Source organism: Leptidea sinapis, chromosome 36 (assembly GCF_905404315.1).
Source record: "Leptidea sinapis chromosome 36, ilLepSina1.1, whole genome shotgun sequence".
Taxonomy (NCBI): Eukaryota; Metazoa; Arthropoda; class Insecta; order Lepidoptera; family Pieridae; genus Leptidea; species Leptidea sinapis.
In genome coordinates this window covers 4,820,954-4,881,103 of record NC_066300.1, presented here as the reverse complement: position 1 = coordinate 4,881,103, position 60,150 = coordinate 4,820,954, and the positions used below count along the sequence as shown (strand labels likewise).

Below are 60,150 nucleotides of genomic sequence, written 5' to 3'. Positions count from 1 at the left end.
AATTGACGTCACACTGTACAATGGTCGCAGTGCATATCGGAACATACCCTTAGACTAACTTCAAATGACAGTCAAAAATATAATATTATATTATTTTTATCCATTAGCTGTTTATATATTTTATTTGTTGATAGTTTTAATACGGTCGATAGTAAGTAATAATAACATAATATCCTGTTGATATATTAATTAATATCTACCGTAATAAAGCTAGTTTAGTTAGTTATTGCTTATATTAAAATAGCTTGTAATAAGACGGATAGAGTTTAATAAGACAAAATTTTAAAGTCTACACTAATTCGAAAATAAATCTTGTAACTAATATTATAGTATTTTGAAAGTCACACTGATATGGCAGCCCCGATATTCGAGAGATGATATTTATTCTTCTGTCCTCTTCTAATATGCCCGTGAAGTGACATTGTTTGCATGCCATCTCACTCTTGAGTCACGCGAATCAAGGTCATTTTATTCAATAATATGATTTCACAGTCACACTTATTTCACGCTTCACACGTCTCCCGTCTTGCTAAAGTACATATTTTGATTTGCTGTTTGTTAATTTTATAAATAAATAATTCAACACAATTTTATATTAACTATGTGAACCATATTTCGTTCAACAATAATTTTATTTATATACTCGTTATAGAATCGTTAGTCGTAGACAATGTTTTCCTCATGATATTCAATGTCAAGAAAAATATTATTTCTCATGTGTTAATGTTAAAAAAGTATTTCCGGATGAATGCCATTTTTGGTAGACTTACGATATAATAGCGTCGTATAGAAAAACAAAGCGAGTGAGAGAGAGAAGAACATCTCTAACGAAGATGTACCAGCAATATAGAAAATAATAAGTAAACGGTGATTGAGTGTATTTTATGTTTTATGCATAGTTGTGAAGACACGTTTCGCGGATTGTTTCACGCTTCAACGTAATTCACACTTCACTCTCCGAACCTTTCATTGACCTGTTGGAATTTATATACAATATCTATACACCCTAAAGACAATACAATCGTTCTCATCTCTCATGTGTTTAGTCTCAACAAAACGCTGTAGAGTGATTGTACAATTGTATCGTCTCTTGCAGCATTTTACAGTCATTGAATTATGTTGTCCGATTATGTTTTTGCTACATAGGCAACGTAAGAAAATAAAAATGTATTTTCTAAAGAACTCTATATTTAAGTTTGCCGTGTACTTTCCTAACTTTCAAAGCCCCTTTACGCTCTATTGTAGCTAGTAGCTACGTGACGTCCATCAAGTGTTGTTTCAATATGTTATGTTATTGTCACTACCTTTTCTAAACAAACAAATTTTTACTCTAGTTAGTGAATGATGTAATAATACAAGAAGTTTTCTTTACAAATTAACGGTTTCTCTTGAACGGTTTTTTTTTATTCGTCTCTTTTTTGTTCTATGTATTTGTCTTTATAAAAATATACTAATAGGTATTTTTCATCTGGTTTTAATTAATTACCTAACAGATAAAATAATGCTGGGTAGGTACATCTGGAATGTTTCTAGAAAAATGTGACAGACTTGGTATTAGGACATAATATTTTTAAATAACGCTACTTCATCTGAGTTTCACACTATAAAATAAACTCATTACAAAAATAAAACATTATAAAAAATCGAAAATGTTTATTTTAAACCCTTTATATTTATAATAATGAAAAAAATATTTCAAGATGTTTATTTTTAGAAAAGGTTTCAGGTAGTCAACGTCAACAGCAAATAGTCTTGGGAATAGGTATCCCGCATGGTTTTATCCTCGGTCCTTTCTTGTTTCTTATATACCATATTATCGACATACCTTTTGTGGCGAGGATAGCAATGCGATACTGTCGTTTGTTGATGATACTTTTTTCTATTTTCAAAGTTAAGCGACATGAAATATTGATGATCAGGTAAACATGCACCCCAAAAATGTAGAATGTAGACGTATAACTTATATCCCTAATAGAAAAAAAACTGCGTACCGGTGTATTACACAAAACACAGTAGATTTATAAAACGGTCGGCTTAGTTAACGGATTCTCTCAGGGCAAAATTTATTACACAATTATATCATTATAATGTGAACTTTACGAATATTAAATTTAAAAAAAAATGTATTTCGCGTTATACCTCGCCTTTATAGTTTCCATTTCGACCACACCGGTCTCAACACACAGTTTTATTCTTTCCCTGACGTAAAGTTCAAGCTTCATTTTAAAAATGCGTATTGCTAAGAGGTTACACAACGCGATCTTAGAGTCTCTTGATACAATTTGGCAGAACTCTTCAGTCCTTTTCACATAAATGAAGCTTGAAGTCACAAGTCCCCCTATTATTAATGATTTGGTGGGGGATGCCTTATTTAATTTGGTGACGACGACGTTACACTTACCAACCACTTATGACCTCTCGTGGCGTCATTCAACATACGTTTTTTGGCACTTCTTATACAACTGTTCCATAAAATAGGTAGGTACAATTAGAAACTCGTTTCAAAATAAAAATTGTGTAATTTCCAAGATTTTTGTTTTTATAACTATTTATAACAAGTTGCCTAACTGACTTATGGTTGAAAAAGGTATAATACAATAAAATACAAAACATTTCATAAATTTATTTTATTCCTCAACCATTTTCAACAACTTCTCCATACTGATTGGCGAAAAATTCCTTCCGTTATCAGTAGAGGACATCACAATGTTTCTTACAACATAGCACTGCACATCTGCTTCTCCGATCCTATACACGGGCCGTCCTTCCTTCATCTTGCCCACGATCGGCACGAACGTAATACCCTTCTCTAGGCATCTACTTTCTAGAAGTTCAGAGAAGCTCTTCTGCGTGCTCGCGGACAGAATGTCTGCGATTCTAGAAGGTTCCTTCTCTGTGAGGATCTGTGTGAACTTCGGCGCGGGAGGCGGCTGAACTGTGTCGATGTCTGAGCTGCGGTTCAACATGTCGAGGGCTTTCCGGAACGCGTCGCGAACAACTGCTTCTCGAAGAATCTCTTCAGGAAACATTTTCTGGAAATTGAACAGTTAATTGCATGATTCTACCAGCGGCAGGCTGTAATGGACAGGATACCGGCTAGATGATGAGTACCACAACGGGGCCTTTTTCTGCCGCGAAGCAGTAATGTGCCGTAGCTAGTGAAATTACTGGGCAAATGGGACTTAGCATCTTATGTCTCAAGTTGACGATCGCAATTGTAATGTGCAGCGCTTATCAATTACCATCAGTTGAAAGTCCTGCTCGTCTCGTCCCTTATTGTTATAAAAAAATAGTCAATGCTCAATGGGTACAACATATGGGTCGTTGTCGATGATTGCCACTGAGACCCTCAGATTTCTTCTGCAATCTGCAAATTATTGATATGTTGGAGGATGCCAAGGAGGATTGCTACAGCAGCCAAGCTGGGGTGTTTTGGAAATAATCCAATAGTGCCAAATAAAACTGTGCCTCCCCGGAGCATAAAAAGAATAGGGAAGTCCTAGGCCCAAGGGTGTCACAAGAGGCGACTAAGGGCGTTTACCAGTGGGAGGCTGCTTTGCGCAGGATGCCGGTAGGTAGATTATGGGCACAAAAACGGCCCCTATTACTGCCGTGAAGCTGCAATACGTAAGCATGATCGTTAAGGTCTGATGGGTGCCGTTATTTCACAGAATTACTTCTAGAAATAAGGCGCTGCATTGTAAACGACCCGGAGCACCAGGTCCAATGTGTACTGTGTGCAGTGTGGTGCAGCGTACCTTGAAGTTGGTATAGGATGCGAGCGCCGTGGCGTGAGGCGGTGACGTGTTGAGCCAGGCCGCCAGAGCACTGAGCCAGCGCGGCAACAGCGCGCGACCTGCGAGTGCCGCTAGGGTGGGCGCACCTACCAGCTCCAGCCATTCCACGCACCACAGCCACGCCGCTGAGCGAAAATATTACATTATTAACAGAGGTTCGAAAGAATCAATTCGAAACATCAGCGAGAGCGGCTATAGTCCGAGTAGGATAGTGACTTTTCATTTTTCATACACGGAAAGTAATGTTCTTTTGATCTGATTATTGGATGGAAAATGATGCTTCCCTCTAAAGAGAGGGAAAACCTCATACAAATAACTTCCCACCTAAGGGCCGGAATAAACTTTAAAAATAGAACTGTTGTCAGCTGTGAAGAGTTTTATTTAAAAACAAACTATGGCCATGTGACTTTCTACACAGCCAGTGTAATATTAGTAGTACCTATTTAAAATTAATTGTCAAATTAGGACAATTTATGTCGACTTTTTGAATTTTAAAAATGGAACTCACCGCGTAATTGTTGCGGCTTATTCCGCTCAAAGAAGTTTGCGCTATGTTCACACTGGCTGTTTAGAAAGTCACATGGCTGCAGCATTTTTTTTAGTAGTTTTATTTTTACATAAAACTCTTCACAGCTGACAGCAGTTCTATTTTTAAAGTTCTTTCCGGCCCTTAGGTGGGAAGTAATTTGTATAAATTTTTCCCTCTCTGTGGAGGGAAGCAGCATTTTTTACCCAATAATCAGATCAACACAACATTACTTTCCGAGTATGAGAAATGAAAACAATATTATTGATTATAATTACACAGACGGTTTTGGGCAAAAAAAAAAGAAGAGGACACTGCCAATAAATTTTGCCAAAAACCATCTGTCTACAGCAAATACCACCTCCGAGGCAAAATATGGCCACATATTACAACCGCAGTCCCCTTTTTTTTTAATATGTTCACAAAACGGGATACACTCTTAATATTGTATAAAACAGAAAAATACGTTAACATGTTGGGGCGAGTGCCTCCTTCTGGAAGTGAACACAGCGTGCTTTTAAATGTGTTCTAGATTTTATATAAAACTAAAAACATTCACTTAAGCTAGATGAACAAAATTCAACCCCACAGTCCCCAAGCCAATAATCCGCTTTTTCTAGCAGAAGTTTTCTGAACCTTCCGACAGACTTCATTATACAGAGAACAAATGCGATATAAACTAGAATGTTGACCATAATTTGTGCGTGTTGAGGGTAGACTGAACGTTTTCCTATTAATAATACGGCTGCAATGCCGTGGGACAGCCAAGGTATTTTTTACTTAGTAATAGAGGACTGTCTATGTGGCCATGAATCAGTTTGTGTAAAAAGACAAGGTCTGACACTTTCCTACGCTGTACAAGAGACGTCATGCCAAAATGCACAATTCTAGATTCGTAGCAGTCTAATCGACGACAAAGATTACTTGAATATGAGAGATGATATAAGAATTTCGACTGCACCTGTTCTAACCTCTTAATATCAACTTTGTAAGAAGGGTTCCACACCGGACTGCAATACTCTAAAAGACTACGCACGTAGCTGTTAAAAAGTATCTTCGACACATCAGGGTCGTTGAAAAATTAAGTTTGTCTAATCACAAAACCTGAAAGACGAGATGCCTTTTTGGAAATGTAGTCATTGTGCTCTCTAAAATCTAATTTTGTGTCAACCATGACGCCTAAATCTCGCATTGTACTAACTTCTGTTAGTGGACACGCATTTATGAAGTAAGTAAGTAGTGAAGAATTTCGTTTTCGAGAAAAGTTTAAGTAAAAACATTTTGAGGAATTTAAAACCATCCTATTACTAACACACCAATCGCAGATCGTATCAAGATCACTTTGTAATATGATCGTATCTTCTGTAGATTTAATTTCACGATATATTTTTAAGTCGTCTGCAAACATTTGAAAGAACAATGGCGAAGTTTCATACTACAAAATATTTGAAATTGAATGGAAGCGTCTCAAGAACTGACGTGTACTAATTAATTCTCTATAATGTTCTGCATCTACTGACATTATTCATTTTTAATTTGGAACCGCGATAATGGAGAAATAAATGATTGTTTTGTTTGAGTTTTTAGGTTAGGTTTTTATTTTTATTACTTTACCGTTCTAACTATATTATACTTATCTATTATATTCCAACTAACATGTTCCAACAACAATAACACTGAATAACACCAATTCCAAAAATCTTTAAGGATAGGAACTAGTAACCATAGGCAAATAGTTAATAAATACCTACCTAATTACTAACGTCTACGGTACTACTGTCTACGGTCAACAACTCTGAGTAGGTATTATATTATGATAAAATGGAAACTTGTTACTTGATGCAATGGTAATAACAGTTTATTTGCAACAAACCAGAGTTGGTTGTCCATAGCTTTATAAGTAATTTTATAAGAGGGAAGTCAAATGCGCAATAAAATAAAGAAAGCGCAAAACAACACAACAGAGGTAACTACATATAATTGATAGGTATTATTAGCATTAGGTAGATCATAGGTGACAGGTATAGAAACTAGAAACTCATTGATCACTCGCTCATCGCTGTCAGTCATATTGACAGATAGCTTTCCTTGATCTAACCTAAAATGGATGTGATTTCATAGTCGTGACAGCATATAATGTGAAAATGAAATAAATATTTCATTTATTTCCCCGGTTCCTTTTGCAATACAATTTTATCTAACAAGTCAATTTATCTACGAAGTTTTTTTTTGTAACTATCCTAACCTTAGACGGTTATTTCTATAGTCAGGTAAAATTTCGCCATTGTTCTTTGGATTATAATTGAATCCCTTGAAAACGTGATCTAGTAAAGTCTCGAAACTTCAGGTTAACTAAAATAATACTAAAAATGTAACTTATACACAAAATGCTATTGTAAGAATGAAACTGTCGAGTGAGCCCAGTTTTTAGTAAGCCCTGTTATGACGTATGATCTGTGTTGCATTATAACAATGAATATATAGAGCCTAAAATAGAGAGGATGTTTTACGTTACCAATATAATAAAAACGTGTAAGTGTGCAATAAAGTTCCAATAGTTTTTGATCACGCTATTCTCTACCTAGTTAGTAATGTTTATGAAAAAAATTCTTAAATGCCGGCAACAATCCTGTATTTCCTCTGGTGTTGCAAGAGAAGATGGGCGGCGGTGCTCATTTAACATCAGGTTCTATAAAAAATTTAACTATATAATATTATATATTATGTTACACTTCTGGACACATCTATAGGCCCACCTTGGATATTCAGTTTCGTTTGGTCCTAGCTAAAAATTAATATTAGTTCGAGCAAAAAGTTATTATGCAGTTTTGAACCTGGCACATTCATAATTTCATTCAACAGTCTTTTTTTGAATTTCTACCACAGAATTTAAAGAAACAAAAGACAATATACAACCTTTTCGTTGATATCAAACAATCGAAAACTAAGAAAACTTTATTTTATTGGTTTATTTGTATTTAATTCTTGAAAGTGTGATTTTTCTCTTTGGTTTTGCAACAAACATTACTTATTCTTAACATTAAGGTGAGGTTACATAAATAATCTATGGATACTTCGCCTGAAGTCAAGCTGTGGCACCTATCCAGGTCGGACACAGCCAAAAAAATGTGATAGCTCAACTTAATTTAAGTCGATCTGCGGTCCGAAATGTTTACTAGAGACTGGCGGCTTTGTCCGTCGCCAAGGAAGGCCGCGATCTCGGGTCACAACTGAAAGGTAGGATCGATTCATCGTGACGACCAGCTAGAGAAATCGTCACCTTACCTCCAATGAGATACAAAACCAACTTCGCGACTTCCACGGAGTATCTGTGAGCGCTCGAACTGTTCGGAGAAGGTTAAAAGAACGCGACATGGAACCACACAAGCCAGCTAATGACCTCAAACTAACGCGAGACCACCGAACAGCGCGCCTTCAAACTCAACTTGACGTTGTTACGGCTTTCGTTACCACGGCTGCCAACATTACATTAAATTCGTGAATGCTTCGAACCTCACGTGATGCCATACGCGGACTATGTGTGCCCAAATTTCCTTTTTTATGCATGATAATGCAAGAGCCCATACGGCCGGCATCCTCAGGATGTGAACATCACAGTTATGGACTGGCCAGCCAGAAGCCCAGACGTGAACCCGATTGAGCACATGTGGGACGAGCTAAAAGACGTGTTAGGGCTCGTCAGCTAGTTGCCCATACGATGCAGGAGTTGAAAATTGCCGTAGAAGAGGAATGGGAGATGATCCCTCAAAATTTCATAGAGCGGCTGATAAACTCTATGCCTAATCGTATGAGAGCTGTTGTAGATGCCCATGGAGGCAACACGCGTTATTAAATTAAACCTTTACTAATAGGTATTTTCAAAATACACTACACACCTTGACCTTAACCTTAAAATTTTTTTAATGTTCTTTTTTAAATGCATTAAAATAAGCTAAATAAAATTGTATCTATAAACAAATTTGCATGCACATTATTTTTTAATTTTACTTGATATAAGAAAGTAATAAAGGGATTTTTATATTATTTTATCTTATATATATAAAAATGAATTGCTGTTCGTTAGTCTCGCTAAAACTCGAGAACGGCTGGACCGATTTGGCTAATTTTAATCTTGAATTATTTGAGGAAATCCAGGAAAGGTTTAAAAGGTGAATAAATAGAAAAATGCTGCTAAATTAAATAAAAACAACAAATTTGTTTTTTCTTTGATGTGTCCATATATAATTTCTATGAGAGAATTTATTGACGCACGGTTTGACAATTCTGCTGTGAAACAATTTCATTACGACAGCAGGGTGCATATTTTAACGAAGTTATTTTTGATATTATGATATATTATTGACAAATTCATATAAAAACATTATTTTATTTATTATATACAGAACAACGTCTGTCGGGTCAGCTAGTTTATTATAAATAAAAAAATTATACTCACTATTCTCTCTCCCGACGAGTTCAAGCGGCGCATGTTGCAAGCAGTGCTCTAACTTTGGCACGATGTGATGATGAAGGAGCGCGGTGAGGGCGGAGCCCCAGGCCTCCCGCCACACGGCCAGCAGGGGCTTCGCGGACGAGTCCGCCGGGTGCCACGCGGACAGCGCCGCGGTGAGGCGAGACCGGATCAGAGGGTAAACACTCGCGTTCAGAGATTCACCTGGATGCACAATTGGATGTAATTCCAGAAAAACGTTCCAAACCACAATCATGTCGAAATTAACATATTAACGCACTGACAAAAAATGGCAGCCCTACTGTAGCTCTTTTAAAGTGAACATTTTATTACACCGTCTCAAACCTTTTCGTCTGTGTGTTGCATGTCACGTGACGGTCAGGCGGCGCCTATAGTTCGCAGCACCTGACCGTGTAGTATATAGACTATTATTACTCATTTGTGCCAGTGCTCCACGCTATTTTTAGTTAAATGTCTATAATGTGAAAAAAAGTTTCACTTTTACCGTGGTTTCATAAAACCACACAATCCTTTTTAATGACATCATGACTTAGTAACCCAACCCACGTGTATGGAATACACTAACATTTATTAAACATTAAACACGAATTCCCTAAAATGTTATGTTTTTGTCCTTACTAAGTAAGTGCTGTATATATCAGAATCAGGCCAACTCACCTAACAGCGCATGCCAGGGCAGCACCCACTCGTGAAGTGGCTGTGTGTCCCTGGTAGGGTCCCAGGCGCGAACAGCGGCCAAAAGCCGTGGCGCCACACAGCGGGCGGCACACGTGCCCAGCACCCAGCCGGGGGCAGCCTCCATCCATACTTGGAACACACGTACCATCGGATCGGGCTTTCGAGGGTTCCATGCCCTGTCAAAAACTCGACTTTATACAAAGAATATTGGGGCTATCAACTGTAAAGCAAATCCTGTAGAGGAAGCCACAACCGTAAGAGTTGAACAAAACATACCAAAATTTCGTTCGATGCGTCACTCGGACGAAATTTTTTGGCACAGCTGGTCCCGTCCCACATCGTCCATGAATTTGAGTACAAATAAAATTAGTATGTTTAATTCCATAAGTGAAGGATATCACTTATACAATTAGTCAAAGCAAGGTTGTCATTATTGGACATCGTAGTAGTAATCCTAAAAAGCATAATTAACTGCGCCATAATATTGGTATACGTAGCAGGATACAGGTCGTTGTCAAAAGGGTATTGCTCGAACCCGACGCCCGTGTTGTGCAGTTACCCAAGGCTGTATACTATCTCTGCACTGTTTCTTCTCCTACACCGTTCATTAATGATATTTTGAACGCTCTAACGTGCTATGCTATGCCAAAAAAGGCCCGCAGAGTTTCTTGCGCCCCTTCTTCTCAGGTCTGAGGCACATTATTTCGAATGTGATTGAGAGTGATTTAAAATCTTATTTTGAATAAAAATATTTGAATTTGAATGACAGTCTGTTGGAGATGCCGATCTCTAGGGAAATCGTCGACTAGTGCCGCAAGAAACTTTTCACTCCTATCGAGATCTCTATTAAAGATGTTTCCGGATTGGGGTAAAATAAACCCTGAATAATTTAACTCACACAAGACTCAAGTTTACCGCTTAACCATTAAAAAAACATTTGAATTATCACCGCTCTTCGAAAACACCCTGTTAAATAGGCATTAAGTAGTATCGGCATACCGGGTTCCGAGATGTTGAGTTATTGCCAATTCCGAGGTCATCTTATAGGAGTTGGCAAATTGGCTTCGAAGAAATTGAGGGTTATAAATAGAGCGATACAACACTTCAAGCCAGCCCATATTCTAGTGCTTTACAAAGCGCAGTTCTGGCCACATTAACGGCCGAACCCAATATACTATCTGCATATAGAAATAAATTACTACTACCTTCTACTGTCAGTAATTAGCTGGCAATAATCTGAAGCTGTCCCAATAGACCCGATAAGTCATTCTAATCGCCTTATATTGGGACGCGTGAATTGCAATTGCCATACAAACTTCTATCGCTGGTAAGCTATACCTCCTCCAATTGACAGACAGCGTGTACGGATAAGGTGAGTGACAATCGATAAGTCTATTGGGACAGAAAAGTCAACGATAGTTACAATTTTTTACTCAAGTAGGCCACAACTGGAGATAGACTGAATATTGGAAACGGCCGTTAGAGTATTGCTCATATCTCTGGCCGGCTTTCGAAGTAAGTGTATGCAAACGTCTATAAGGTACGTATTTTATCATTTTCTTGCACAGTTATGGAGACAGTGACAAAACACTCCTGAAATGGAATACGTATTGAATCGCTTTCTGTAATTCGGACTAAGTCAGTAATTAATTTGGGGTTGTAAGTTATAACTGTGCCTATTGGGCACTTTTGGAAAATGAAAGACATTTGAGGTTCCTAAGGAACGTTCTTTGACGTATAACCGGAGTGAACTTCCTTGCCCAGGTGAATATGAAATGGCCATTCGTATGGTGATGTAGAAAAGTGCAGGCGGTGATGAAGTCATCTATAGGGTCATTTTTCCTCCAGTCCCATAAATATTACAAAAAACATTGTTGCCTCCTGAACAAAGATGGACCGACGATCTGGTCAATATTGCCGGTATACGTTGGATGAGGGCAGCGCAGGACCGATCGTCGAGGAAAACTTTTGGGGAAGCCTTTGTCCAGCAGTGGACGTCTTCCGGCTGATAATGATGATGAACAAAAATTTAGAACAGCTTGCCATGTAAATTTCAAAGTAAAAACCCCTTAATTCTGTAATTTGTGAAGAAGATTACTCACTCGGCCGCCGTGGTGATATTGGGCAAGAAATGTTGCCACAACAGATTATTATACGCCTCCTCTGTCAACAGCGGCCTCCACTTGACAAACACGTCGACTGGTTGGTGCGGAAACTCTAACGGCTCCCACTTGGCCAGGAGTGCGCTGAACAGCGGGCTGGCTATGTTGGTACCGATCGTGCCCAAACCGAACATCTCATATTCCAACGGGAAGGACCCCTGTACACCATTGTTTTTCATTAAGCGGTATCATCAGAAATTGTGTTTTTGAAATTATACTTCTTTAGGCGAGTTATCAAAAAATGATGAGAGTGAAATTTAAAGATGCGCGCGCATCATTGTAACACAAAAGTAACAGGTTGAAGTTGGTTCCTAAAATTTTCTGACGCTTGCGACATTCGTTATATTAAGATGCGCGTGCATCACTGTAACACAAAAGTAACAGGTTGAAGTTGGTTCCGGTAAAATTTTTTGACAGGCAAAGGGTTCAAGCCCATACCAACAGCCGAATTAATTAATAGTCAAAGCCATCCTTGCAATATTTTAACAAAATTGTTTTTTTCTAAAATCATAGAATAGCACGAGGAATAAATAATTTTAACGATTTTTGCTTTGTTACGCCAAAGAAGTATAACTTCTTGCGTGCATACATAAGTACAGGCACACTTTTTTTTATAGGAAGTGACTACATGCGCAAGATATTCAATTAATAATATTAATAGAACATGTACAAGCTAATTAATTCAACGTACGAAAGCTCAGATTGCAAGCTATAACATTCTGTCCGAGACTTTCTCTGCTTCCTCTTGAAAACCATGTTGGAATTCTGTAGTGGATGCTGTTAGTGGTGAGGAGCAATAAAGGTAGGTGAAATAAGTACTGTTCTTTTCACATTTGTTATAATTACTCCTGCAAAAAAAAATAAAAAAATTTTTTGCATGGCGGCCATTTTGATTCCAATTCGCCATCTTGGTTTTGACTATTGACTGCAAATCTCACAAACTGTTGTGAGAACATTCCGCTGACAGACAGACAGACGGACGTATGAGCGAACAGCAATCTTAGTAACAGTGATCTCGATCCTTAACTTTTCGGTGATGAATCATGATAAAATAAAATGAACTTATCTTTCTAGAACAAAGAGTTATCTTCTTTCAAAATACCTTCAGATCTTCCAGCACTTCATAGGCTGTCTCCAGTGAGATATCTGGCTGGTTAAGTGTGTCCACCTTCATGAGAATGTTCTGCATCTTGTCGATGACGAGGTCTTCATCGCGCAGTTTCACGTTGTGCTCCTCGAGATCTCGCTCCAGGACTACGATCTCGTCTTCCGCTTGCTGCAGCTCCCGGGCGTTTTGGATAATGTCCTGAGAGAAAGAAATTTATATTACGAGTTCGGCGGATAAATGTCATTTATGACCACTTCATCAAACTTGAATTACAATTTCCTTCTCACCAAATTTTATTTTTCTAGGACAGAGTACAGGACCCAGCGTTAAAGGTTGTTTTTTCTTAAATCTTTTGATTGGTGTCAATTACTGACAATACAATATAAGTGTCAATTAATGACAGACATAAGTAACGAGTGTTTTTTTCACCTTGATAGCCTCTTGTGTTCATTTATTTTAAAAAAAATGGAAAAAAAGACACTTACTAAAGAAACGTTACTATGAAGCAGGGGCTTGACAGACAGATATTGATGTACTCATATATATTTTAATGATATAAAACCACACCTCCACCTCGGAGGTGAGTAAAATAAGTAAGTAGTCCTTCTGCAAAAATCGACACCGATGAACAACTTTAATATTTATAGATCCGGCTTTAAGTGGTTAAGTGTATGCTCTAAGCAGAAGGGTCTATAAGTAGTATCGTTTCGGGACTTATAGACCAGTCTTCTTTCAGCAGATGACTTCCATACCGTCATGGGGCATACATAAGGTATACCAGCGTAAATGTCCGGCAATGCTCCAGTGTTACCTCTGCAATAGAGCATGGCCATAGGTGATCACTTACGCGTATGATGGTCTTTTATAAATAACATTATTGACACACAAACCATCTTGCCCCAAACTAAGCATAGCCTGTACTATGGGTGCAAGACAATGATATATAAAATACAATATACTTATTAAGACATAAATACTCATAAACATCCATGACTCGGAAACAAACATTCATATTCATCACATAAATGATTGCACCTACCGGGACCTCTAGCTCAGTAGGCAGGTTCACTAACCACTAGGCTATTGGGGTCGTCAACATAAGGTTTTCCTGCCTACCTCTACAATAAAGCATGGCCACCGGTGATCACTTACGTGTATGCTCGATGGTCATTTAATGAAATAAGGGACTTATTTTTATGGGATTAACAGGAGGTTTCTCATTTCCTTAGAAATATTTAAACAATACTCACTTGTTCACAACAGTCCAGGATTAACTGGAGGTTGTGCGTGAGCGCCGGAATGGCAAAGTTGGTGCACTCCCGTCTGGGCTCGTGCTCATACCTCGGAGCAGCAGCTCGGAGCGCGTGGTATCCGCTCAGCACACGCTTCTCGCGACCAGTCATGTCTATCACCGGGACGCGAGACAGTTCATTGCTGTAACAATAAAGTCTGACTGTGAACCAAATACTTTCTAGAGTGTATAGCCCTAACGCTTACCACGCATAACCATATTTTTTTTATTTATGAAAATAAGGAACGAGACGAGCAGGACGTTCAGCGGATGGTAAATTTATACACCCTACCCAAAAAATTTGCGGCACTCCAATTGCGATCATCACCTTGAGACATGAGATGTTAAATCTCATTCGCCCAGTAATTTCACTAGCTACGGCGCCCTTCAGACCGAAACTCACCAATGTTTACACATTACTACTTCACGGCAGAAATGGGCGCCGTTGTGGTACCCATAATCTTGCTGGCTTCCTATGCAAAGGAACCTCCGACTGGTACCATTGTCCTAGCAGGATTTTTTCCGTAGAATTCTGCGTGGTTTGAAACTACTGCACACTTAAAGAAATGTGCACGAAAGTTACACCACGATGAAGTCTTATTAGTTATGTCACAGAAGTCGCTATGAATTCACGGGACCAAAAAGCGATTTATAAAGCGAAAGGAAATAAATCAGGCTGTTAAAATGAATAATGGTCGGACTTAAGTTTGCTGTCAATTCTGATCACTGGGAATAATATGATAGCTTGACTACTACTAGCGTTACATGAGGATAGGGTGAATATTTATTAGAAGCCCGACGCGATCCACAGCACACTCACACACACATCACAAATTAGACACCTGCAATAACACTATACACAAATACTCACACACCTATCCACAGATACATACATTCAGACAATCACAAACACACATAAAAAAACATCGACACACTTCCATTTCAACCATTGATGAGTTAGGGTGTTACTCTGCCCAATTTGCGGTCAATATTAATTAGTCATTGTGTCATTATTAAAACCTAATTATTGTACGTAATTTATTCTTAGAACCTCTAATCTTGGACATTTTGCATAATTTTTCTATTTAATTTTACAGTTAATTATTTAGTTGTTAGATTGTTTGTGAATATTGTATTAACAAAACCCTTTGATCTTATTTTCTGGAATACATAAAGATTCAAGTATATAATATATAAATAGTAGATGGTGTGTGTTTTATTTTTATGTTTAACTTTATACCTGCTAATAGTATGCATCGTGGGTTTACCCTCTTGTATAACATCGGCAGCATCCTTGTAAAAGTATCGCCCCTTGTGAGACTTCTTCCAGTTGTATGTCTTAGGCTCCGCCCCTTTTTCTTGTTCTGCCTTCTCTTTCAAGCGGCGCTCTTCCTCCTTTTTGGCTTTTTGCTGCAAATAGTTCCTTAACATGGTTATGTGCAATATATATATCAAATTCTATGGTATTAATACCTATTACAGATAATATAGTATACTCCAATCTGGGTGTGTGCCATTCCTCCACAGTGCCGTTTTCATATACAACTTTCATACAACTCTTTTAAAAGCAATGCTCCTGTAACTCCTCTTGTGTTGCAAAAAAATGTGGGGGGTGGCGATCACTGACGATCAGGTGACTGGTACTGTTGTTTGTCCTTATCTTCCATAAACAAAAAGTAATCACAACCACTCACTCTCATGCAACAGCCAAGGTATCACAGGACCGTTGCCACTCTTTAAATTAAATGCTTATGATATTTGTAATTAGAACTTAGACCCGTCAAATTCTACACCATGGACCACCCTTGAGTATCTCTTGAACTGTAGACCTCTATATCTGGTCATACAAAAATGACCAATGATGCAGCAGTATGAAAAGGCTTCTAACTTTCTGGTATGGCCAGGGGTAGGTTGGAGTGGAAAGATAAACTGACATACACAATGCTCCATTCATAAGGCTAAGTATGTAAGGCTAAAAGCCAGTCAAACTATGTCCAATTCTAAATACTTTTAGTATGTCAAGAATAAATTCTGTCAAGAATATGGTGAATAAAGAAATAGCAACTGAATGACATTCTTACTGCAGACTTTTCTGGACCATAAGCGCCTATAGCACCTCTCCCTTTTCTAACAGTGGCTTCAACTGGCGCCGAGATACCTTGAAGATCTTTCCCCAAACCCTTTCCTGGTTGATAACCCATCTGTAACAAAATGAACAAATCTTTAGCTTGACAGCATCAATAGGATTTAAGTTGAAATAAAATTGTTATAATAAATAAACAATAATAAGAAGTGAAGAAATTGTCTGATGACAAAAGATATGTCACCAATGCAGTGCAATTCTGGAAAAACCTTGTGTGATACATAATTTTATAAATTATGACTAATGTATAATTTATATATTTTTTTTTACTTTGCCGCGTACCACCACTTCGTGGAATCATTAACTAGCTGTATTCTGGAACCAATATGCTGCCCCCTTCAAGTCATGAGCCTATTTCCATCTCAAAGACCAGCAACAAATATTGATCCATCTAACATAAAAAATAGGTATATTAATCAAAAAATCAAGTCAATAATTTCTTTATTTGTACACAGTCATTTACAATCACATATGAAACTCTCCTGGTAGATTTAGATAATCTGTGTTAGGACAGAATCGCTCAATGCAAGTTATACAAAACAATATTAAAAACAAAAAGGAAGCTATTGTCTCTAGTGAATTGGATTATAAACAAACAAAACCAGTTATGTAGCCGGCCTGGCAGCCCGGGCGATCGTACATCATTCATTAATTTCAACGTGGATCAGGTTATATTAGCATCATGCTAGCGGTAGGTACTCAGCAGGACGACCACATTAACATGGGGGTTAGGATCATGTACAAACAATTTATTTGTTTTTTTATGATATAAATAAAGATTATAGTAAAAATGTACAATATATCAAACATTGTATTTACTTATTATTTCTTATGTTGAAACATATTATGATACACACATATATATGAACGAAAATATAGGAACTTACATAAATATAACAATATGGTATTGCTTACTTTTTAACCTACTTCTAAAAAGGAGGAGGTTCTCCATTCGTCGGTATGTTTTTATTTATGTTTGTTTCCTCAAAACTTTCGACTTGGTGAACCAATTTTGATAATTCTTTTTTTATTTGAAAGCTGGTGCTTCCCGTGTGGTCCCATTGTAATTTGGTCCAGATCGGACAATGGCATCGAAGAGAAAACTATAAAAGTCTTAAATTTGCTATACATATGTATAGCAAAGTGGATGATAAATTTACGAATAACTCAATATCACGCCAACCCATTTCAATGATTCTCTTTTTATTGGAAAGGATATACTTCAAAGATAGTTTGGTGAGATTTTGTTTAGGTTCTGATTACGGAATCCATGACAAAATAATGGCACTCTTGAATTCTTAGGAGCAAATTAATGATACTCGGCCGAATCTTTTTAATGCTATCCGGATATTTAAGTCACCTACCATATCATAGTTATGGTAAAGTAATTGTCATAGTCGAATATGATGATCAATGGGACTCCTTAACGACTTACAGTATGGGTGCAATCTGTTGCAGAATTAACTGTCTGTAATCAAATTGCAAAGCACTTACGTTCACTGCTGCATTGAAAAATTTAGTATATCTTCACATATTTACACAACTTGTTAGTTAGTGTACTTCAAATTCACTAACAATCATTAAAAAAAGATAACAAAAAAACAACCGACTTCAAAAACACTATTCCAAAACAATAGATATAATGTGCACTAAAAAGTATAAAAATAATGGTGTATTTTTATACAATCTAATTAATTAATCTAACTCTAGTTACGAAATAAAAATTTTTTTTGACACATATTAAGGACAGCTATTTTAATAAAACGGTCCCAAAGTTATGGGACATGAAGGGAAAGTACCTTAAATATCGAAGATAGGCTATTTTACTGAAAGAAGACTTTATGTTATTTTTAAAAGTTAGTAATTGTGCATTCAAAGATTTTACTAAAAATTACTTGCCTCATCTGGGAATCGAACCGACTTAAATGTAAAAAAACCCCTACTCTTATGATGCCAATCGAAAGAATGGCCAAAAACTAATAACTCTTCGTAACATAGTATTTTAAAAGAAAGTAGTCAATTAAGTGGGTATTATTTGTAAATTAATTAATTAAATGCTCAAAATGTGATATCTCTTGTCTTACGCAAATCGCCAACCTTTTGATTAGTCCACTGCCTGTTGATTTTCTTATCATTTTATGGTGAATACTCAATATGATATGGCACAATTCTGTTTGTAACTCGCCCACGTTCTCGTATTTATTTCTTCTGTTTCTTATGTATAGCATTTCTTTCACATATCCCCAAAAGAAGAAATCAAATGGTGTAAGGTCCGGGGATCTGGCCGGCCATCTAATCGGTCCATTCATACCAATCCAAGTAGGAAAACATTCATTTTACGTTGTTCCTTCTTTTAAAATACTATGTTACTTACGAAAAGTTATTAGTTTTTGGCAAATCCTTTGATTAGCATCATAAAAGTAGGGGTGTTTTTTTTTACATTTCAGTCTGTTCGATTTCCAGACGAGGCAAGTAATTTTTAGAAAATGTAGAGATATTTAGAGAGAGATTTTTAGAGAATGCAGAAGTAGTACCTTTTAAAAATAACATAAAGTCTTCTTTCAGTTAAATAGCCTATCTTCGATATTTAAGGTTTCCCTTCATGTCCCATAACTTTGGGACACCCTGTATATATATTGGTAACCATTATTTAAAATTATGTCAGCACACATAAGTAAAGTAGTTTGGGGAGCACTTTTTTTTTTTCAACCATCAATATTTAAAATAGCTTAGAAGTCTAGTGAAATAAGAATTCATGTTATTGCATGCATGGAACTGAATTTATCACAATACATAGTAAAGCAATTACTTTTACTATACTGGTAGTTCCAATTAGTTATATTGTACCTGCAGCAGCAACTTGGCTCCAATACCCTTGGTATGTCTCTCCCAGTTGCCAACATTCCCACCCAGGTTGGGTGGCCTCATTCCCTGCCCCACTCGCCTGATACCAGCAGTCTCCGACTCATGGGGCTCATTTATATCATCTTCATCTGAACTGTTTGCAAATTTTGGTCGAGATGTGGATGCTTCTGTTGATTCTAATTCTGGAATTAATTGTTATTCAAATAAGAATATTAAGTTTGCACCAAAATGAAATCATCAACATAAAGTCATATCATAACACTACTAATATTATAACCCTACAAATATTTCAAAATATGTGAAAGTAACTCTGAGTGTCTGTTATGATTTTACACCTACACCAATAACTAGCCTTTCCACAACGGACGGTGCCCGCAGGCACTTTAAATTACAAACACAGAGTTCGGCAGTGACGCAAGGCACTCTTTTACCTCACCCAATTGTCACCCTTATTATGTGTACAAGATGGTTTATTTTCCTACACAATTATGTAGTCCGATATACACAACGAGTGTAGTTCCGATACACATTTCGGTCCGTTACAATTCAATGCCACCAATATTTGACGTCATAGCTTTACGAACATAGTATCTTTGTGTTCACTTTTTCCCGGGTGGCGCAGCCAGTGGTCGTTATCAAGACAGTGCATGAAGATTGTTCTTTGTGGAGATTTTGGTTTTATTTTATAAAGAATATATAATGTTTATTACAAAAACAAAAAAGTTTATATATGGTCTTATAGCTTGTTTCAATAGCTTTCAGTGACAGTCACTCAAATCACCCTAGTTATAAGCATTTTATTACTACACGTAAAATAATACGCACGGAGAGAACGCTGCGAGAGCGCCGTACGCATGCCGAACTAAGGCGAACATTTTGCGGCGGAGAGTGCCTATGTGGAAAGGCTAGAGCTTGGGAAACGACATTTATAGGCTACTTTTTATTGCTTAAAGGCGTTGAAAGTTTAGTCAATGTCACAGATAAAACCTTGAAACTTTAGATTTTGACACTTGATAACAAATTAATAAATATGTACTAGCATTTTTAAAACTTTGATCTGTGTGATATGAAAATCCCTGATAGGCTTTTGATGAAATTTGGTACACATATATACAAGACCTTGAGAAACAATTTTAAGCTTCCTTTTGTTGTAAAAAAAAGGGTATATTTGGGTAGTAGTATGGGGTAAAGTTTGCATGGGAGACTTTGTGATATTTATGCATTATAGTTATATCATTGCTTTAATGTTTTCTAAGAATTTTAAATGTAAAACAAGAAAAGGACACACACTCGAAGAAATGGAGGGCACACTCTAAGTGTAGATGCAAACTTTCCAATGAAAATTTTCTTTCAAGGATTGTTAAATATTCATATCATTGTGTATTTCATTTTCATTCTTTAACTGCAGCACAGATCATGTAATTACCAAGTGGCTTGTGCTAAAATTGCAGCAAAAAGTGTTGCAGTGGTTAAAGAAAATACTCATATTATTATTCAAACCTTTTTTCTCCTTTTTCTTCCCAGCTTGCTGTACCCCACCAGCAATAAATCCAATTGGTGCACTGTAGTCTTTTTGCTTTCGTGTTCTCTTTCTAATGTTATCTTCATTGTCATCCTCATCACTATCTTTTGCCCAAACACCTGCAAATTTTTATTAAAATTAAATTGAATGTTGATTCCCCTTTGCTTTTAACTTTAATTGTAGAACTTGTTTAATCAAGCTACAATTTCTAAACTATATCCACAGTAAAGAAATACTACGAACTGATCCCCTAGAAAATTTATTACGAATAGTTATGAAACTGATCTAAGATGTTTGATTTAATATTTAACTTTATACCTAACACGAAAACTGTGTAATTTTGAAATAATAAACAAGAACATAATTGAAGGTGATATTTTAATTCAATTGTTTTGTATATTCATTATGTGTAAGAAATAAAACATACCATAAATTTGTTGCTCTTTCTTTGCTTTACGATTTCTGTTTGGATTGAATTCATTATCCAAATCATAATCTGTTATCTCAAATCGCATTACCTCGTCGTCCGACATTTATTCTATTTTTATTTACAAAATGCAAAGTAAAATAAATAATGATTTTACCCCAAGTCCCAAATCAGTAAAACCTAAACAACTTATCAGTTATCAGCAATCAGTCACGATTCAGTATTCACGTCTTATTTCTTAGCCCTTAAATGCATATGGTATCAAAAATTATACTTAAACTTTAAGTAAAGCTATGGCCTCAATTTAATATATGTTAAGTTTTCTTTTAAAATATTTATTTACTGTTATTAATTAATGAACGAAAAAATATAGTAATTAGTAATGTTTGGGTTTATAAAGTTTCGTTTATGGTTTTCTGTCATTGTCAAAAGTTACTTGACGTTCGTAGTTGAAGTACTTCCGCGCACTTTTGTTATTGTTGTGAACTGCTGTTTTAGAAACTTTTCGTTCAACAAAAATTCTTCTGACTATCGTAAGTATGTAATCCTTATTATTGACTACACGTAGTTACTATTTTTGTGAGCTTTCATACTTCTACTTGCTATTTTTGTGAGGTATCAAAATTGATACTTCATGCATTGAGCGCTAAAATAATTCAAGTTTTCCTTACTTATTTCAATGTCATATTTTATTTGTAATTGACTTTTAATTGCATAAACTATCGCAAATTATGGCTATGGGTGACTGAGATTCATCTACTTAATGCTTTTAAGAACGTGACATTGAGTCATTTTGGTGTCAACTGGAAAGTGGAGAACTGTCTGATGACAATTTTCAGGAAGATGAAAATGAAATTGAATTTTATGCTGATGATTATGAAAATTTAGCTGATTTAGAAGACATTTCAGAAAATCCTGAAGATGTGGGTGGTGATCCACAAATAATATATGACGGTGAAATTGACAGTTTTTCCCCTTTAGTTTCAAATGAGGAGGTTGAACTGCTACCACTCCCATCGACCTCTTCAGCTAGTGTAAGTAGAAATATAACCACTTGTAATCTAGTATGGAAACGGAAGAATTTTAATCTTGTTGAAGAAGCTTTAGCATTCAAAGGAAATATACACTACCCGCAGAATATTATGGAACTTACCACCCCATTCCATTGTTTTTTCTTATTTCTTTGAAGATGAATTGATCAAACAAATAGTGAATGAATCCAACAAATATGCAATACAGAAAAATGCTAATTTCACCGATACTATTACGGTCTTGGAGCTACGTAAATTTTTAGGCAAATTAATTTATTCTTCTGTGTATCATTTCCCAAATGTACGATCATATTGGTCCACAAAAGTTAGATTGGCATCGCTGATACTATGACAGTAAATCGATTTAAAAAAATTCGTCAAATTTTTCATATGATTGATAGCGAATATCACGTTCCCGTTGGTCATCCTAATCACGACAGATTGCACAAGATCAGACCTATTATTGATTACCTAAACAAACAATTTATGAGTGTTCCTTTTGATCACAGACTGTCGGTAGACGAACAAATGTGTGCAACCAAGATTTCACACTTTATGAAGCAGTACCTGCCGAACGAACCCCATAAGTGGGGATTCAAATTGTTGTCTTGTGTTGCTTGATGGGATACGCGTACAGCTTTGAGATCTATTCAGGAGCACAAAATATTGAAAGATTACAAAATGAACCTGATTTAGGTGCCGTGTCCAATACAGTTATCCGTTCGTTGCGACCTGTTCCTCGAAAAGTTAATCATATAGTGTATTTCGATAACTTTTACACAAATGTTGCTTTATTCTATTATCTTTGGGGAGAAGGAATCTACAGCTTGGGAACAGTACAAAGAAATAGACTAGGAAAGACCTGCAAATTGCCAGAAAAAAAAGACGTAATGAAAGCTGATGTTCCCAGAGGGTCATACTGTGAAAATGTTACACATTACAATGGATTAGACCTGATAGCTACTAGTTGGAAAGACAATAAATAGGTTTTATTGCTTTCGACTTATGTAGCAGCAGAACCAGTCAAATCTATCAATCGGTTTGACAAAAAGCAAAAAACTACAGTTGAAATCCCTTGTCCAAGAGTCGTGAAAGAGTACAATGCTCATATGGGCGGCGTCGACCTAATGGACAGCTATTTAGGTCGTTACCGCATCAGATTGAAGTCTCGCAAATGGACAACAAGATTATTTTATCATCTGCTAGACATGACGGTCATCAACGCTTGGGTGCTCTACAAAAAAGTACTGACCAAAAAAGAAGAGAATCCGAAGCAAATAATGAATTTAGCTGACTTTAGAACAGATCTAGCAGAATCTCTATGTAAGTACCAAAGTTACAATCACGATAATAAACGTGGCCGTCCAAGCTCTATTCGCTCAGAAGAAGCAACAATCAAGAAAGCAAGGACAACTCGAGCACATGAACAAGTAATGCCAACCAGAGACGTCCGTTTCGACAATTTAGGGCATGAAAGAGAATATTCAAATGTGAGAAATAAATGTAAATATAATAACTGTAGGAAGTTGACATCTGTCATTTATTTAAAATGTAAAGTTTCTTTGTGTGAGAACAGAAACAATAATTGTTTCTATTCATTTCATAAAAATTAAAAACATATTTTTTTTGACTAAATGCATGGAGTAACAAAAATGATACCTAGAGTTTTTATTTATTTAATTAATTCAGAGAGATCTTCATATATATTATTAAATGTATTAGCAACAATATTTCTTATGTACTACGTTAGTATTATAAGTGGAATATATTTATAAACCTAGAGCTAACTGTATCCAGTGTTTCTGAAAGGAACATTCAGCTCTGGCAGCAATCATCTTTAGGATGCTGTTTTATTAGAAATAAATATACTAAAATATGATCAATATTATTTTTATTATTTTTACCGAGTATTGTGTCCCTAAATCTATGCTACATATTTTTTTCAAAATATTTAATAATATCATGCATTTAAGGGTTAATAATCGGTCTTGCGAGTTTCGAACTTCTTCTAAAATCTAACTTGTGTCTAACGTTAAATTCAAGATTATTAATTAATAATATATTCTTTGATTGCGATCACAGAACACATACCTAGCTCTAACTTGTTAGAGTAAAAGTTATACTCTTTGGTAAAAGTGTTCTGTGAGTTCTGTGACTGTAACTGATATGTGTAATTATTGTGTTCTGTGGTTAGCCACAGAACACTATTTATTTAATTATTTTATTTTTTATTATATTATTTATGCGACAATAATCCTGCCCATTATGATAGATCATTCCCAAGAACCAGCGTACGTATTTATAGTACGAACTATTATTAAAACTGACCGCATTTTTAACCGACTTCAAAAAGGAGGAGGTTTTCAATTCGACGGTATTTCTTTTTATGTTTGTTAGCTCAGATATTTCGTCTGGGTGAACCAATTTTGATGATCCTTTTTTGAACTGGAACTTCTTCATGCGCCATGAGGGTAAATTTTTACGTTTGAAACGTAATAGAGCGTCACGAAAATGTGGGACGTTTCTGTTCAAGAAGAGGAGGAGGTTTATGTTCATGGGAGTGAGCGATTGACACCAATTGAGGAAGAGTATTTCCTACTCTCGGGCTTCCCTACTAGCCCTGTATCGTGCAGGTTTACCGCGTGGCCGATAGTAAGTAGAACATCTTTCCTACTAGCTTTGAATCGTGCAAGTTTTTGGAGTTTACTCCTTATGAATCGATTTTCATATAAGGTGCCTGGCATGAGAAAAATATGGAGAGTAAAACCTACTCATCAAATGGCATAGTAACGGTTTTGGTGCGCATCATTTCTCGCGCACCTTTCACTTTCTTGTATTTTGAAGCTTTATTATATTATTGAAATTGATTTATTATTATACTTTCATAAAGTTAAGTGAAAATTCTATAAATTATTTAAGAAAGTGGTGTAAATAATAGTGCCGGAAAATCTGATAAGCACGTGGGCTAGTAAGTTACAATTCATACATTAATATGACATTTACTGTATATGTATAAAATGTGTGCTTTGTATTTATTTAATGTTGAATTATCCATATAGTTCATAGAAATTTATTTGAGCTATGCACATTATTAAATGTTTAATTTAATATGGAGGGTATACACAGCGCATTTCATGCCAAATAGACGAGTTTTAACCTAACCTATTATTTTTTTTTAATATCTATACTTTTTCATGATTTATTTTCTATTAACTATTTCTGTAGTTTATGATAATTAATGATTCGATAGTAAAATTATAATTATGTAATCATGTATTATCTACTTAAATGTAAAATATTTGATATATAATATGTATAGTCGTAGAAGATGTAAATAAAAAATATATATACATATATATATTCTTTAAGAATTTTCATTAATGCGTTTATTTACCCTTATATATGATGTCGATCTTTTTTAATTAATACGCTTTTATTAACTTCTGCTGTATGTTTGTTTATAGCCGACTCCATTGGACTTGAATTTGTTTAGTACTTGTTCAAAGACAATCGTTCTTGAGTAGTAAACTCCAGTCGTGCGTTGGAGCTGACACACACACTTTTTTAATTTATTTTTTAAACAAAGATGGCCGCCGCGCAATTTTATGATTTCAACATTTTGAATAACGTATTCGAGGGTCTGGAGGGTGCGGAAGACGAAATAGGGATCATTTTTGAAATCCAAGATGGTTGCCGCGTAAATTTATGATTTCAAATATATGGATACCCGATTCGAGGTTCTCGAGGGTGCAGAGAACGAATTTGGGATCATTTTTGAAATCCAAGATGGCTGCTGCGCAAATTTATGATTTCAAGAATATGGATATCTTCGCGAGTTAGTAGAACATCTAATAATTTCTAATATTGACAATGAAATATTAGGCTTAGAGAACAGATAAGGATAATTGATATAATTAAACGCGATTTAAAAATGGGCTTCCCGAGAGCATGTGCAAGTGGACCTCCAGCTTCCTCACTGGGCGCAGCATACAGGTCGTTGTCGACGGACATTGCTCGAACCCGAAGCCCGTGAATGCTGGAGTGCCCCAAGGCTGTGTGCTATCTCCAACGCTGTTTCTTCTGCATATAAATGATACGTTGGACACCTCCAACATTCATTGCTATGCAGACGACAGCACTGGTGATGCCGTGTACACGGGCCATGCAGGTCTCTCTCGGGAAATCGTCGTCGTGCGGTATTCAAGGAGCTTTCTTCCACATACTACAAAGCTGTGGAATGAACTTCCTTGTGCGGTGTTTCCGGGACGATACGACATGGGTACCTTCAAAAAAAGCGTGCCTTCCTTTAAGGCTGGCAACGCTCTTGTGATTCCTCTGGCGTTACAGGAGATTGTGGGCGGTGGTGATCACTTAACAACAGGTGACCCGTACGCTCGTATGTCCTCCTATTCCATAAAAAAAATTAGGTTTCCAAAGAAGTTTCACTTCTGACTTGTGTACTTTGTACGGACGCGATTTTTATTATTTGAAAGCTACTGCTTCCCGTGTGATCCGGTCCCATTCTAATTTGGTCTAGTTCTGACAATGGCATCTACGAGAAACCTATATAAGTCTTATTCATATTACAATGCGCTTATGTTCATTGCAGCATTGCACCATGACGAAACGTTTATCTTTTTTGCGCTCTTCACACGTCTCTTTTGAAATTGTCCTCGTGGTAGATTTCCTCTATTGAGATAGGCGTAAAATCAGCGCTGTCAAATATGAGCAGCACGTTTAATAGGCCTTCACATATTCACTCGCATTAATTGGTGTACTGAAGTACTGTAGTTTTATGTTATGTTTATTTTCATTACGAGAACTTTACTGAAAAATTGTGATTTTCCATCAAAAATCAATACTTTTGGAAAGAATATTTCATATAGAATTTATTTGGTACGAGCTTGTTAACTTGTTAACTAATTAAAAAACTACAATTATATTGAAAACGTTTGGTGAAAAGCAATACTTACGTGTGGAGGCTAACTCCTGGATTTTTACATTCAACGACTTCGGCAACCAGACATACAACACCCAACCCATGGTTGACTTAACTTGCAACCCTTTACTTTTATAAGTTGAAAGGTATATCACACCAAATATGTTTGAAAACAATAAAATTACAAAAATACTATTCGCAAGCTCAATGACATGACAGATCTTTGTTTTTTTGCCCAAAGTTGACACTGGGCCAAACAAATAAATGGGTTACGCGATAAAGACGCAAGATCAATAGCTTTGTTCTGTTCTTTTGTCCTGTGTAATGAAGTTACCCACGCTACTTCTGTAGCATTAATATTCTACGAGTGTACAACTCAGTACCATTATTGACAAAGTCACTTTTGTCATCAAAATATAGGTTATCGCTTTGAATAATTAAGTGTTTAGATAGACTGTTCGAGTGGTATAAAAATATCAGCTCACTGTTGACTAATAAGCTCGTCCCGCCTGACTCGTGGCGACACGGACATCGCACCGAGAGTACACTTTCTGTGACATTTAAAAATGATGATTTGCGCCCTAAAAGTAGATATGCAGGAATTATAAAGGACCACTAATTTATTATATTAATTTCGTGGGCTATTTGAAATAATAACAAGCGTAGTAAGTGTAAACAAAGTTTTTTATTTTTATATTATATAAAAATGAATTAATGTTCGTTTGTCTCGCTAAAATTTGAAAATAGCAGGATATCTTTGGCCAATTTTGATCTTGATATTAATAGAAGTTCAGGTAAGGTTAACTGTAGTTTAGCTGTTTAGCTGAAAGAAAAAGATAATTTAATATTTCAATACAAACTGTTAAGTTGTGAAAAGTTTGATGTTTTTTTGTCTTTTTAAAAATTGACGCTTGGTTGTCAAATATTTATTTATGTACTATTATTTAGGTGCCTTCAGAAACTTCTGTATGGCTGTAGTATGAGGACCGGTCTCTCTGGTCTTTTTTTGGTAACAAGGTATATCAGAAAGCTTTAAATTGATTATATTACAATTTATTTATTTTAAATTGATTGGACTGGACATTCATCGACCAAATTGGAGATGTTTTGAAAGAAGGAAAGGTCCAAAGCACCCGGAACCGACGAGCATGTATCAATAATGAATGTAGAGGAAGCAAATGAGGTTGTTAGGATAGAAGCAAGTAGCGTTCTGTTGTCTTTTAAAAAATATACCCGTTGCGTACTTGAACAGTTATGTGTATAACTGTGTTGCATAATATAATTATTGTACATAAACATTTTGTATTAAGTGATCACCTTTAATATAAATATATGTAGGTAATACGAAGTGCACCCGGACGTCTAGTACTAAATAATAACATTTCATACAACATATGAACATAAAGTCAAATTCATAACCACCCCTCCCCTCTTTTGCTTCGACCACCACCACTAACTTACCTAGTAATCCACAAATTACTAATATGTAAATAAATTCATAATTAAATGAATTAAATTTTAAAATAAATTATAGTACCAAAACAAATTGTTTCCCCTACTTTTGGGTAATGTTCAAATACTGGTAGCACTCAGTACGTATCTCAGCTTTCGAATACTTATGTGCGTAACACAATCACAGCGCTTTATCTGGGCTGTTGTTTTCGTTGCGATGAGCGATCTTAGCGCTACAGTCTATCCAGAGACATAGATAAATAAACAAAGGGTTATCGATAGAATGAGGGTATTTGTCATTTAAAAACATGACCTTACGTGGTGCACAAAACTTAGGTGATAATGAATACCATTGTTATGGAATTCTTTATCACGTATAGATGGCTGGCCGCACTTATAACCGCAGACATTGAAACCCACGGTAGCCACGACCTGACGACTCGTCTAGTCGTGGCTTTGATTATGTTCGGGCCGTGACCGCTCCAGTGCGTGGCTGTTCTAAGTTCTATCGTAGCATACGGGGGCTTTTCTAGATATCGAGTTTTTTGAAAAATGATTTACATATGCTTCGTCTATTGTATATAAGCTGATGAATCTAAATAAATAACACTAAACTAAACTTAGAAGTGTCACCTGTCAATGATTGTCATACTCATAAGTCACCACTCTTACAAAAAATGTTCTCTTCCAAATGTAAATAAGAATTTAGAAGATTTTTCAATGCTCTTATTGCTGATAATAAGGAACTAAATAACTTTCTACGAATAACATCCTGATAACAACTAAAAAGGATAGTTAAACATGCTATGAGATAATTCAACACGATGCTGAGCAGGTTTTCAGATGTTTTACAAAGTGCAGCAGACGTTGTAAGTTTTTCAGCAAAAAACTATTTCCACTTTATATATCCTAATATAATATTTTAGTAAAAATAATAGATGGGCCCTTGCTGTTCAGTCTGCTTCTCTAGGCTTAAGTAAATATGATGATAATCATTCATCCTTGTAAATTGTTAAAATTTAATAACTTGAGAGAGCTGTTTTGCCTGAAACCGATACAAAATTCCCTATTAGTATAATATCGGTCTAGCGTTTATTCATAATATACTAACTGCACATACAACCAAATATTACATCAAACTAGGAAAGCAGTACTTTCTACAGTTGATAAGTAATAGTGTAATTACCATCTTTCCTATTCATTTAAAATAAGCAGTTGCTAAAATATAAGTTTACTTTACTTCCACCAAACAATTCAAAATACATTTCACCAGATAAGGTGAAGAGCTAGCTCAAGTTATGTTAAGTTTGAGTCTGCATACATATTTGCATTACTCGGACTATTACATGTAATTGACAATGTTGCTTACTAAAAACATGCAGTCATTTATTTATTTAAAACATCACAAATAATTTAATAAGTAATTTCATTCTCAAGTTAATAAATCAATTTTATAGCTAGCACCACCTGCATCTCGCTTTGAGGATTTTGAATATCACTGGAAAATGGTGTTGAATTTTTATCAAAACTATGATGAGAACAGCAAGGTACACATTGAGGATACCAGGATACCTCATCATTTGCATCAAATGCTTCAGGTACTATTACATTTTAAAATTATATTTATTAATGATTCCTTAAAATATAAGCTGAGATTTATTATATTTCTTTTCAAAACCTAAATAGCCTGCATGAGATAATGAATATTATATTAAATAAAAGGGCTAGTTAATATTACCCAGTGGGATACTGGCTTGGTTGGTACCATAGAGGCATCAATTTTTTCTGTCTTGAAGCAATAATTAAATGAATTTAAATTTGGTTATTTATATAAATCATGGTTACATAAAATTTATTAAAGTAGTTGTTACTTTGCAGAAATCCATAATTATACAAATGATTTGAGTTTATTATCAGTCTCCTGCCAGATTTCGGCGAGACAATATGTCCTGAGGATGCCTCGTGTAGAGGCGAAGCACATGTCACAACTCAAATCATTTGCATGGTTACATAGTTTTTATAATTGCCAAAAACAGCCCAATTTGTGAATAAATCATTCTGTGGATTGTGGTCTGCAACCACAAATTTTTTTAAAATTGTGACAATTTCAGGAAAATTCATTCATTTTACTATCCGGATGAATATGTGGTTATTATTGAGAATGGGTGTTTACTAAAAAAAACAGTTTACAATTAAAACAGTAAACATGCTTTTGAGTTATACAAATTAACAACTCATTTGTATTATACATACAACAGTCAATTATTATGTCTATTTCCTTAATATATCTCTTTATGATTTGGTCTAAGTTATCAAATATAATAATAATAATAAAAAAATATATAAAAAGTTAAATATTTTGACACTGCCCAATATGTATATATTTGATGCGAGTAAATTTGTTAAACAAAATAATCATTTATTTAAGAGACATTGAATTGAATCCTCGTTTCACCAGATTTCCCGATTCCCTAAATAGTAGCTACGCAATGTGTATTAAATTATTTTATCATTTACCTCTACAAATAAGAAACTTAGCAAGAAACTATTTACTGGACTCCTGTTTAAATAGTTAATTGGCTAAAAATTTTATAGTGTTAAGGATTTTTTTAATTTTAAGTAAACTTTTTGCATGCTAATTTAAATTAGCCGAATAGAAGACACTACTATAAACTTAAGATGTATAATGTATACTGTATTCGATCCAATAAATAAATTTCATTTCATTTCATATCAGCAACACAAAAATAGTTGGCTACTATAGAACATTATATTATAAAAGTAGGTACCTAACTAAAAAAATCCAAAAAAAACCCTGTTTTCTTAATTATTTAATTACGAATTTCTTTGATTAATATGAGTGTTACACATTTAAATAAAACACTTTTTAAAGGATTACGGATTAAGGAGGATAAGTTACATTTTAATTATTTTTTTAGTAAATCCGACATTTGAAGACCTTTCCATATTAGTTTCCAAGGGGGCCACCAATCCCTAATTGTAGTAGAGAGTGTGTAGAATGTGTAGTTTTCAGACTTTTCCCTATACTTGTAATATAGGACAGTATTACTTGCCATATTTCATATGTAGAGCTCAACGGAATACCCTATAAATATGTTAGAAATAATTTAGAGTTTAGAAGTTTGATTTTTTAACAGCTTCAAGAGACAGTAGACTTGAGTATATTGTTTTTATTTCAACTCTATACCTACACGCGTTCCTGAGATAAAGGGTCTTGACAGACAGGTTCCATGTTTTTTCTTTTGAAGTATGGACTCCAAAAAAAAAATGTATTGATAAATGAAGTCCATCAAAAAATGTGCTCATTGATAATAATGTACATAAGAAAATAAAATGTTTTTTCTTAACAGTAACATTAACTGTAAAACTATTAACGATTCTGTTCGGTGAACATAATATTATTCAAGAATAGTTATTAGAGCATCACAACAAGGTCACTTGCAAATTATAACAATTATGATAATTATTTTTTACAGCTATATTATTGATATCCAATATTAATATTTGTATGTACCTATTTATCTTACATTATAATTTCAAACTAGCTTTTTCTCGCGATTTTGTCCACATTGATTAGTTACTTTGGGCATATTTTTTGGATACTTTAAAAACAATACACATACAAACTGCTCTTTCCGCTGCTGGCAGTGCTCTTCTATGACACAGCACATATTATCTCTTGTCATTGTGGACAGTCTGTTTAATAGTATTTCTCTGTGAACTTTAAACTCCTTTTTCATCAGCAGGCCAAAATTCGGCTTAAAGAACTTTAATTTCTCATTAAGACCGTTGTTACTTACATGAGAACATAAATCAGTGAGTGAGAGGCGAATTCGCTCATTGCTGCTTTCCGGTTTTTAAGGCGGTGGTCCAAGTTACAAGATATTTAAAATAAAATAGATTAAAATTTTAAAAATGCTCGGAATTATTTCTTATCAAGTGCCTAAATACAAAGTCTCATGGTTTTATCTTGGATAATGACAAATTTCCATACAAGCTGCATTCCCCTATTTCATCCCCTCCATTTATTTTTTTGCAATAAAAGGTAGCCTATGTCCTTTTTCAATCTTAAGTCTATCTCTGTACTAAATTTTATCATAATCGGTTTGGTGGTTTAGGCATGAAAATGTATAAACAAACATACGTTCACATTTATAATATCAGTAGGGATATAATCTAGATATCTATCATAATATATACCATTCTTGAGCCCTTGATTCGCAATCTGCACTCACACTTGCCTTGTTTTGGCGATATAAGGCAAATTATACAAATTTTAATTTGTACCAAGAGCAATCTTTTTTTGGGTATATATGATATGTTTGGTTGGATGTGGAAGATTATGCATTGATTTAAGAATTCCACTGTGGTTGATCATCAGAAATCTGTATAATTATGTATGTGCTATTGCTGGATTTCAGCAGTATTTTATATTTAGGTTAGTTGGTTGATGAAAGAGAATACCTTTTCCATTTATCAATTCCGTTCACTTTTTCTCTTCAGTTGTTGGCAGTAGAGATTCGAATCTGCCGGGGCGGCGGTGAAATCTCTTGAAAAATGCCCATCCAATTTTACCATCCACACGGCATTACTTTATTGCAAATTAACCCGGGTTTTGCCAGTCTGTGAAGCCTGACTGGCCTTTGACCAACACCCTTTTTGGAGTTCCTTATCGTACATGATTTACAGTACAGCAACAGTTATCAATGTCTTCAAAACGCCTTAGTTTTATTACGTCTTAGTTAAGAAATGCAAATGAGTAGAAGAATAGTTAGGTTTCATTTAGTGAACCTAGCTTTGTTTAAAGGATCAAAACAGTTTTGTGTCAAATTCCCAGTTAGTCCCATCTAGAACTTTGTTGAGGGGTATACTATTATTCTCTCCCATTACCATATTTTTGTAACCATTGTCTTACACCTACCTATCTACCTAACTGCCCATACGAACTGACCAGACATTTCGATATAGTACGATCTTAATATATATAAATTACGTGACACGTTGTTTGTCCGCGATGGACTCCCTAAATATATGGACATATTTTCTATGAGAGAATTCATAGACGCACGGTTTGACAGTTCTGCTGGGAAACAATTGCCTTTCAACAACAGCGAGCATATTTTAGGAAATAATTCTTGATGTTACGAAATATTATTGACGAATTCATAAAAACAGTTTATTATTTATTATTTACAGAACAGCGTCTGTCCGGTCAGCTAGTATACGATATGTTATACAGTTCTTTTTAAATAAACAGCAACTTTAACTTTCTCTTAGTGATAAACAATACCTTATTTTAGTTATTGTTGAATGATATTTATGTGTCATAATAACATTTTAATGCAGCATAAAGCATTTGGTTCCTCCCAACCTCATTCAAATCTCGAGATCAGTCTTGTTATGTGAGAATTTCGTCGTAAGTCTTAATCTTTTGCAGCTAATAGTCGATGAAGAGAAGGATGAACTGGATGGTACTGTGGGACCGTGTCTGGAGGCTGTGGTTCAAAGGACAATCAGTGTGCTTGATGCCCTGACTGTGCTTGCAGTGGCTGACAGACCTCCGGGTGCACGAGGCATGGCTTTATCTCTCACCACGGCGCTGCTGAGGAGGACCAGACGCCCTTGTTTGAATAGCGCGCACGTTTACCGCCCTATTCAGGTATTGAGACATTGCTTAAGCATAATACAAATCTCCAAAAACCATACAAAACAACATTGAACGAGTGGGAGGTTGCTTTGCACAGGATGCCGGCTAGATTATGGATACCACAACGGCGCCTATTTCTGCCGTGAAGCAGTAATGTGATAGCATTACTGTGTTTCGGTCTGAAGGGCGCTGTAGCTAGTGAAATTATTGAGCAAATGAGACCTAACATCTTATGTCTCAAGGTGACTAGCGCAGTTGTAGTGCCGCTCAGAATTATTGGGGTTTTTCAAGAATCCTGAGCGGCATTGCATTGTAATGGGCAGGGCATATCCATTACCATCAGCTGTGCGTCCTGCTCATCTCGTCCCTTATTTTCATGATAAATAAAAAAAAATGCTAGCCAGTAAGTAGTATTGCAACTGGATCCTGAAGATGGGAGGAAAGTATTTGCTGAAGTACCTCCTGGAACACATGCGACTGAAAATATGATTATCAAAAATTTGCCTTAGAGTATTTTTAGACTTTTAATTATTCAACCTAACATTCTTGATTTGTGTTTTCTAAACTCTTATCTTCTTTCTAGAGAATGCTAGTTCAATGCAGTGAGAGCGCAGCATCACCCACAGAAAAAGAAGAAGTGGAACTGCTGTTAACTCTCTGTGGTCTTGTCAGAAAGGAATCAGGCCTAGCCAATATTTTCACAACACCATATATAGAAGACAAATCTAGTCTACTAAGCATACCAGAAGACATCAAAAAACTTATACCGGTGCATAGAAAGATGAGCACACCCAAGAAGAATCCGTTGTTTGTAGATTTTAGTCCACCATTGAAGAGTGTTTCCATTGTCCGAAGTGACTCGGCCTCCAATAGTTCGCTGGCGGATGATGGCTCCGTAAAGAGTCAGAAGACAGTCTACGATGATAATGATAAGTTTCTGTTAATTGATCTGTTGCTGTCGTATTTGAATAGCGCGGTGAGTTGAATTTTTTAACAACCAGTATTTGGCCTGTTCGATTAGTTTTTTAGACTAATTTACCTAAGATTTTTTTTATATAAAATTGGTCAAACAGGGAGCTCACAGCACAGGGACTCAAGTGATATGAAGTTGTGAGGGAACATGATTTTATAACGTTACGTTACTCGAACGGTTGGCTCAGTTGGTTACAGCACCGGCACGGAACGCCGGAGGTCGTGGGTTCGAGTCCCGCATCGTTTATTAAATTTTGTTTTTCAAATTTTATTTGTGATCCGCGTCCTTCTCAAGAGAGGACTCGATAGAAGACACAAGTTTCTCCTGGCACTGCTCGACGATTTCCCGAGAGAGACCTGCATGGCCCGTGTATACGGCATCACCAGTGCTGTCGTCTGCATAGCAATGTATCTTGGATGTGTCCAACATATCATTGATATGCAGAAGAAATAGCGTGGGAGATAGCACACAGCCTTGGGGCGCTCCAGCATTCACGGGCTTTGGGGTCGAGCAATATCCGTCGACAACGACCCGTATGCTGAATAACTGAAGAAGCTGGAGATCCACTTGCACAAGTTCTCGAGAAGCCCAAATGATGGAAGTTTTGAGAGGAGCACCTTGTGCCATATACGATCAAAGGCCTTCGCTATATCCACCTAACAGCCAGGGCTTCCCCCTTGCTTTCAATAGCCGCCGCCCATCTATGTGTTAGGTATACCAGAAGATCACCTGCCGACCGACCATGGCGAAAGCCGTACTGTCGGTCGTTGATCAACTGGTGACCCTCTATATATACCAAAAGCTGGCAGCTGATGATGCTCTCCATGATTTTGAAGAGCAGGGAGGTAATTGGTCTTTTTTTGACGAGACGAGCAGGACGTTCAACTGATAGTAATTGATACGCCCTGCCTTATATTGTGCCTTTTAGGATTCTTGAAAATCCCAAAAATTCTGAGTAGCACTATAAATGCGCTTGTAACCTTGAGACAATATATGATGTAAAGTCTCATTTTCCCAGTAATTTCACTTGCTACCTTTAGACCGAAACACAATAATGTTTACACATTACTGTTTCACGGCAGAAAATGGCGCCGTTGTGGTACCCATAGCCCATCTAGCCGGCATCCTGTGCTAAGAAGCCTACCACTGGTAAATGCCCTTAGTTGTCTCTAGCGACACCCTTGAGTCTAAGACATTTCTATTCTTTTTATGCCCCGGAAATGCACAAATCATGCCTTCTCTTCCACGTGACCACGAAAGTGAACCTCGCTGGATAGATCGCGAGTGTAAGATTTCACAAATTCCAGGACAATCAGGTGGTGCTACGAGCCTGCGAAGGAATAATGATAGTATCGTCACTGCCGGAGGACGACATCGCGAGCCTGGTCACAGGCTGCAGTCCCGCTTGCGAGAGCATCGTGGACAAACTACGCGACAAGTACCGCGCGATCCCGCCCGATGTAGACACGGCTGATGTAGACCAGCTCAACATAACCTGGGCGTGAGTATGGCATGGCAGTCTTTGTTTTTGTTTTTTTTTTATTAATAATATATAATGCAGTGCCGCTCAGGATTCTTGAAAAACACCAAAAGTTCTGTGCGGCACCACAACTGCGCTCATCACCTTGAGGCATAAGATGTTAAGTCTCATTTTCCCAGTAATTTCACTAGCTACGGCGCCCTTCAGACCGAAACACAGTAATGCTTACACATTGCTGCTTCACGACAGAAATAGGCGTCGTTGTGGTACCCATAATCTAGCCGGCATCCTGTGCAAAGCAGGCTCCCACTGGTAATTGTGATATGAACTGAGCACACTAGCGAGATGTTCTTCTGATGGTATGAGACGGCAATCTATTCTTGATAATGTTATGTTTAATGTTATGCACATCAGTGAATATACTAGAAACTACAAAGGACCCCATATTGAAGGATTTTCGAACAGACTTAGTTCTGCAGCATATGCGGTTAAAAAGATTAGACAGTAAACTGACATAGATATTGATTCTAATAAAGCTTTTAAGATGTATGGATTTGTTATGAGATCGAGTAAGCAGTTTAAAAAACCAAGTACTTATCTTTATCTATATAAAACGTTGGTAAGGCCTCAGCTAGAATACGCAGTCTCTATATGGAATCCTTTTTATGAAAAGTATATTCATAGTATAGAACGTATACAGAAAAAGTTTTTAAAATGCATGCAGTATAAATGCCATAAAAGTCACGTCTCTTATGATGAACTGTTAAAAAATTATTGCATTTTGGATCTAAAATCTAGAAGAATTTATCTTGAAGTGATGCTGATGATATGACAATTGTCACAATCGCTACGATTGTATTAATATCTTATTAATAAAATACGCTATTTAGTGCCGGTTCGCATACATGTTTACACACATTGATATTTTCAGTAATCATGCTTCCTATTTTAGAGTAGAAGTTATTGATGTTTTAAAAATTAAAATAATTAGTATGATTAAAAGATAATCACTAAGTAAGATTGAAAAGTTTAAATTAGTTATTCAACTTTATGTTAGAGTATAATTTAATTTAAATAGATATAGTAAATGAAAGCTTCTAGCCGATACCTATGTTATAAACAATAACATTTATTATGATGATCTTTTTTCTTCTCTTTTCTATTTCAATTGTTACTAAGCACATAAATTTTATTTTTTGTTTACATAGTACGTGTTTATCTCTCTCTCATATAATTTATCTGGGGCTAGTGTAGTTTGTTTCACAATTAAGTAAGGTTCATATGTATAAGTTATAGTTAAATATTATTATTGTGTCACTGTTTATTGGTCCTAATAAAGTATATAAATTGATAGGGCGCGACTTTACTTTAGTAATTTCCATAGTATTATGTCCTATGGTGTATTGCTATGGGGTAACGCTACCGATATTAATACAATATATGTGCTGCAGAAGAGGGCTATTCGCGCTATTTATAACCTAGGTCCTAAAGAATCATTGAGAGCAAAATTCAAAGAAATTAACATCTTGACTGTTGCTTCTCAATATATTCTTGATAATGGTATGTGTGTACATATAGCACATAAGTGAATATACTAGAAACTGTGAAACCATAATGTTAACACCAGAAACAAACACAAATTTATAATGCCTACTAAGACGAGATAGTAAGTCTTATGTGAGGCGTTGTATATGCTTTTACAACGGGATCCCAGAAAATGTTCAGAGCAAATGTATTATGAAATTCAAAGGAATTGTTAAAAAACATTTGTGTGGTAAAGGTTTCAATAATATAAATGACTTTGTTCAATAAGTTTTGTTTTCGCACTAGAATAATAGATGGCGCTAGGCTCTACTTGGGTCGCGTTTACACTGGTTAATACTTAATATTACAATATTAATCTTAATAATACACATATTGGGAATGGAGCGACCCCCCTCAGGCTGTTAATTAGTAAATCTTATTATACGATTATATATTGTAACCATATTTCATTGAGGTCTGAGGCATACCTTTTGGAATGATTGGTAGTTTTTGCCTTTCAATAAGTGATATTATATTCTATTTTAAATAAAAATATTTGAATTTGAATTAAAATCGGTAGCAAGTCATCGTTGTTACTGTTAAGTTTAGCGAGCATACACAACTACTATCTCCACTTCTGACAACCTCAGTCCCCCTGAATACGTGAGCCTGCAAAGATCACGAAACATGGCGTTGAATAAATAATAATAAAATCGTAACTTTTACGCAGAAACCTAACGTATAAATGCAGTTGTAGTAATATTATACACGCATTTTAATATTTTAAAAGTATTTTATTTAAATAAATTTGTAAGCCTCGCGTTAATCTTTTTTTATAACAGTAAGGGACGGGCAGCAGGTCGTTCGATTTATCGATCGATCGAATAAACCCAAAAATTCTGAGCGGCACTACCCTTTCGCTGGTCACCTTGAGACATAAGATGTTAAGTCTCATAGCTACGGCGCCTTTCAAAAATACAATAATAGTTCACGGCGGAAATAGTTGTGGTTCCGATAATCTAGCCGGCATCCTATACAAAAGAGGCTCCTACTTTTATTAAATGGTTTCTTTTCCTACAGATATGTAGCTCAAGACTTCGGAGACAAGAGTTACAACAAAATACATGGCTACCGAGAACTGACCAGCTTCTACTCGTGGCTAGACTACTGTGATACTCTCATGAAGGTAACCTAATAGTACATACATTGTTCAACAAGGGGAGAATGATAGTGATCCCTAAGAGGGTGCAGTATGTATGAGGCGAAGTCGAGGGTTTCAATACCCTGGATAAAGAAAATCGGACTTTCCTCGGGGCACTGTTTTATATCTTCTTACCCCCTTATTCATAATGGTCTGCTAACTTTAAACAGCCGCTAAGGAGTGTTTTTTCTCATTCTGACTTAGGTCAATAGAAGAAGACAGAGTTAGAATTAGCAATGCTTTAAGTTAGCAGACTATTATGAATAAGGGGCTAAATATATATATATATATATATATAAATTACGTGACACGTTGTTTGTCCGCGATGAACTCCTAAACTAATGAACGGATTTAAATGGGGATTACTTCATGGAGTGCAGTTAAGTCCAAAATGAAAGATAGGATACTATTTATTTCGATTTGAGACCCATAACTATTTTTATTTCCAATATTTGTTTTGTATGGACATATTTTCTGTGTGAGAATTTATTGACGCACGGTTTGACAGTTCGGCTGTGAAACAATTTCATTATAACAACAGGGAGCATACGTTACGAAATCGTTCTTGATGTTATGAAATATTGTTGACAAATCCATAAAAAAACAGTATTTTATTTATTACTTTACGTAATGTCGACGTCTGTCGGGTAAGCTAGTCTAATATATAAAATTCTCGTGTCACGGTGTACTTAATTGAACTCCTCCGAAACGGCTTGACCGATTTTCGTGAATCTTAGCGTGCATATCGGCTAGGGTGGAGATTCGGACAACATCTATTTTTCATCCCCTTAAATGTTAAGGGTCTACCATTTTTTTTTTTGTGCATTTTTTTTTAGTTTTTATTTTTTTATGATACACCATAAAAAAATACATACAACCCTAAATTTTCAACCCTCTACGATCAACACCTATTTTTCTATCGCGATTTTTATAATATTCTATTCCATCCACAGATCCGCAATAGGGTTGCAAGTCTTAATATATATATATTTTTCTTTTGTGCGTCTGTTGTAACTGAACTCCTAAACAGTTGGATTTTAATGAAACTTTCTGTGTGTCTTCAGGTGGATACGAGAATGGTTTAGATTCACAATTGAACTACCTCCTAAACGGCTAGATCGATTTTGATGATATTTTTTGTGTGCTCCAGTGAATTTGAGATTGGAGTGTGTCTTTAGGTGGATGCGAGAATGGTTTAGACTATAGATTTACAATTGAACTACCTCCTAAACGGCTAGATCGATTTTGATGATTTTTCTGTGTGTTCCAGTGAATCTGAGATTGGTTTAGATTCTCAATTCCGACCATATAATATGATTCTCCGGCTCATGTTAGTTAACTCCTCCTAACGGCCGGACCTATTTTCAAATTTAAGACGTGTGTCCTAGGCGCCAATTCCCAAGTCCCACGGTTATGTAAAATTTTAAATTCTTATAGCGTAGCTGATATTGACATATTTGCTGATTTGATGAAAAATCTATACTAATATATAAAGCTGCAGTGTTTGCTTCTTTGTTTGTTTGAACGCGCTAATCTCTGGCACTACTGGTCCGATTTGAATGATTCTTTCAGTGTTGGGCAGTCCATTTATTGAGGAAGGCTATAGGCTATGTTTTTTTTTTTAAATTAGGGATCCGTAATAAAATTGCTATTTTGTAACACAAGGTGTAAAATCGAAATCCTCCTTTTGCGTGCGCTGCAAAAACTATTGACAATAGAACAAAATGATGTACAGGCTATAATATAGGCAATATTTTATTACTTATAAAACTATCGCGTGAATCATACTTTATATGGCAAAACAACGTTTGCCGGGTCAGCTAGTACACAAATAAAATGTGAAAATGTTTTTTTTTATGAACGATTCGGGACTTGAACCCACGACCTCTGGTGTTCCGTGCCAGTGCTCTGCCAACTGAGCTAACCGTTCGAGTGACGTATCGTCATTAAATCTTGTATGCATTATTGAACTCTCAGGCTGTGGCTTCATCTACAGGATCTACTTTACAGTTGATAACCTTGTTCAACCCCAATATTTGCATATTAGGAAATTGACTTGAGATGTCGCTCTTGTAAATGTAATCAATTTGTTATGTTTTTAAAGAACACGAGAACAAGAAGAAGAATAACCTAATAATTAAAGTTTAAAAAAACTAAAAAGCACGCTTTATATAAAATTCATCTCAAAAAATAGAAAATAAATTTTATTTTCAATTTAAATTGATTAAAATTTATTTTCTATTTTTAAGTTGAATTTTATATAAGGCGTGCTTTTTAGTTTTTTTTTAAACTATAAGTTATTTTTCATCTTTTAGTCAAATTTTCTATAAAAGCGTATTTTTATAACTATTAAGTACTTTAACATGAATTCCTGCCTTATCGACTATAGATAATAATAAAATTATATAATTTGACAAAAATCTTAGTTTCCAAATTGAACAATGGGATAATCTTATCAAATTAGTGTATTGTCATCGGTCCTCGATAAATCTACAAAGTTTGAATCAAATCTGGCCTTTTAAAGTGGGTCAAAATCGCGTCTAAAGGAGTCAGTTACAAACATACAAGTGAAGCTAATACAAAGCGTATGAAAAGGCATAAAAAGGCATAAAAGGCATTTATTTTCTCAAAATTGATTCCTTTAGAATTCTTTTTGATGTCATTTCTTATACTACTAGATACTACTACCGCTTCGGAAACGAATGGCGCTCTGAGAGAGAAGAAGCGGCGCAAGAAGCTCTCCCAGCATTCTTTTTTTTTGCGCTCTTTTCAATAAAAATATACAATATTGTACATTTTTATCATTTTTATCATTTCTATCGCTATAAAAATGAAATAGTAAAAACCGATGTAACTATAATAGGTGTGATTGGATACAGGAATGCCACCCGATCATAGCGGTGCACCTGTCGCGAACCTTTCGCTCCAACTTCCTGGAAGGTGTTGAGGCGACACTGCTGCAGTCCTCTCCTCCCGACGTACAGAGGATCGTCCTCACAACGGCCCTCCTCGCTAAGTGTCTGCGGGTCATCGACTCCACGGACCTAATCAATGGTATAAAATAGTAGATAATTTATACCTCTAAAAAACTAATGAAAATAAGATAATAATGCAATTCAGTAGTTAGATTCTCATGTTATTTTAACCTGCGCGGGCAAAATAATAGCTGACACTCAAGTCTCATATATGTTAACGATTAACGGCCGTTTTCAATAACGTATCTCTAGTTATGGATATATTTCTGTCACCGTTTAATGACAAGATATTATCTAGCCATAGTTGTGTCCAATATAGTTATAGTCCAATGGTATAAGTCGATAGGTTATTGAAATGTACGTAAGCGTAAAATGATAGATTTGTCTATCTCTAGTAAGTTAAACTAAGGATAGATAGGTTATTGAAAACGGCCGTAATTCACTTTGATCCATAAACTCACAAACAAGCACTTAATTAAAAATAACGTATTGGTTATTGGCGGCACTGAAAATTTCGGGAATCAAGAAAGTGACACAACATTACTATTTAAAAATGTACCTATAAAACAGGCCAGGTTTATTACTTTCGTATATCATTTTGCGTTAGGGATGCATTGCTCAAAATACAGTTTAACTGTCAAACTTCCATTTTTGTTCCTATTTTCACAGTTGTTACAGCTTATATAGACATATAAAACTCTAGCTGTAGCATTTTGGTCTATTTTTAATAAATCACTGATGATTTAAAATTCGCAAAGACTATTGTTTCCCTGAGTGATTGTAGGCTTCTTCAGGAGCACTTAGAAAGACTTATGCAATTAATGATGTAAATTTAAATAAGTAAAAATTTTACCAAGTAAAATTAACTCGAAAATCGAGCTATCTTATGTACAAATGCCATATAAAAGAACATACTTTAGAGCGTGGGATTTAATGGAAGGATCTTGGTGTGGCTTTTGATAAAAAAAAATGACTTTTCTTCCCCATTTAGAAAACATAGTAAAAAGTACTTCTAAAATGCTCGGGAATGTTTAACGTAACACAATTTTTTTTAAAAGCTTAAATATAAAGACGCTCATGTATTTTTGTCTGGTTGGGAGTATCATGTAGCATGGTTCAGTTGTCTGGCGTACTCAGTTCCTAGTTTTTAGTTCTACTTTTTACATTTGTGTGTAATATTGTAAGTGATTGTGAATAGATCTAATAAATATATAAATGATCTAAGTGTAAAATGCTCGGCTGGAGTAAAACAACGTATATTATTTTTATGATAATTAGGGACGAGACGAGCCGGACGTTCAGCTGATGGTAATTGATACGCCATGCCTATTACAATACAGTGCCGCTCAGGATTCTAAAAAACCCAAAAATTCTGAGCGGCACTACAATTGCGCTCGTCACCTTGAGACATAAGATGTTAAGCCTCATTTGCCCAGTAATTTCACTAGCTACGGCGCCCTTCAGACCGAAACACAGTAATGTGTAAGCATTACTGTGTTTCGGTCTACTACCCATAATCTAGCCGGCTTCCTGTGCAAAGGAGCCTCCCACTGGTAATTGAACAAAGCATCCGTTCGAAGTAAATCCATCGAACAGCGTTGTATTGCCACTTTTTATTTACATACAAATTAATTAATTTTAACCTTAGATCACTATACGTCTAGAATAGACTAAGACAGTTGTGAAAACGTCGAAAAGAAATTGAGCTTAGAGTTAGCCTCTATTTTGAGCAATGTATGCACACTAACACGAAGTGACTTACAAACCGCGGGAGTAATCGTAACGTGGAACTTGTTAGGTGAAATCTTTATTTTTTTAATATTGAATTTTTTGTATGCAAAAGTAGAATGCCTGATGACAGAATCGACCAGATACTACAAGTACACGTTCCATTGCAATATTCTTGGGGAATGACCCACCCCATGTGATCGCCACAAGCAACACCATTGACGAATCACAGTGAGAACATTTTGGGAAGCTTTGTCCCAGAAAACTCCAAGTTTGAGTATCAATGGAGCTACTAAATGTTATTATTTTTCAATTTTTTTACTGTTTTCTAAATTTTTTTGTGAGTTTCTTATATAATAGAAAAACATACAAAATTATATGAATTCTTTTATAATACCAGAATTCTCCAACTGGCTGGTTGGAGACGGGGAGGTGTCAGAATGGCCACTGTTGCTGATGCTGATCGACAATTGCCTCACGCAGCATCACGACCTTACCTTGGAGACTCTGCGGTTTTTTGAGGTAACCTTAAGAGCGCTAGAGTATAAAAATCTACAGAGTATATAAATAATCGACGGAACTTATTGTTAACCAGCTTCTGAGGGCCTACCGTCAACTTTTAATAAGCGATGCGATTCCGATGCAGTTCAGTTTAGGTACCTAAACAGAATCACTAAAATTCGTACCAAGAAGTGCCTTTTACTGAATGGTTAGATCGCGAAGAATGAACGAAATAAATTCGTCTGTGGTCCTACGGTGTGAGAAATAGATGACGCTCTACAGTCGTTGCATAAGTTTGTCTCTCTTATACGAACCATATGCGCTGCGTTTTGAAACCTAAAATGATATGCTTTTAGCGGTTTTTTGCGTAGAAATTAATAAAAATACATTTTAAATTGCGCTTTATAGCATCAATTTTTAAACTATTAAGCCCCTTTTTGTCCTTATTAAATAATAGTAATATATAAATAAATATAGTTCTTTGAATTACAAATTAAGAGTTTGATTAGGTGTTTTCGTAGAAATAACGAGTTATGAACGCACCTCCATTGATGTTTGATTTGACAGGACCACAGAGTACATTTTTTTAATTCGTTCTTGCGAACAGACCGGGCCCTAACTGCCTCGTCTTTAGTATTTTCATTTTTGGTATTTATTTTCAGTATTTTGTTTTATAAAAAAGTCCAGTAAAGTATTCTCATCTTTCATCAACAAAATTTCCCTTTTCTGTGTGTTTTCACTATTTTTAAAAGTTGTTAACAACACGATTTACTTTCCTCTAAAAAGTAGCATTTTTTTTCGAATCGCTCACTTTGACGCATAAGCTATCCAGTTTAAGTTGAAATATTACCACATGGTTAGAATGAATGAACGAACTAAATCAGTTTGCTGCGAATCAATTACTTGATTTGACGTCAACCTAAAATGGATCGCTCTAATGACGTCGTGGTACGAAATAGCAAAGCAGTTCATTTTAGGTTGTCAATTGAATCGCAATAAGAGTTCATGGTAGGCCCGCTGGTCGGAGAGCGAAAGTAACTTGAGGTGACTTCGATGCACTTGTTTTAATTCGCCATTTTGAAATGAAGACTTCTTTAGCATCATTGTTGTGGTTTGAAAGTAGAACTAAACGAAAAAGAGACAGACACATAAATTCATAAGATTTACCGTGGCATAAAATGAGGTAGGAAGCATAAGGAATGGTACCAAGCGATCATAGATAGAATATAATAGTACCTTCCAAAAAAGCGCGTACACCTTCCTTTAAGGCTGGCAACGCTCCTGTGATTCCTCTGGTGTTTCAAGAGAATGTGGGCGGCGGTGATCACTTTACACCAAGTGACCCGTATTTTTGTTTGTCCTCCTTTCCTTCCAAAATATTTGATCGAAGTAAACTAATTCATGTTTATACAGAGTATAATAGAACGCGGCACCGAGCACAGTATGGAGCGGCTGGTAATATCGCGAGTGATATCGCGTGCGTACTACGCGCCGCACTGCGACGACGGCGGCGCGAGTGAAGTCGAAGAGCGGGACAGACTCAACGACATGTCCTTCGGGCGGGAGCGGGAGAGGAACAGGTAAAGGGTTTTTCAGACTACCCTCACTTCTGGGGCCACACGTTCATAAAATGTTTTTTTCAAATTTTATTTGGTAACGGGCTGTATTCAATGGGGGATCTAAAGTTCGTTAGAAAATATTCGGTCTAATAACCTAATAATATATATGTACATACAAACACGACACTAGGTCATTGCTCCCAGCACTTGGCAATATAAAATATTGAAGCTTTTTATATTTAATAATTAATAAACTAATCCTTGCTGCTTTGGGAGTATTTAATATACCAATAATTTTAGGACCATACAATTAAATCAAATCAAAATCATAATCACTTTATTCATGTAGGTCAAGGAAATGACACTTATGGAACAAAAATACTCAAACGTCAAATAGTCAACGCCTTACATGAGTAAGTCAAAAAAGTCAATGTAAATAAACACACCGTAAATAAATTGAAATATTTTATCTACTAATCTTCTATTAAAGATTCTGAAACAGTTAGCTTATTGCCAACATTAAAACACCCAATGTTCTTATAAACATTACATCATCCAAACGAGTGTTGTAATGTTGTACTGAATTTCATAACAACACTCCTATGTTTTTTTTTTCGATCTCTTCATGCGCAAAGACTTTAAACATACAGCCACATTCTTATTGCTCGATGCGTGGTATCTGTATGAATTTAAAAAAAATAACATTTTCGTTTACGCGCGTTCCACACTACCAGAATGTCGCGCGCCGTAATATATATATTATAATATCGATATTGTTTTGTTTACAAAAAATGAGCGATTCATTTTAAATGCTGCAAAAGAACATTAATATTCGAGTGACTTTTAATTATTGCACTATACAAAATGTTAATTACTACTAAAATAAATAATTGTTTCATTAATACTTAGTTTATTTGTATATAATCAGTAATGAATGATATTAGGTTACTACTAGGACTCGTGTTTTATTGTTAGCAGCAAGCTAACTGTTTCAGAATCTTTTAGAGGATTCATATTCTGGGTGTAGACAAAGTCTTGTATGCAACTGTTGATAATTAGGTATTTAAACACTCATGTGATACTATTATCATGATATATACTTGAATTCGGTAGCGTTATCTGGAACCCTCAGTATTCTGTCCATAGGGATCGCATTGAACTAATCAATCGCTCATTTACCAAGCACATATGTTATATGAATAGAAATATAAGCAACAGAAGCAACTATAAAGAAAGATTAAAGTTTCTTAAAATGAATAAGCTCTTTGATAGACGGCGTATGCTGGACCACTCGTTTTTATATAAAGTTTTAAACAACATGCTAGATACACCCAATATCCTGAGCAAAATAACATTAAACATACCGAGATGAGGGTCAAGACGCGAAAACAAACTTTTCTATCTACCCACCGTAAGAACTAACGTTGGCAGCAACGCGCCACTATATCGTGTCTGTCATTCATTAAATAATATTTTGGAGACATCCAGGGCTGATCCATTTTGCGATAGCTTCATAGCATTTAAACGTAAGGTAACTATAGTATAGTGATTCTTTAATTACTTACATCATATTTTCGCCACTATATCGTGTCTGTCATTCAAATAAATAATATTTTGGAGACATCCGGGGCTGATCCATTTTGCGATAGCTTCATAGCATTTAAACGTAAGGTAACTATAGTATAGTGATTCTTTAATTACTTACATCATATTTTCGCCACTATATCGTGTCTGTCATTCATTAAATAATATTTTGGAGACATCCAGGGCTGATCCATTTTGCGATAGCTTCATAGCATTTAAACGTAAGGTAACTATAGTATAGTGATTCTTTAATTACTTACATCATATTTTCGCCACTATATCGTGTCTGTCATTCAAATAAATAATATTTTGGAGACATCCGGGGCTGATCCATTTTGCGATAGCTTCATAGCATTTAAACGTAAGGTAACTATAGTATAGTGATTCTTTAATTACTTACATCATATTTTTTTATTACCATATGCTTTTTTAGTATCATATTTTTTATATACTGTATAAGTCTCTGTGTTATATAAGTGCCCAATAGAAATGATTCTCATTTATGTTTTGTGCACCTGTGATTGACTCATACACTGGAACTATTTTCGTGCAATATTTAAGTTTAAGAGAGTATTGTGTATGTGATGTTGGAGCACCTTTAAATAAATAAATATATCCACATTCGTGTTTTAATACGCCTTATTACACAACAGTTTCATAAATAAATATTGTGAGCATATCTATACTATTTAATAATATTATAAAGCTGCAGTGTTTGTTTGTTTGTTTGTTTGAACGCGCTAATCTCTGGTACTACTGGTCCGATTTGAATGATTCTTTCAGTGTTGGGTAGTCCATTTATCGAGAAAGGCTACAGGCTATGTTTTTTTTTTTCAAGATTAGGGATCCGTAATAAAATTGCTATTTTTTAACACAAGGTGTAAAATCGAAAACCTATTTTTGCGTGCGCTGCAAAAACTACTGACAATAGAACAAAATGATGTACAGGCTATAATATAGGCAATATTTTATTACTTATAAAACTATCGCGTGAATTATACTTTATATGGCAAAACAACGTTTGCCGGGTCAGATAGTTATTAGTTAAATTGATTGTAAAAAATATTATAACTTTAATTTTAGAAACATGAAGCAAATCTCTGTTAATAAGATCATAGTGCCACCACAAGTAGCAACAGTTCACGAGCATGACACATGGGCCATTATGTAAACGAGTCATATATTTTTTTTATATATAGAAATAAATTTCTTGGGCTAGATTTATTACCAGTCATGTTTTTTTTAAAAAAAATAACAAAAAAACAACCGACTTTTAAAACACTTTTCCAAAACAATAGATATAATATGCACTAAAAAAGTATAAAAATAATTGCGAGTTTTATACAATCTAATTAATGAATCTAGTTCTAGATACGATTACTGTTATTTATGGAATCGGGGTCCTCCCGCCGCGGCCCCGCTCTCGCCTCCTTACGTCGCGCGTGCGACTCAAGCACATCTCACCCATAACTATGTATGTACCTACCTTAGCTGACACTTGGCCTGTAGAAAGAACAATATTGTAAAAATCTTGCAACTATGGCTTTGACAATTAATTATTAAATAACGAATACGGCTGTACCAGCTTGTACCCTTTGCCTATCCTAATAATGGACGAAGAAATCAAAAAAAAAAAAAAAAAATTACGAATATCGCATACGTCCGAAAATATTAGGAGCCAACTTCACCCTGTTACTTTTGTGTTACAGTGATGCGTGCGCATCTTAAAATTTCACTCTCATCATATTTTCATAACGCGGCGAGAGAAGTATAACTTCAAAAATTGTTTTGCAGGGAAGTGATGCAACAGCTGCAGCACGAGGGTGCTGTCAGCGAGCACGTTGGAGATATCCTGGCCCACGAGGGTCTCAACACAGACAACATTCACCGGGTCATTAACAGGTGGGTGGCGGTCAAAGTATGCAAGATTATTCTAGTGAGACACTCAATATCACTTCTTCTTCTAAATCGTTGCTCCCGATACAGTCATCGTGATCATTTTCTGTCGCTCGCTTGATAATACTTCGCCACTGCTGGCATACAGCCGCCCTCTTAGATAATTTATGCGTCTAGATAAAGTAGAGGCTGCTAGAGAACCGATGAAAACAGGCCAGTTTTATTACATTAGTGTACGTGACAAGCAGCGTCTTACACTCGCGATTTGTACAGTCACAGCTGTCACAGTCTGTGTTTACAATATAAATGATGTAAGGCTCGGCCCATATTAATATATTCGTGCAATGGTCCTTCCAAGCCGTCCGTTTTCATTTTCGATGGGCGAACTGCCGATGAAAACTCTCTGTAGCCAACTTGCCCGAAAAATGGGAGGAGGATGTGATGGTATATGAACGATAGAAGCTGCTTGATATCGAGTTGTTGGCGTATGGACATCTGTACGATACCCCAAACATTCTTTTCCCTTTACTACCTCTTAAGATGCATCTAACAGATTTATTAAGGATACTATTTGGGTGGAAATGGTATTGGGTGGTGAGTTTTGACTAATCCCGCGCACAGCTCCACGATTTTCCGAGACAATATTTACTTTGTGGTATTTTTTGCAATAAATCAACCTGATGGGTGGCTATTTCAAAAGGTTCAAACACATATTAGTATAAATCTAATCAGCTTGTAAAATTTATAATAATTAACATTCATAACAAAATTATTGCTTTTAGGCGCTTGGTTCGGCTCAAAACACGCATTGAAGAAATCATCGCGGTAGAAATGTCCCCGACCGTTAATTAAGTTTAACTAATAACAATGAATAATATTTAATAATAATTATAAGTAGATTAACAAAATAGTTTACATATCATAAAATTTTAACGTTGAAAATAGGTACCTGGTCGATTATACACCATTTATATACTTGCCATAGACAATATTGTCGCAAATTATAGCCATATTGGTACGGAAGCATTCAAGCCAACTTACCAACAAGACCTTGGTACAACAAACTTCCTGAAGCCAGCCGTGATTACATCACCAACATTAATTGCGTTTTGGCCATAATACTGCACCGTCACACCTAGCATGACATGGCATTATTCGAAATAGTGAATGTTCGCACTGTGGATGTCGCAACGCAGGCATGAAACACCTGATTTTCGATTGTCAAAGCTTTTTAATTGACAGATTAGTGCTTGCAAGTGAGATGAGTGAAGTCAATGATTATGATCTTTCTTCCCGCCCGCCGCCGCTTGAAAAATTGTTAAGTGATGTACATAGTTTCAAGCCTTTGTACAAATACATTAACAGACCCCGCAAACTGCAGACTTTCGATCGGCCGATAGTTTGGTTGAGGTCGGCTGTTAAGTGCGCACACTGGCCCGACTAAACAGTTGGTTCTGTGATGAGTGCGCACACTAGACAGTTTTAGGGACGATTCGCTATTAGTTTTAAATCGGCTATTGATGAGTCTGGCCGACTAAACAATCGGTGGTGTGCGCGCTTAGAAGAGCGCTGTACTGATTTAACAGTCGGCCGATAGTTTGCTGACGGTTCAGTTTGAAGGCAATCGTGTTGCCCATCAAACTTTTTTGTCGGCCAATACCGAATCGTTAAAATGTGCGCACTCTCATACATCTTATCATATCATCATACTGATTATGAAACCAACCAAACTATCGGCCGATCAAAAGTCTGCAGTTTGCGGGGTCTCTAAGAGTACAGTAAATAACATTTAAAAGTTAGTGAACAGTCGTGAAGCGCTCTCAAAGCGAAAGTGACCGAAAAAAGACATGGCTTAAAGGTCTCGTTACCAGGCCATAAAATCCAAAAAAAAAAAGCCATATTTTACTAAAATTGTACCATTGTATATTTATTTTAACTACATATATATGAAAGTTTCACATAGTTGATTATAATTTAAATTGTTATACATATGGCAATATATTTGTGTATCAGTGTATAGACGTATGTTTGGGCTCAAAAACCCTGAAAGGTAAAATAATTTTAAACGTAAAAGTTGCGTTTTTAATAATTTGTTGTGTTAATTTGGATAGGAAAAAGGTGCTACAGATATTATATATCAAAAATTTATCGAGTTCTAACAGATTAAAGTTTAAAGCTCGTGCACATGGTTCGATTTAGTTGTCTAAGATATAATAACTCGACAGAAATTGCAAACGTATTCGAATGAACACGTTCACTCGGTTAAATTAAAATCTATTCAACATTGCTAGCGAAATGAAGTGTTTGCCGTGAATAGAAAGTGAAGAATTTGTGAAAAACATAATTTTTAAATATAGATTTAATTTTTTATTAAAAAGTGACGCAAGACTATGAAACAGTTGCCTAGTTCAGGCACTGTGTTACATATAGCCTTTAAGCAGGATTCTTGTATTTAATACATAAAAAAACGTTGCGTTTGCAAGCGTAAACAAATAGTTTGAAGTCGACTTTATCGCTTTGTTTCATTGATAGTTTGATCAGATATATGATGATGTCTCGTGCCAGATTTTGGCGAGACAACATGTCCTGAGGATGCCTCGTGTAGAGGCGAAACACGTGTCGAATTGTTTTAAAGACAAATATTGGCGGAATTAACACTAAAGAAAACTTAAATAATTTGTACAGATATATGATATCGCATTCGATTTAGCAGTTCATCAACTCAAATCGAATGGTGTGGACCCGTGCTAAGTTATACTTTTATGTCAACCGGTTGTCAAATGTTTAGTTTTTATTTTACTAGTAGCTGACCCGACAGACGTTCTGTTCAAAATAAAAAAATATATAATTAATTTATGTCTAATCCTGGCAGTGGACCTGTCCAAAGAGGATGTAAATACTACGCAATAAGAAGCGGAACTGCCTAAGTCAAATATAAAATTTATTTTAGTATGAAACGTGCAGTGATTTGACATAAGTGTGAAATTGTAGTGATTACATTAACACGATTGGCGACAAAGTATAATCCGGCTAACTCTGAAAGCGTACAGTTGCATAAAACGTAGTGGATTTCGGCTATGTTTGTTTTTTTTTATCTACACCCATGCTTTAAATCCTCTATTAAAGATTCTGAAACAGTTGGCTTATTGCCAACATTAAAACACCCAATGTTCTTATAACCATTACATCACCCAAACGAGTGTTGTAATGTTGTACTGAATTTCATAACAACACTCCTATGTTTTTTTTTATCCCTTCATGCGCAAAGAGTTTCAACATACAGCCACATTCTTATTGCTTGATGCGTGGTATCTGTATGAATTTCAAAAAAAGAACATTTTCGTTTACGCGCCTTCCACACTACCAGAACGTCGCGCGCCGTAAAAAAAAATTAGGTCATTCGAATCCCCTCCATTTTTCTTCGATATTTTTATTGCTTTATTTACAAAAAAATAGCGAATCATTTTAAGTGCTGAATATTCGAGTGAATTTTAATTATTGCACTATACAAATTAATGTAAATTACTACTAAAATAAATAATTGTTTCATTAATACTTAGTTTATTTGTATATAATCAGTAATGAATGATATTAGGTTACTACTAGGACTGGTGTTTTAATGTTAGCAGCAAGCTAACTGTTCCAGAATCTTTTAGAGGATTCATATTCTGGGTGTAGATAAAGTCTTGTATGCAACTGTTGATAATTAGGTATTAAAACACTCATGTGATACTATTATCACACTCGGCTTCGCCTCGTGTGATAAATACACATTCGTGTTTCAATACCCCTTATTACACAACAGTTGCATAAATAACTATAAAATAGTATAGCCGTCATTTATCAATCTATCAAGACTCGACGTTTCATACGAATCGCTTCTTCTTAGAGAGTTTTGCTAGGCTGGATCTGTTAATGCTGGGGCTAAGGTTACATTAAAAAAGTTAATACTAAAGTATCCGTTAAGGGTTTTTAATATTTTTAACATTCTGCGCAGATTTTTTTTTTTAAGAATCTTCTACGAAGAATTAGAAAACTTGAATTGAATTGAACTGAATGAAATCGATTAAGCCGTTCTCAAGTAAAGTACAAGAAAAATAGGGATTAATTCTTATATATTATATAGATTATATTTAAATTCACTGAACATTCAATGCCGACTTGAACTCCTACACGATTATTTCTAGATTTTTCTAAAATTTCTCACATTTTTCACCTGGATCTGCTTAATTAATCTCTATTTTGTATATATTTTTATTAAATTTTATATTTTTGTATAAATATTTGAATGCCTGGGCCTAGTTATTTTTTCTATCTGGAAGTATTTTTGTTTTAAAAGCTTACTGTATTTTGTTATCGGTAACATTGAAAGGCTATGAAATTGTATATTGCATAAGATTTATGTGTACAAACGAATTTGTTCCTACCGTGTATATGAATAAGATCGATTTTAGTGTATCAGGGTTGCGGGTTGTACATTAAACTATTTGAAAGTCATTTGGTGTTTCATTTTCCCGTTTCTCTTTCAGTTTCCTGTTGTTGTTGCCGCGAGCGATACTGTCGGACCCGGTCGGGGTGGACTATGAGAATTACATACACGACGCTCAGAGACACTATCAGGTATGTTACCTATATTGGTAGGTACTTACAATTTTCAGAATAGACAGAGCCTTTCGCATAAATAAATATAGATAAAAACTCTTAAGTTGTCATTCACTAGTGGGAGGCTCCTTTGCACAGCATGCCGGCTAGATTATGGGTACCACATCGGCGTCTTTTTCTGCCGTGAAGCAGTAATGTGTAAGCATTATTGTGTTTCGGTCAGAAGGGCGCCGTAGCTAGTGAAATTAATAGGCAAATGAGACTTAACATCTTATATCTCATGGTGACGAGCGCAATTATAGTGCCACTCAGAATTTTTGGGTTTATCAAAAATCCTTAGCGACACTGCATCGTAATGGGCTGGGCGTATCAAATACCATCAGCTGAACGTCCTGCTCGTCTCCTCCCTTTTTGTCATAAAAAAAGCACAAATTTAAAGATCATGTCATATCTAGCAAGCTTTTATAAATGCACACTCTCGTTTGCAAAGTGTAAAAAATTACTTAAATACGACTTGGTATTATCAAGAAGTATCTAGTCTTATTTCTTTACAAACTTAGTTTAATATGAATAGTTGTCATACAAAATTTATCTATTTCTTTGTTAAGAAGTAAAGTTAAGTAATTCGTTACGTTATCTGTACAATCCTCGTACAATGACCATAAATAAAAAAGTGTGTGTGTCAGCTCCGACGCACGACTGGAGTTTACTGCTCAAGAACGATTGTCTTTGAACAGGTACTAAACAAAATCAAGTCCAATGGAGTCGGTTACAAACAGACATACAGCAGAAGCTAATATAAGCGTATTAATTAAAAAAAAATATAGATATTAAAAAAATAAAATAATAGGTTAGGTCAAAAATTGTCTATTTGGCGTGAAATGCGCTATATATACTCTCCATATCAAATTAAACATTTAATTATGTGCATAGCTCACATAAATTTGTATGAACTATATTGATAATTCAATATTTAATAAATACAAAGCACACTTGTTTATATATACATGTCATATTAATGTATGAATTGTAACTTACTAGCCCACGTGCTTATCAGATTTTCCGGCACTATTATTTACACCACTTTCTTCCATAAATTTATAGAATTTTCACTTAACTTTATGAAAGTATAATAATAAATCAATTTCAATAATAAAGCTTCAAAATACAAGAAAAGAAAAATTATGTTTGCTATCCGTATCGTTGCAATACAACTAATCTTATATCTTTAAACGAGCAATTCTTGTATATATATATATATATATATAATCTGAATCTCGGAAACGGCTCCAACGATTTTCATAAAATTAAGTATGCAGGGGATTTCGGGGGTGATAAATCGATCTAGCTAGGTTTCAATTAAAAAAAATGGTTTTATCCATGTTTGAATGAGAAACAGCTACAATAACATTAGAATACAAAGGTAAATTTCGCCACTATATACAAGACTATTATAGCTCAGATGGGACATTGGGTGATCCGGAAAGCAGAAGACCCCGGTTCGAATCCAGATGTCCTATTAGTTTTTTTTTTGTTCAAGTTTTGTACATTCTTAAAAATCCGAGCAAGGCTCGGTCGTCCGGATATTATAATATAATAACAAATCAATTTTGCTTAAATCCGTTTGTATGGCTTCAAACTTAAAATGAATGCCTAACTTAGATATTATGTTCACAAATCAAGCAAAATATATCAAGAAAGAACTCATTAAAATGTTGTTCAAATTGACTTATAAGAATTAAACAAGACAACATTTGTAAAGTAAAATTCAATATTACGGTATTATTATGCAGCAGAAAATTGACGTCCCTCGTCGTGTCAAATTGAAAGATGATCGATAAATTTTTCTAGATCTGTCATGCATCTAATAATTCTTAGGTACCCTATTTCTGATACTGCAGTTTATACACTGTAAGACCTATAGGTACCTATGCGACATAGGCACCAAGCTTAGAGCTTGAGATCTGGTATTGCGGATGGGCAGTTTGTTTACACTCTACATTCGCACCGAAGTGTTAATACTTCATGTTAACATAATCCTACGTTTAATTTGCTCTTGGGCATCAAACACGTCGCTTGATTTGCCCTCTGGCAATGGCCTACCCTAGTGTTTGTTTGTATTTTTGCCAGGTTATCGCAACCCATCTCACTTTAAGGCGCTTTTTCTTATGTTCCCATCCCGGGGGTGCCACATAATGACGTATTTTCAACACATGTTTGTGTCTTATCATGTGGTCTACGTTGCACATTTCCATATCGGTACTGGGTGTCTATAAAGGACGGCATTGCATCGGAATAATATCTATTTCGATTATTTTAACAGATACATATACATTTTCAGTTATGGCTAGACATAACGGCGTCGTATCGTTGGTCAAGTGAGGCCCAATGTGTGGACAACACCGCCAGTTCTACTCACAGCTATGACAGCCGGCCCGAAGCTGATTTACATCAAGACGTATTCGATGCATTCCATCGAAATGCGGATAGGAAGATTGAAAACAAATTTACCGACACAGAAGACTGCAAATTATCCACAAATAATGAAAATTTCAGCTGTACAAGCGACACACGTTTGACTAACGTCAACTGTGAAAACACTTCTGACGCATTAAACGTCAACTGTCAAAAGTCAATTGAAAGTCAAAACAACACAGATAAACCAAACGTCATCTGTCATGGCACCACAGAGAAACAAAGCGCAGATGATGAATTCGACGAAGGGCCGTTCTTGCGGATGCTTTTTACGCTTTTATCGAAAATGCCAGACCAGCCGTACCAAGTGAATCTACATCTAACATCGATTATATCTAAATTAGCGCTGTTGCCACATCCTTACTTACACGAATATTTATTGAATCCGAGTTTACCAACGGCGAAGAAGACAAGGACCCTTTTTAAGATATTGCAAGATGTCGCCAAGAGGTTGACAATGGAAATACCGAGATTTAAAAATTATAAGAAGATTATTGATAACACACGAATGCAGTTGATGAGTGAGGACCCGAGCTATGATGATATGTAAGTATAAACATCAAGTGGTTTTCATAATTTTAGCTCATATTTAAAAGAATATAACCAATGGTAAAATAATTTTAATAGTTATTACCTTCTTGGAAGTACTTGGTACTCAGTGAGAATACTCATAGCTTTTCCGCAAAAGTAAGCTTCAACCAGACCAAACTATGATAGATATATATATGATATAAATCCTTAGTCTTTCCTGGATATGACACGGGTGCCTTTAACAAAATTTCCTATATTCAGCTAAGACTCTGTTACTCTTCTGTGAGTCGTCTGGTATTGCAGGAGACTGTGCTCCCTCTTTCCTGAATTTAATAAAAAGTGAAGTAAAACTTGTCGTATAGACAATTATTATCTGCTAGTGTTAAATTATATTCAATATGATTTTTGTAATGTTTCTCGGGTGTAAATGCCAATTAGTGACAATTTTAGCATTAACAAGTACTCAACAGGAAATGGTTACAACCATTATAGATCTTGAGATCTTACTTAAACGTTACATTAAAATCGTTACTTTGATATTAAAAAAAAAAACAATTTTAACATATAAAAAACCGCAAGATTCCTATTTCTTGTCTTATTGTGTACACACATATATAAATAGTGTCGGTGGTAAAATAATAGGTAAGTCGCGCGCCACCGACGAAACGAAAAAGTATGTACTGGGCGGAATGGAGCTAACTCAGTAATAAGTTACAATGGCGTGGCGCCAATGTAGCACTGGTTTTCAGCAGCCCCAACATTATTGATACCTGGAGTAGCAGCGACTAGTATTTTTTTTTTAATTATAGTTATGAATATGATTTAACAGAAATTAAAATAAGTAAATAAAGGCAGTGTACATATATATTTTTTTTAATTTAACTCTAAAAAATGATAAAAATAAATAAAAGAAAATGAATGTAAGAAGAAAATCTAAATGTACGGTTGAAAAATGTAAAAATATGTGGCTATTAATAATAAATAAATGTTAGTAAAAATTAGCATAACTTTTAATTTTAGAAGAGATTAACCGCTGCCGCTGTCCCTTTTTTTTGACTTTGACTTAAACCGTTTGCTTTGTTATTACAGAGGTATCCACAACCAACTGGTGGAGAGTTTGATAGTTCTCGAGGAGTTCTGCAAGGAGCTGGCAGCAATTGCCTTCGTTAAGTACCAACACTCGATACAAACACACAGATAACTCTATTATGGCAGATTCCATTTTTATTTTATTATGTAGATAATATTTCTGCAGTTTCTAGTAATTGCTATGTAAAGCTATTTACCACTGACGGCGATAAATGACACGCGAATATAAAGACAACTAAAATTACAAGAAACATTTTAAGGAGCAGCTACAGATATTGCGCGAGTTGAATGCAGAGTTCAGGAATGCTATAGTGCTGTGACCTAATTAATTTTGATGACTATAATCATGAGTGTTTCGGTAAATTTAAACAATGCTTTAAGTTTACTATTTTATTCTTTTCATAATTATCCTACTAATTAAATCTCAAAATTTTGTTCTGCCTTTCTCCAAATGGCGGTGAAAAACTCGTTTTTTTTGGAATGGAGCCTGATGGACTCGGATCAGTCATTATCTATATATAAAAATGAGATGCTGTTCGTTAGTCTCGCTAAAACTCGAGAACGGCTGGAGCGATTTGGCAAATTTAGGTCTTGAATTATTTGTCGATGTTATTGAAGTCCAGAGAAGGTTTAAAAGGTGAATAAATAGGAAAATGCTGCTAAAGTAAATAAAAACAACAAATTTGTTTTTCCTTTGATGTGTCCATACATAATTTCTATGAGAGAATTTATTGACGCACGGTTTGACAGTTCTGCTGTAAAACAATTTCATTACAACAACAGGGAGCGTATTTTACGAAATAATTATTGATGTTATGATATATTATTGAAAAATTCATACAAAAAAGTATTTTATTTATTATATACAGAACAACGTCTGTCGGGTCAACTAATAAAATAAAAAAAAACATGGGATCGCATTTTAGTATTAACACCACAAGCGTACGAGACCTGTCAACTACGGCACAGAACTACACTGCAGCGCACGAGGCGAGGCGGGAGAAGATACTCCCGCTCTTAGGCCCCGACTGCATTCAACTCACGCGCTAACTAGAAGCGAGTTTAGTTCCGATGGTTTTGTTTCTGAGCTACAAAACGGTTGATTACTCGCTGTGTAGTAGAAAATGGTCGCTGGGAGTCGCTGGATAAGTGTTCTTGAACGTTAAGCGGGCTTTGCTCAGCGATTATTGTCTTCGATAGCTCTTGTAGCTCCGATAAATTCCGTTATCAGTCAGCGATAAATTATTAATATGTGACTTTCTTACTCACACAGGATTTATATATATTTTTTTTACAGTACAGTACCTACTTTTTTTTTGAGCGAGAAAATATATATATTTTATAGCGAGAGTATATTTTCTCGGCGCCGGTGGGACAAGTGCCTAACGTATTGTGTCTTCGGCAATAGTTATTTATGCAACTGTTGTGTAATAAGGGGTATTAAAACACGAATGTGGATTTATCTCACGAGGCGAAGCCGAGTGTGATAATAGTATCACATGAGTGTTTTAATACCTTATTATCAACAGTTGCATATAAGACTTTATCTACACCCAGAATATGAATCCTCTAAAAGATTCTGGAACAGTTAGCTTACTGCTAACATTAAAACACCAGTCCTAGTAGTAACCTAATATCATTCGTTACTGATTATATACAAATAAAATAAGTATTAATGATACAATTATTTATTTTAGTAGTAATTTACATTTTGTATAGTGCAATAATTAAAATTCACTCGAATATAATGTTCTTTTGCAGCGTTTAAAATGAATCGCTCATTTTTTGTAAACAAAACAATAAAAATATCGAAGAAAAATGGCGGGGATTCGAATAACCTACTTTTTATTACGGCGCGCGACGTTCTGGGAGTGTGGAGCGCGCGTAAACGAAAATTTTCCTATTTTGCAATTCATACAGATACCACGCAG

At 35.5% G+C, this 60,150-nt stretch overlaps 2 protein-coding genes across 3 annotated transcripts; one reads left to right on the top strand and one right to left on the bottom strand.

Moving 5' to 3' along the window:
• Positions 1 to 2,612: 2,612 nt before the first annotated feature.
• Positions 2,613 to 21,436, bottom strand: LOC126975602 (septin-interacting protein 1). 2 transcript variants are annotated; one of them, XM_050823566.1, is made up of 12 exons: positions 21,012 to 21,432; positions 20,563 to 20,703; positions 19,045 to 19,244; positions 16,136 to 16,255; positions 15,295 to 15,464; positions 14,014 to 14,197; positions 12,758 to 12,961; positions 11,596 to 11,813; positions 9,473 to 9,669; positions 8,780 to 8,998; positions 3,759 to 3,922; positions 2,613 to 3,032 (listed from the first exon to the last, which is right to left on the bottom strand). In XM_050823566.1, the coding sequence occupies exons 1-12, from the start codon at positions 21,115 to 21,117 to the stop codon at positions 2,628 to 2,630; spliced, it is 2,328 nt and encodes a 775-aa protein (XP_050679523.1). In that variant the 5' UTR covers positions 21,118 to 21,432; the 3' UTR covers positions 2,613 to 2,627. The 2 variants fall into 2 exon arrangements, with proteins under 2 accessions (XP_050679523.1, XP_050679524.1); XM_050823567.1 differs by lacking the exons at positions 2,613 to 3,032; positions 3,759 to 3,922; positions 8,780 to 8,998; ... (1 more) ...; positions 11,596 to 11,813; positions 12,758 to 12,961 and having other exon boundaries at positions 14,035 to 14,197; positions 15,323 to 15,464; positions 21,012 to 21,436.
• A 7,654-nt stretch (positions 21,437 to 29,090) lies between these two features.
• On the top strand, positions 29,091 to 52,066 carry LOC126975600 (FHF complex subunit HOOK interacting protein 2A-like). The gene is made up of 11 exons (XM_050823563.1): positions 29,091 to 29,302; positions 29,891 to 30,031; positions 33,892 to 34,113; positions 34,685 to 35,077; positions 36,382 to 36,575; positions 39,159 to 39,264; positions 42,159 to 42,333; positions 44,383 to 44,504; positions 45,897 to 46,063; positions 49,421 to 49,528; positions 50,305 to 52,066. The coding sequence occupies exons 1-11, from the start codon at positions 29,258 to 29,260 to the stop codon at positions 50,372 to 50,374; spliced, it is 1,743 nt and encodes a 580-aa protein (XP_050679520.1). The 5' UTR covers positions 29,091 to 29,257; the 3' UTR covers positions 50,375 to 52,066.
• The last annotated feature ends 8,084 nt before the right edge of the window (positions 52,067 to 60,150 follow it).

What these genes read in the sequence shown, in the direction of transcription:
- LOC126975602 (XM_050823566.1), bottom strand. Translation starts at nt 21,117, where the DNA reads ATGTCGGACGACGAGGTAATGCGATTTGAGATAACAGATTATGATTTG. An exon ending in ACGATGCATACTATTAGCAG is followed by an intron (nt 14,198 to 15,294) that starts GTATAAAGTTAA and finishes TTATTGTTACAG; the next exon opens with CAATGAACTGTCTCGCGTCC. An exon ending in ACTCGTCGGGAGAGAGAATA is followed by an intron (nt 3,923 to 8,779) that starts GTGAGTATAATT and finishes ATTTTCGCTCAG; the next exon opens with CGGCGTGGCTGTGGTGCGTG.
- LOC126975600 (XM_050823563.1), top strand. Translation starts at nt 29,258, where the DNA reads ATGCTGAGCAGGTTTTCAGATGTTTTACAAAGTGCAGCAGACGTT. An exon ending in ATTTGCATCAAATGCTTCAG is followed by an intron (nt 30,032 to 33,891) that starts GTACTATTACAT and finishes AATCTTTTGCAG; the next exon opens with CTAATAGTCGATGAAGAGAA. An exon ending in ATTCACCGGGTCATTAACAG is followed by an intron (nt 49,529 to 50,304) that starts GTGGGTGGCGGT and finishes TATTGCTTTTAG; the next exon opens with GCGCTTGGTTCGGCTCAAAA.